General features: G+C 35.7%; 4 protein-coding genes and 1 non-coding gene across 12 annotated transcripts; 4 read left to right on the forward strand and 1 right to left on the reverse strand.

Moving 5' to 3' along the window:
• The first annotated feature begins 14,894 nt into the window (after window positions 1–14,894).
• On the forward strand, window positions 14,895–18,232 carry LOC112790759 (uncharacterized). Of its 5 annotated transcripts, none has more exons than XR_011879960.1 (8): window positions 14,895–15,305; window positions 15,542–15,723; window positions 15,950–16,095; window positions 16,327–16,418; window positions 16,584–16,870; window positions 17,128–17,318; window positions 17,555–17,617; window positions 17,747–18,232. XR_011879960.1 is itself a non-coding variant. In XM_025833301.3 (8 exons), the coding sequence occupies exons 1-8, from the start codon at window positions 14,937–14,939 to the stop codon at window positions 17,936–17,938; spliced, it is 1,392 nt and encodes a 463-aa protein (XP_025689086.1). In that variant the 5' UTR covers window positions 14,903–14,936; the 3' UTR covers window positions 17,939–18,232. The 5 variants fall into 5 exon arrangements, 2 of the variants coding, with proteins under 2 accessions (XP_025689086.1, XP_025689087.1); XR_011879959.1 differs by having other exon boundaries at window positions 14,903–15,305; window positions 17,536–17,617; XR_003196888.3 differs by having other exon boundaries at window positions 14,903–15,305; window positions 17,258–17,318; window positions 17,536–17,617.
• Window positions 18,233–19,368: 1,136 nt separating this feature from the next.
• Window positions 19,369–21,933, forward strand: LOC112790758 (pollen receptor-like kinase 4). The gene is made up of 3 exons (XM_025833300.3): window positions 19,369–20,223; window positions 20,318–20,986; window positions 21,075–21,933. Exons 1-3 carry the CDS (start codon window positions 19,557–19,559, stop codon window positions 21,731–21,733), a joined length of 1,995 nt encoding a protein of 664 aa, XP_025689085.1. The 5' UTR covers window positions 19,369–19,556; the 3' UTR covers window positions 21,734–21,933.
• A 1,419-nt stretch (window positions 21,934–23,352) lies between these two features.
• LOC112790757 (U-box domain-containing protein 51) lies at window positions 23,353–30,914 on the forward strand. 4 transcript variants are annotated; one of them, XM_025833295.3, is made up of 11 exons: window positions 23,366–24,044; window positions 24,134–24,195; window positions 24,388–24,463; window positions 27,217–27,375; window positions 27,533–27,651; window positions 27,766–27,884; window positions 28,218–28,532; window positions 28,615–28,888; window positions 28,968–29,069; window positions 29,157–30,344; window positions 30,439–30,914. In XM_025833295.3, the coding sequence occupies exons 1-11, from the start codon at window positions 23,807–23,809 to the stop codon at window positions 30,559–30,561; spliced, it is 2,775 nt and encodes a 924-aa protein (XP_025689080.1). In that variant the 5' UTR covers window positions 23,366–23,806; the 3' UTR covers window positions 30,562–30,914. The 4 variants fall into 4 exon arrangements, with proteins under 4 accessions (XP_072089166.1, XP_025689080.1, XP_025689084.1 ...); XM_025833296.3 differs by having other exon boundaries at window positions 23,435–24,023; XM_072233065.1 differs by lacking the exon at window positions 27,217–27,375 and having other exon boundaries at window positions 23,353–24,023.
• A 625-nt stretch (window positions 30,915–31,539) lies between these two features.
• LOC112790756 (biotin carboxylase 2, chloroplastic) lies at window positions 31,540–37,877 on the reverse strand. The gene is made up of 17 exons (XM_025833294.3): window positions 37,459–37,877; window positions 37,315–37,374; window positions 36,847–37,175; window positions 36,560–36,701; window positions 36,337–36,435; window positions 36,171–36,227; window positions 35,793–35,864; window positions 34,973–35,062; window positions 34,624–34,683; window positions 33,848–34,033; window positions 33,613–33,705; window positions 33,455–33,536; window positions 33,188–33,294; window positions 32,564–32,639; window positions 32,374–32,420; window positions 32,210–32,272; window positions 31,540–32,061 (listed from the first exon to the last, which is right to left on the reverse strand). Exons 2-17 carry the CDS (start codon window positions 37,369–37,371, stop codon window positions 31,999–32,001), a joined length of 1,623 nt encoding a protein of 540 aa, XP_025689079.1. The 5' UTR covers window positions 37,372–37,374; window positions 37,459–37,877; the 3' UTR covers window positions 31,540–31,998.
• An 8,302-nt stretch (window positions 37,878–46,179) lies between these two features.
• Window positions 46,180–46,286, forward strand: LOC112793979 (small nucleolar RNA R71). Its single transcript, XR_003198662.1, has one exon. It is a non-coding gene; the product is annotated as a small nucleolar RNA R71 (small nucleolar RNA).
• The last annotated feature ends 25,381 nt before the right edge of the window (window positions 46,287–71,667 follow it).

Consider the following 71,667-nt stretch of genomic DNA (forward strand, 5'->3'; position numbering starts at 1 on the left):
GACAAGGATGCGCCTCTTGAAGATGAGAAAATTGAAGGTTGGACTTGTTTGCCAATTTCATTATTCTAAATAAATTTGCCCAGACTTCTTCATTGCAAATACAATCTGATTTAAAATGGATAGTTTTTTTAGTCTTCCTATGTTTTCTTGATAATGCAACACAGGGTCCTGAATCCTAATAATGTAAACTTCATTTTTAATTGATCCAATGTTGAGTATTGTTGTTGTGTGCTTGTTAATACCACCAATACTTACTGATTTTAATTGTTCATTTCTTAGTCATGGTGATTCTTTTAATTATTGAATGCCAATGATATTTTTTCTTATAAATGATAATGAGTAATGGTTTGGGGTTTGGCTTGAAGCCTGAAACTTAATTGAACTGATTGTATTTGCCCACCTATCTGCAGTGGCTGAAGATGATGCTTCCCTGGTCAAGCAAATTGGCCAGAGTTTCCGGTATTCTAAAATAGAGGTATATTCCTCTTCTTATATTCATAAATAGTCAGTTTTGTTCCTTGTTAACATACATGCATCATCTATGTATGGAAGACTAAACATAGATCGAATCCATTTTAAAGTTAATTATTTATGGTTTCAGTCCTTGAATTTATTTAATGTTATCATAGTTTCAATTGGTGTAATATGTTGTTGAAAATGACATAAATACCTTTCGAATAGTTACTTGTGTTTATAGTGATTGCATTGTGTGTGCATTTGTTGTTGAATAATTTCTCACATTAAGTTGTTATTGCTGCTCTATACTTGCTGTTGGTTGCTGCTGATTTTTCCCCCTCATTGCTTGCTTGTTGAATGATTGTTAAATTCAATGAGAAAGGAAATGATGCTGAGTTATTGTTGTTTGTGTTGGAATAGATAATGGTTGCTGAACTGAGATTGATTTTATTGATAAATCTGTTGCTGAAATTGTTTAGTTTGGCTTGATTAATTTTCTATTGAATTAATGGATAAACTGCTGTGCCCCTGCTGCTTGCAAGTGTAATGCTTATTGACTTCAATGAATAGAATGCTGCCTGAATCCATTACCTTTGTTCATTTTACTATTTTGGGTGCTGTATGATGGGCTATTAATTGCTGTTCTGCTGAGTGCTGCTCTGCTTCTTGCTGGTTGGATTGGTTTTAATTGTTTCTTCATGTTTTCTTGCTGGAATTAGCTTTCTTATGAATTCATTATGATTTTTTGTGTTTTTAACTGTCAAAGAATTCATATGGAATTTGAATTAATTGATTGAAATTGTGAAATAGGAAAATTTACTACTGAAATGCTGCCGGAATTTATCTTAATCTGTTTTCAATATTCATCTTTGATTCAATTAATTGATTGAGTTGGTATTTAATTGCTTTTGGTTTTCAACTGTTGCTAAGCTCAATTGATTGATTATCCGGCTAAGTGCTTCACTGTTTTGGTTGTTAGAAGCTGGAAGCTTCGAGTTTTGTTATTCACTATTTAGTTGTTGTCCTATTTGATTGCTCAATTAAATTGCATCGTGTTGTTTGAGCAAACAAGTTCTATTTGATGAATTTCTATGTCAAAATAGACCCTTGTTTGCTACATGATTTCTGATTGCCTCAAGATATTTCTTTTGACTATGCACCTAACTTTTTGTTTCGGATTTTCTTATTTATAGGAGTGCTGAAATAGTGACCACATGCTACTTTGAGGGCTCAAGAATATTTTGATTCATAGAGACACTAATCTATGTTAGAACTTTTAACTTTTGGTTGAACTTGTGCAAGACATATAACTTTTAGAACTAATCAATGTACTTACTAATGTTATTTTGTTTTAAAACAATTTTAGCTAAATGATGCATCTTTGAATTATGTATGTTTTTACATATTATATAAATGTAAACTTGCTTAATAAAATAATTAATATATTAGTTAATTAAAAAAATATTATAAAATAATTATTTTACTTTTGTAACTAAAGAAAACAATGTTACAAAATCAAGTTACATTTTGTAACAAAATTTTATGATAGGAAAAAATAGATTATCACCAAAAATACCTTGAAGATCAAAATTTGTTACCACTTTTGTAATGACTTCTGGTTTTTTGTATCAGAAAAATTTGTTACAAAATATCACTTTGAATTGTAACAGTTCCTTTTTTGTTACAAAAACTTTTTGTAACGGGACATACTGCAACAGCCCTTTTTTTTGTTACAAAATCCTTTTGTTTCAAAATTTTGATTTTTTGTAACAATTTTTTTGTTACAAATATTGCTTTTTCTTGTAGTGACTCCTAGATGCAGAGGCAATCCTAGAGCTTCATATCCATCATGAGATTCAGACTTAAAACATAAGTACATTTAAAACTATAGAGAAAATAAGGGGGATCTAACTTAGTGGATTTCTAATCTAACAATTCTCCGCTGTCCCACAGCCTTTGCCTGCCTAACCGCCATGTGATTCCATCACCACCGCCTTCCAAACCTCCTCAATCCCAGTAGAAAACCCAAATAATAGCAATGCAAGTAAAGCACAAGTATAGCATGTATATCAAGAAGTTCAAGAAGCAATTAATCATGTTATACAATTAGGCAAGTAATTTCAAGTCGACAAAGCAAACAAACAGATAGAAGATGCACATGATGAATGCCTGTCCTATTTGGCTATGATATCACATCGTCGGTCCAATTGCCAATCGACACAGCTCCATGGAGATGTTGCCCTTCGGTCTCAGAATGGGAACTTGGTGCACAAAATTAACTCCGCAATATTCGCACAGATAGACCAACAAGTGCACTAGGTCATCCAAGTAATACCTCAGGTGAGTAAGGGTCGATCCCACAGAGATTGTTGGTTTGAACAAGTAATGGCTATCTTATAGATCTTAGTCAAGCGGATAAAAAATATAGTTTGTCACGAAAAATGTATAAAAACATAATAAAGATAGAATTACTTAATTGGTGTGAAATCAGTGATGAGAGAACGGTTGAGGCTTCGGAGATGCTTCTTCCTTCTGGATCAACTTTTCTCATTGTCTACTCCAACTTCTAATTGATTCATTCCATGGCAGGCTGAAAGTACTAACGCCGGGTTAGTGGTCATTAATCTCCTCTGCTTCAGATCAAACGCTGGGTCAGTGGTCATCCAATCTGAACGAGGGTGAAGCTCTAGCAGTCCATTCCCTTGGTGATCCTACTCAAAGCGCAATAGACAAAGTCGGATCTTTCGGATCAGAGAATGCTGCTCCAAGGATTCTAGTTTGTGGGTTATAAATTCTACACCACTGAGTAGTGGGTTTTATCCCAAAACTCATTGAATATTTTTTTGTGACAATGTCTGGGTGTTATCCCACTTACTTGTTGAGTTAATTTGCTTTGGCACTTGCATCAGACAAGAACAGAGGTCTCATCCCGCTTGTTCCATGGTTGCGGTATAGCTGTGAGGACGGTGGTGTTATCCTGCTCACGAGGAAATAAACTGATTTCTTAATAAGGAGTTGGGGTCAGAGAACATAATAATTTATGAAACTGATTTAAGTAAATGATAATAACGAAATGTAGTCTGAGTGACCGGAGTGGTGAGGATAGTGGCGTTGTCCCACTCACGAGATAAATAAATTAATGAAGTGATAACGAAATGGAGATTTATGAATATAATAACTTGTGAAATTGATTAAAAGACAATGAGTATGATTAATGTGTCAAGGACGGCGGTGAATCCCACTTGCGCACTGAGTTGAGTTATACCAGGGCAAGGACGGTGGTTAATCCTGCTTGTTCATGATTTTATGGGTAAGGACGATGGTTAATCCCACTTGCGCACTGAATGTTATGTGATCCGAACAAGAATGGCTGGTTAATCCTGCTTGTTCGAGGTACCCGATAAGGACGGTTGGTTAATCTTGCTTACCCAAGTCGGGTCTGGCAACATAACCGACGCATGAGCTCATGACCAGTAGGACAGACATGCATCATTTACATTTGTGTGTATTGATAAGGTGTACATCTTGTATTTGGCTTGCCTTCTTGATTATTTGTACCTATATGCTATTTGATCTAATTGTTGTATATGTTCTCTTTATCTGTGTATTTCTTGTAATGTCTTGTCTGTGTTTGCATAATTGAGAGGTCTACAATGCTAGTGATGGTGATGCTGAGGGCTGTTCAGGATGAAATGTTAATAATTGAATGGTTAGATAATGCTAATTGAGTATTGGTTGATATTTGAGCTCTTTGGGTAAAGATATAGGTGTGGTTTTTCCCACTTGCTCCAAGTTAAGATTAAAACTCCTTGGGTAAATGTAAGGGTTGTGATTTGTCCCACTAGCTTCGAATTGAGAAAATTGAGAGTACTATTATAACTGATAACTTATATTGAGACTGTTGAGATTTAATAAGACTATTGAGACTGAATGTTGATAATAATAATTGTTAGAGACTATAAAACTAGAAGGGTTTAATACTGAAACAAATAATAATGATATTGAGAGAGTTAATAGCTTAGTATTGAAAAGAACCGAGACTAGAGACAGTTGACAAGGGCTGAGACTTTGTCTGTTTATCCTGTTGAATTAGAAAGGATCCTAGGCTTGAACCTTGAATGGTTGGAGTTTAGGATTGCCTAGCGGATTCATATCATTTTATATTGTCCCTAAACCCTAAACCCTACTGAGAACCTGAAAGGATGATGTTCTTACCCGTTGTAAAAATTTTTAACTTTACATATACAGGACGTGATGCACCTCATTAAGCGTGCCAACTTCTTCTCGGAAGCGAAGATTGTCTCTTGCATTTTCATTATGTATATAGATGTTATTTTTCACTTTTGTATAGTGTAACTGTATGTCCCTCTTAGAGGTTGATTATGGAGAAACAGGCTGTATTTTGTATTTTTTTAGGCTGTATTATATTATCTAGTCGGCCTTGTCTTCACAGATTGAGACTAGTGTTATTACGTATACCCTTTTGAATCTTTTATATATATTTTTTCTGTATATCGTTGATGTTTCGGGTGCGAGTTATTATTGTTTTGATATTCATCTTCACAGGCTCCTAGTTACATTATATCTCTTCAAATACTATGTATATATTTTGTGTTTAGGTATTGTAATGCCTCGCCACCTCCAATTTATCTCTGCAGCGTAAGGCTTTTGTGTGGTAGAGTATTATATTTACAGACTCATGAAAAACTTGATTGTGTTTGAAAGATAGAATTATTCTCACTTGATAGATTTACAAGTGGCATTTTAAGAACAAAATAAATATTATTCATTAAAACTAGATTAATTACATCATCTTTTAGGAAATTTTAGCAAAGAATCAATATAAGATATTGAATCTTATGTTTGTGAAAAATCATAGTGAAGTTCTATTGAATAATGCCCACTTTTTTGTGGTGTTGCTTTTTTTGTCTTGCATCCTGAAAAAGTAAAGAATTATCAAGTAAATAAACACAATAAATATTTATAAATAACACCAAAATTAACACATACTCTTTTGTAGGGTTATCACTTTTTTTTCATCCTACTTTTTGTTTTTTCCTTGATTTCTTTGCAAATTCTGTTTATGAAGAAAAATTTAATGAAGAAATAAATCATAATTTTAAAATAGTAGTTTATGAATCTTATTCATCTTCAGAGTCAGTCTCTGTTTGTAAAGATGAATCTACAATAACATGTTTCCTTTTTCTGAATTTCATCCTAAAAAAGTGCAAACACATAAGGTAAATAAATACAATAAATATTTAGAAATGATACCGAAAAAGTAACACTTACTTCTTTGCCATTCTCTATAGTTATTTTCTTCTCTTTGGTGTCTCCTCATTGGCAGATTCAGAATTAGTTTCACTTTTCGAAGAATCCAATATAACGGGTTTCTTCTTTTGTTGCTTCTTTTTTTCCTTTTTTTTTCTTATTTTCCTTCCTCCCTCAAATGTTCTCTTCTTATGAGGTCCTAAAATAGAAAATTATTTAATTAGAATAATATTTTTTAAATAATTACACCAAAATTTAAGGATATGATTTCTTTTGAGTTATCATTTCATCCTTCACCTCGTATTCTATCATCTTAACCAGCATCTTTTTTGTCTAATGTGCAATCCACAGTGGTTCGCGAGTTCTATCTGGTGGGCTATTAATATATTTGAACTCATAAAACTATATAATCATGATTGCAAAGAAATAGCCATAAATTACATATTTATTTTTTAATATGTGCTCTCTAATTCCTTTGATGAGGAAGTTGAGCTCATGAGCACATAAGCATATTAATTCCATTCTTAAATGGTGTCTGTATGAAGAATTGATGGCATGGGAACTGAAAATATTTTATTTATTGTGGTTCAAAATAAGAAATATTTTTAGATGAATAGAATGAATGTTTTCTTGAATTTTTTTTATCTAATTTTCAAGTTCATCCACACTCATCTTAGTTAAAGACTTTGTCAAAAATGACAAAGAACAACCTTTGAAAAGTAATCTCCTATAACAGTAGCAAAAATATTTTAATAATGCAAAAATAATATAAAAAATATTGAAATTTAATTGATAAAATAGATTACAAAAGGGATTTTTACCAGATGCCTTTAAGGCAAAAGCATCTCTTATCTTGATAGGGGTGATCTTAATTTTTCTGTACCATGTGTCCAATGAGCTATTATACAAATAAAATAAATTAGTCAGTTCTTTCAGCATTTGATGGGTCAGATTCAAACCAGAGATACGTCTCATCGCACCAAATCCCAATTCGTCCACAAGATTTTTTTTCATCACGTATTATGTTGAATATATCTGATATCAATCTTGTGGAGCACTACAAATCATGAATTTTTTATAAATAAATAAAAATTATGTTATTTATACAACAAAAATAGAATTATTTTAACGGTGAGTTCTATAATGTAGAAAGAAGATTTTTTCTATATCTATATGTGTTTGTTGTCAAGATCATTATAAAACAAGTGTCTAGAGAAAAAATATCATTAAAGACATTTTCTGCCATTTAAAGTTCCTATGCAGATTATGTTAAAGCCTACAACACAGGTGATAATTAGATATTTTGACTAATTAATTTTTTCATTATAACTAATTTATAGAGATGATACTAGACTGACTAAAATTTTTTTGTAATGGCCCAATAGCTCATTTACAAATTAAACCCTTATTGTACATCATAACTAAAATAATAACCTTTTCACATTTCATATTTTAAATCATTCTTCAACTATAATAATAATAATAATAATAATAATAATAATAATAATAATAATAATAATAATAATAATAATAATAATATGCATAAAAAAAAAGACGATAAGTTATTTATTAAAATGAATATTGTCACTTTTATATATTAACCAATTAATAAAGATCAACTAGACTATTATTGATATTTATTATTAGATACATTATGATATTATTTATTTATATAATTATTTAGCTCATTTTTCTTGCCACTTTGGTTACAATTTTTTAATTTTTGTATTTTTTATTTTTAATTTTAATTCATTCATAAAATTATAAAATAATAAGTATTTTAACAAAAACTGATGTTTTCAAATATAAACTTTATAAAAAGTTCTAAAAAATTATTATTTACTTCATATTCCTAATATTTGAATAAAAATTAACATATTAAAATTGGAATATAAGCTTTTTAAATTTTATTTTATTTTATTATTTTAAATTCATGAATAAAATAATTTAGTATTTAGAGTTTAGTGTTATTTAGTTTAGGATTTGATGAAGAATGTTTTAGGATTTAAGGTTTAAAATTAGATTGATTAGAGTTAGGATTGGATGGTTTAGGATTTATGATTAAGAAATTAGGATTTGTAATTTTTTGTTTAGAGTTTAGAGTTGGATGATTTAAGATTTTGATTTTGATTTTTTGTGATTTTGATGAAATTTTATTTTTCATCATAATATATGTTTTACATGATGATATTAATTTAGTTATTAATTCATTTAATAAATATTAATGAAGTAATTTGTTAACGGAATTTTTCATAATTTTTTGGTTAATTGTTAATTTACATACATAAATTCAATTATGATATAATTAGTTATGCTAATGTATTTACGAATTTATGTGTAGATTAGTTGTGAATGTGAAAAAATATTTAATTAATTATTATTTAATTTATTATTATTTAGTTTGCTAGTAAATAGTATTGAAATAAAAATGACAAGATCCAGTGAGTAGTTAAAAATTCAAAAATTATTATTTTTTGGATTAGAATAATTATTTAAATATTGTCCAAATCAATTTATAACAGAAAACTATATTTAATGCTTACCACACATGTTAGATTTATCGGATAAATTTTTTTATGCACATCATCATCATCATTGAAAATATAAAATGTGAAAAGGTTATTTTGGTCATAATATATGGCAATAGGATTTAATTTGTAGATGAGCTATTGGGCTATTATTAAAACATTTCAACCAGTCCAGTATCATTTTTATAAATTAGTCATAATGAACAAAATTAATTAGTTAAAATACCTAGCTATTATGTGTTGTGGGGCTCCACGTATCCTGCATAAAAGCTTCAGATTGCAGAAAATGTCTTCAATTATACTCTCTTTCTGAACACTTGTCTCATAATAATGTTGACAACAAAAATATACAGTTATAGAAAGAATCTTTTTTCTAAATCATAAAATTCACCTATTTTAACATATATATGCTTGTATAATATGGATGCTCTTCTCAACAACTTTTTTTATTGTTATTTTTGCTGTATGGAATAAAAAATTTGGTTAATAGATAACAACACTATATTTAACTCATAAAAATCACTTAACCTTGCACAAAATAAAAGCAAAAGTACTACATCAACATTCTATGGGCTAATTACACCAAATCCAGAACAAACACACTAATTGCATCTCAATTCATTCAAAATGCACCGAAAGTACTTACAAATTACTTGCTACAAACTTAGTTTAAAACATACAAATCACTCAAACATACACAAAAATACACTCAAACAAGCACAAAATGACAACAGAATCACTACAGCAACATTCTATGGCCTAATTACATCAAATCTAGGATAAAAACACCAGTTGCACCTCAATTCAGTCCAAATATACCGAAAGTACTTACTGATTACTTGTCACAAACTCAATTCAAAACATGTAAATTACTCAAACATACACAAAAATACATAAAAATTACTCGAACATGCACTAAATGACAACATAATCACTACAACAATATTCTATGGCTTAATTACACCAAATTCAGGACAAAAACATCAATCGTACCTCAATTCATTCAAAATACACCAAAAGTACTAACTGATTACTTGCTACAAACTTAGTTCCAAGCATGCAAATCACTCAAACGTGAACAAAAAACACATGCAAATCAATTTTGAATTAGAAAATGTTATTAATATAGGTTAAATGACACCAAAAGCATTATGACAATATTTTTACACCGATCTAACACATTTATCACAAATGAATAGTATAAAGAGAACATTCATATCTACGTGATCGATCGTGAGAACACAAACTGAATCTACTAAATACACAAAAATATCACTATTTAGTATTTTGTGATAAAAAAATGTTAAAGAAAAAAATAATAAAATATGGATGATTTACCTTCAATAATTTTTCTTCTTCTCTTTCGGTGCTTGTTATTGAAGATTTCGAACGTAACTTCGAGATTTTCTTAAGTTTTTGCGAAGATTTTCATAGATTTTGAGCGTCATTTGAAGTTTTTTTATTGCAGTTTTGAGAAAAAGAGGAACCGTTTTTCATATTAATGTGCGCGATTTCGAAATATCGTTCGCGTTAGTAAACAGTGACACCAGTGCATATTTTATACGCTCTCTGTTTTAAAATTGGTTTTTGTTAAGTTTGAATTAACTTGGTTGGATTTGGACATAAAAAAAATTGTATGTATAACACAAATGTTCAAAAATATAATTATTGTTATATGTGATTATTAATTATTTTTAGTTTTTTGTTATCAAACAAACTAACTAAAAAAATATTTTTGGTTTAGTTTATTAATAGATAGATATCGCAATTTTTAGAAGAGTAAATTATCATTTATAATTATAAAACTTTAAAATTCTCACAAATTTAGTTATAAATGTACGAATTTAATTTTGCACCTATAAAAAAAAAATTTTTTAAACGATAAAAATACTTAATTATTAATTTATTTATAGATGTATTTATCAATATTTCGAACTTTTACAAATAAAAATAAAAAATAACCAATTCTTTTTTTCATGAATACGATAAATGTGTAGTTTATTCTTTTTAGAATTTAAAATAAATTTGAAAAGGAAAAGCTATACAAAGGGAGTGATCCGAAAATGAAATGTCTGGAACGAAGTGCTGTTCTATTTGGAAAGGGCTGAGTAGTGATGCGATTTACTGATTTGAGAGCTTAGAGCAGAAACGGGAAAATACGGTGCTACTTCCCACGTCGAGCAAATTTTTATAGTGGTTCTCGAAATTGACTTCGAGCATTAAAATTGTCTTTAAAATTTTAATTGTACCAATTATATCTATGAGATTGGAAAAATTGTAATATAGTAGTTTCTGATTCGTTTTTCGTTAACAGTGCACTGATGTGGCTTAATGATGTGGACTTTTGATAACATGTGTCGCTTCATGGTTTGGCTACGTGTAACGGTATGATGACGTATCGGTCAACGACACGTGGTATGTTGACGTGGATGGATATGCCACGTGTCACAATGCTATTTTACCATGTGTCAGATTATGTCATGTGTCGCAATGCTATTTGTCTACGTGTCATCGACTATGTCATCGTTATATGTGCACTAAATTGGTCCCTTACTTTGCATCAAATGACTCATTTTAGTTCTTGAAATTGAATGCTGTACACCAAATTAGTCCTTTCATTAGTTTTTTCTCATTTTTTTATAAATTTAAAATTCTCAATATTTTTTTATATACTAATTTTAATTATATTTTTTATTATACATATTTTATAATAAATTTTTTAATTAATAATATTAACTTGTATCATTAAAGTACATGTTAACTAAAACCAAAATTTTATTATTGTTTTTTGTGTTTATTTGTATCTATTTTAATACTGTTCAAGTCTTGATTACAATAAGTACTTATATTGATTAATAGTGTATTATATGAAAAAGCTGCCTAACTAAGTTATAGATAAAATGAATTATTATAATCGATAGTATAAATCTATTTTATTAATTTAGTGAGAAGTTAATTATATAAGAAATCGGACTTTCTTAAAATGGATGGGAATAATGAATTTATATTAGTTAATAAGTGCCTTATCAAATATTCCTAAAATATTTATTAAAGTGTTAAATATTAAAAAAACTGTATTAAGGAATATTATTATACTTTTAACTTACAATCTTTATTAAATCAATAGCAATATGTCATATAATTCTTTTAATAAAATATTGTAGAAAAAATTGTATAATTAAAACTAATATTTTAAAAATATTTTTTAAAAACACTTGTATTAAATAACTTGTGAAAAGATAAAATTAAAAGAGAAAAGTTTAGTATACAAGCGATTAGGGCTTGTAACTATTACAAGTTCATTAACGCCTAATCCACTAAAATGCGCTGCAACTCCTACGTCACTTACACGCGCTATACAAAGATCCCGCGTTTGTATAACTACCAAATTTAAAAGATTTGTTTCCTTCTTTGTTTTCTTTCTTTTCAAATTTCATCGTTCTTCTTCTCGCACGTCTTCCCCTGGTTTTTCAATCGTTCTTTTCCTCTCCTTTCTCATTGGTTTGTTCTTCGTCATTGACGTTAGTTTTTCTCTCTGTAACTCCAGCTTCATTTTGACATGGTGTATTTATAGTTTTTGACATGGTGTATTCTGCAACCTCTCTGTTGTTGATGACCAGTTTGTTCCGAAGGTTGGAATGACCTTTACCACCCTTGAAGATGCTGGAAAATTTTACAGGAACTATACCAAGGTTGCAGGTTTTTCTACAAGAGTTCGGAGCACAAATAGAAAGGAAAACGAGATTAAGAATCAATTGATTACATGTAGCAGAGAGGGAAAATGAAACTCTCATAGCAAAGACTCATTTGATAGGATTTGGAATGATTTTCTGCTAAACTTTGGTCTTGTGGACAACAAGTGGCTTTCATGTAGTGTTGGGTTAAAATCTGCAGCAGAGGTGTAAATTTAATTTTTTATCAGGTGTATTTATAGTCTGTGTTTGGGTGTATTATGCAGATCTCTATGCAGACCGTCATATATGGATTTCAATCTATCTGATCACCACTTCATATTATAGTACCTGTAAATCAGACATTTTGAATACACCAGAGAGAGTTTAATTAATTTTGGTCTTGTGGACAACAAGTGGCTTTCAGGTAGTGTCGGGTTAAAATCTGCAGCAGGGGTGTAAATTTAATTTTTTATCGGGTGTATTTATAGTCTGTGTTTGGGTGTATTATGCAGATCTCTATGCAGACCGTCATATATGGGTTCCAATCTATCTGGATCACCACTTCATATTATAGTACCTGTAAATCAGACATTTTGAATACACCAGAGAGAGTTTAATTAATTTTGGTCTTGTGGACAACAAGTGGCTTTCAGGTAGTGTTGGGTTAAAATCTGCAGCAGAGGTGTAAATTTAATTTTTTATCGGGTGTATTTATAGTCTGTGTTTGGGTGTATTATGCAGATCTCTATGCAGACCGTCATATATGGGTTCCAATCTATCTGGATCACTACTTCATATTATAGTACCTGTAAATCAGACATTTTGAATACACCGAAAGAGTTTAATTAATTTTGGTCTTGTGGACAACAAGTGGCTTTCAGGTAGTGTTGGGTTAAAATCTGCAGCAGAGGTGTAAATTTAATTTTTTATCGGGTGTATTTATAGTCTGTGTTTGGGTGTATTATGCAGATCTCTATGCAGACCGTCATATATGGGTTTCAATCTATCTGGATCATCACTTCATATTATAGTACCTGTAAATTAGAAATTTTGAATACACCAGAGAGAGTTTAATTAATTTTGGTCTTGTGGACAACAAGTGGCTTTCAGGTAGTGTTGGGTTAAAATCTGCAGCAGGGGTGTAAATTTAATTTTTTATCGGGTGTATTTATAGTCTGTGTTTGGGTGTATTATGCAGATATCTATGCAGACCGTCAAATATGGGTTCCAATCTATCTGGATCACCACTTCATATTATAGTACCTGTAAATCAGACATTTTGAATACACCAGAGAGAGTTTAATTAATTTTGGTCTTGTGGACAACAAGTGGCTTTCAGGTAGTGTTGGGTTAAAATCTGCAGCAGGGGTGTAAATTTAATTTTTTATCAGGTGTATTTATAGTCTGTGTTTGGGTGTATTATGCAGATCTCTATGCAGACCGTCATATATGGGTTCCAATCTATCTGGATCACCACTTCATATTATAGTACCTGTAAATCAGACATTTTGAATACACCAGAGAGAGTTTAATTAATTTTGGTCTTGTGGACAACAAGTGGCTTTCAGGTAGTGTTGGGTTAAAATCTGCAGCAGGGGTGTAAATTTAATTTTTTATCGGGTGTATTTATAGTCTGTGTTTGGGTGTATTATGCAGATCTCTATGCAGACCGTCATATATGGGTTCCAATCTATCTGGATCACCACTTCATATTATAGTACCTGTAAATCAGAAATTTTGAATACACCAGAGAGAGTTTAATTAATTTTGGTCTTGTGGACAACAAGTGGCTTTCAGGTAGTGTTGAGTTAAAATCTGCAGCAGGGGTGTAAATTTAATTTTTTATCGGGTGTATTTATAGTCTGTGTTTAGGTGTATTATGCAGATCTCTATGCAGACCGTCATATATGGGTTCCAATCTATCTGGATCACCACTTCATATTATAGTACCTGTAAATCAGAAATTTTGAATACACCAGAGAGAGTTTAATTATGGAAAAAAAATTTACTTATAATTGGATCAAATATATTTACACCATGTGTTCAATTTCTTAGAACAAGAAGATCAATAAAACCTAGAAGAACATAGAAGAACAGTAAAACATAGTTCTTCGATTTCGAAATCAGAAACAGAAATGTGGAAAATGTACAAGATGAGTAAAACAATAACGTACCTTGAATAATATTTTGTTGATGGTTTCTGCTATTATTCGCGACGAGTTCAAATGTCTCTTCAGTTTGGAATGTTGCTCGAAACTTGAGGATTTGTGTTATCTTTGAAGGAGAAGAGGAAGAGTGAGCCATAACGAGCGGTTTTTTCGAAGCGTAATCGTTCGAGTGACGCGCGTGAAATTGACGCTCCATTTAAAGGGAGGGAGTGCGCGTGGATTAAACCTGAGTTGGGCCAACTTGTAAGGATTGTATGCGTTATTTGCTTGTATGTGTAGCGGGGCCCAAATTAAAATTATATATAATGAGAATTTTAAATTTATAAATAAATAAGAAAAAACTAATAAAGGGACTAATTTGGTGCATAACATTCAATTTCAGAAACTAAAATAAGTCATTTGATGCAAAGGGATCAATTTGGTGCACATGTAACGATGGCATAATGAATAACACGTAGACAAATAATATTGCGACACATGGCATAATCTGACACGTGACAAAATAGCATTGTGACACGTGGCATATCCATCCACGTCAACATGCTACGTGTCGTTGACCGATACGTCATTATACCATTACACGTGACCAAACTATGAGATGACACGTGTCACTAAAGGTTCACGTCATCAAACCACGTCAGTGCGCCGTTAATGAAAAACGGGTCAAGAACTATTATGATACAGTGTTTTCAATCTCAAAAAACGTAATTGGTGCAATTAAAATTTCATAGACAATTTTAGTGCACGGCACCGATCTCGGGACTACTATAGAATTTACTCTTCCCACCTCACTGAAGAATGTTAGTAACTTAGTACTGTAAGTCTGTAACTGTCCCTGGATGAGTGCTATTGTCAAATACACATCTATTTTCATTCCTTTTCACACATCTCCGGGAAAACCCTTCCGACGGCGATTTATAACCACCACCATAACCGTCCACAGAACCCTGCTGCATCGACATCGACATCGACATCGACATCGACGCCCCAAGCACCAGATGGATATGGATATGAATAAGGATAAGCACAGCGAAGTAGAGATTGAAAGTCACGTGCACTACAACCATACCCTTCCCTCAAAATACGTCAGATGGACCGCTAGGGAGAGCTTCCAATTCATGTATGCAAGGCCCTGGCACCCAGTCAACGATTTTTATCTCAATATTGTTCGTGGCACCCACTCTTTTTCAATTCTTTTTGGCCCTCAGGTGCTTCATCTTAGATTCTCATTTTAATCCTTCCACTTTGGATGCAATGCATTGCAAAGTTTAGTTGCTGCTGTTTAGTGATAAAACCTCTTGCATTGTCAACATTGGTGTCGTTTGAGGTTTGATACGCTTTGATGCTATGTGCTGCTTGAAGATCATGCATGATTATGTATGCGCGATTGATTATATTCAAGTATTTGTGTGTTTATTGTTCTTGATTTATGACTTTCTAACAGACAGTTCTTGGTCATAATGATCCTGGAATTCCAGCACTTTCTGATGAGACTGAGTTGGAAAGTGTTTCATCCGAAGATCGCCATGGAAGGTGGGCAAGAGTAACTTTCAAAATTGTTCTTTCATACCACGGGGCTTCTTTTGATGGGTGGCAAAAGCAACCAGGATTGAGTACCGTTCAAAGGCAAGAGCATTTCCCCCTTATTACGGACTTAAGAAATGAGCAAATTGGGCTTTATCGTTACAAAATTCACTCTCTTTTGTACATTAGTATGATGTCTTTGACAAATCCATGACCTATTACTTGTTCTTTTAATTCCATGTTAAAAGTATGTTTTACTGAATTATCTTTCTGAATTTGTTTAGTTAACTAATCCACTTCTTGCTCGTGTACTCTTTTCTCAATGCAGTATAGTAGAAGGTTCACTTGGCAAATTTGTTGATGAAAAGAAAACTCAACTGCTCAAGGACAAAGGTTTGCCTGTTGAAGGCTGTGCTATTGTTGCAGGTCGTACTGACAAAGGGGTGACAGCACTTCAACAAGTCTGTTCTTTCTGTAAGTAATTTCTGATGACTGGAGGGGGTCAAATTATTTAGGTTGTTTTTCCATGGTCGTATATAGTTGGCATGCCTTGAAAGGAATGGAAATGTCTGTAGAAGTTACATATATTTTTTTTTTTTGGCATTTCTTCTGGGCTTGTACATGGATGGTTGGGGAACGGGAGGATCCTTTGTAGCATTATTAGGATTTGTCATTTTCAAGCCTGTTTCCCCTCATTACCTGCAGATACTTGGAGGAAGGATGTTAAACCAAGAGAGGTTGAGGATGCAATCAATAGTGCAGCACCCGGAAAACTTAGGGTCATATCAGTTTCTGAGGTAGTATTCTTTTTAAGCTGCAATGTGTAGCTAATGTTTTGATGGAAATATCAATTACCTTGTCCAAAAGTGAACAAACAAAATGGAAACATGTCTTGCAGGTTGAATTCTCTGCTATTTAAGGAACAATTAATCTCACAACGGAAATATTGTGACTTATTGTAGGTATCCCGTGCCTTTCATCCTAATTTCTCAGCCAAATGGAGACGTTACCTTTATATTTTCCCTCTCACTGATGGAGACTACATGGACCAAAGTGGTGGAAATGAGGACTTATGTGCCAATAACGGATGTAATGGTATTCATGATTCTGCCAACAAGGATGAGCTAGAAAGTGAACAGAAATCTTATGTGTTCAGTGTAAGAAAGGTAAACCGGCTTCTGCGACAATTAGAAGGAAAATTGTTATCCTACAAGATGTTTGCCCGTGATACAAAAGCTTCAAGAAATGAGTAAGAACCTGCTGCGTAAATTTTAATATCTTTTAGCAATTTAGTTATCTTCTATTGAACTTTATCCATGATCGTTTATTCCAAGAGATTTATACGTAGCAAAAAGGAAGGGGGAGAATATGTGATGGTTTTTTTTTTAAGTTGGGAGTTGGGACTATGTATGAATCCATTTTATATTTTGTATGCTTTTCTCAGAGGAAAATATGAGGTTCTCTTCTTTTACAAGACTTCCTCTTTTCTTGTTTTTGGGAACATAGAATAGTATGTTTGAACAGGGAGCACTCAAGGATTAGCTAGTCCACCTGCATATTTCCTTGGTGCTCAAAAGACATTCATAAGGGTGGCTTTACTTCCCCTGAATTGACCATAAACTGTCATTCTGTTCAGAGGTCCACCAACTGAGTGTTTTCTTTACCATGCGAGAGCTATGGAGATAAGACTGGCTACTGTAAGTCAATATCAGTTTTAGAATCTCTGTGAATTTGTGATTCATTTTTCGATCCTATTTATACTACTTTGGTTGCCATTTGCCATGACTGTATTTATTTCGTCTGAGGTGTTTTACTTTTTGAAAAGCTTAATGAATATGCATTCCCATGTTTTTCTTTTGTGTCATTTAAACATTTTGAAGATTTATTGCTCTTCCTACTCTCGCTATTTTTTAGTTTCGCTTTATATTGATAGGACTACAATGAAGAAACACGGGTTATGTGCGTTGAGCTGGTAGCTAATCGCTTTTTACGCAAGGTAACTATTTTTGCTCTTTCTTTGGTTAGAGTAAAAGTCTCACAGTATTTTTATCTTTGTTTCATTCCCCCCCGGTGGGCTCCTCCCTACGGGTAAACAGTGTTAGTTTATATTCGTCATATTTTGTAGATGGTTCGAGTCCTTGTGGCAACCTCAATTAGAGAAGCTGCTGCTGGTGCTGAAGATGATGCCTTGCTGCAGCTCATGGATGCCACGTGCCGGCGTGCCACTGCTCCACCAGCACCCCCTGATGGACTATGTCTAGTTGATGTAGGGTATACAGAATTTGACGGCACAAAATGCTTCGTCCCCAAAGAGTAGACCTTTTTCCCCAAGTCGTCGAATCTTTCATTTAATGGAAACAAATTCATTAGCCTTATAGATATATGTCCCCGGTATACTATTACCCTTATACCTAAATTCATTACCCTTATTCCCGGGCTGAATTTTTATAGTGTTTTTCAATTTAATCTTTTAACATTTTATCATTTTGTGAGTAAAAGTAAAACGGCTCCCGTAATTATGATTTATGATACATTTAACGATGATTCAGTTTGGATCATCAGTGTCACAAGTCCAACCAATTTGAAATATATAATGATTTGAATTGAATTATACTAATGCCATTGAATTTTATAGATAAATTTGTTAGTATATTTAAATAGAAAAGTAGCTTATACGTTAACAAAATAAATAAATAATTAATTAAAAATAATTCATGCAATATTTATAGGTTATGTTATTTAACAATGATATATAAATAGAACAATGTTACGTGATGTTTGCACTCATATTTACAGTTGTTTACAAACAAGAAACATATAATTTATATTTATATTTACTAAAATTTGTACATATAAATCAATATAATTTGTATTTATATTTTTTAAAATTTATATACATAAATTAAAATTTATTTATTGAAGACAATTTAATATTTGTACTGGTCAAATTAAAAATGGTTGAGTTCTTAGAGTTTCTATTAATATAGATTATGTGATAAATTAAATTTGTTATGTTTAAGAGTATGCAATTAGCAGTAAATTATATTATTTTACATTATTTTAAGTTATAAAATTAGAGTGACAAATTTAAAGCAAAAATACAAATTATCTACAAGAGTAATTTGTTTGGCATAGATAAGATAAGAACAACATCCTTGACTTTGATGATTTGGAATGATGACAAGCCTGAGTGTGTTAAGCAAAGCAGAGGGCCCGCCCTTGCCCATAAGATTGTCTGTTTTTGTTATTCCAGGTACCTGTCAACTTCCTTCATCTTTGTAATTGGATAGAATGTACTTGAATCTTCTTTCTACCGAACTATGAACAGAAAACAGCGGCAAAGCTAAACGACTTCTGAACATAGCATGTGTAAACATAGATTTCCGTGTATCATCGTAAAATAATATAACATAGCAATAGCATACAGTTACGTGAAACGACGCATTCTGTTATCCACCAGGGTGGAAGTTGGTTTAGACACAATGTTGTTATTAAGTGGACAAGGGAGTGCAGGTAGGATTATGTGTTGTTTTATGGTATGGTCAAGGTGGAGTCAGCAGAAATCGTTAAAAATAGGGTATTGCATTGGAAAAAAGTGTTGTAGTCCCTGTGACATATAAAGGGTTGGCCGGGTAATTCTCAAAAACAAAAAGATGGAAGACTTGGTCAACATGTCGATCAACATCACTCTGAATTAACACACCGTCTCCATCTCCTATTCTCATTCTCACCCTTCAACTTCAATGCATTCAAAACTTGTCCACCTTCCAAATCGTCATTCCTTCTTTCTCCCCCTCTAGACTGACCCATTGTTATACCTCTTCTCTTCCATCACTGCCACACAGTCCCTCCTCGAGGGCGCACGCCGCCCCTAGTGCGCGTGTGCGTGCCTACCGGCTCTTCTTCTCCTTCTCCCCGTCTTCGTTAATTAATTAATGGCATTCACTGTTTGTAGCTCTTATTGCATCACAATATCCATTGTTCTCGTAGTGTGCGGTGTTGTTGTTGTTCCCTCTCACGGAGCCACAGAATCGGAACTGCTCCTCGCCGTGAAGGATAAATTACACACCAAAGAGTTATCTTCATGGACACCATCTACGACTCCGTGTTCAGGTAGAAAAGCAAACTGGAAAGGTGTTCTTTGCAATAATGGGGTAGTAACCGGGCTGCAGCTTGAGGGTATGGGGCTCAAGGGTGTCATTGATATCGATTCTCTCAAGGGTTTACCAAATCTTAGAACCATAAGTTTCATGAATAATGAACTTGAGGGTCCAATGCCACAAATCAACAAGCTAAACGGTTTGAGGTCGGTATACCTTTCAAACAATAAGTTTTCTGGTGTTCTTCCGGACAACGCCTTCCAAGGCATGGTATGGTTGAAGAAAATCTATTTGTCAAACAATAAGCTTACGGGTCCTATTCCGGAAGGTTCTCTGACCAAATTGCCAAAGCTTATGGAGTTGAAGTTGGATGGCAATCAATTTACTGGGCCTGTTCCCAACTTGCCACAGACTTCATTGACCTCACTTAGCTTCGCAAACAACAAGTTGCAAGGCCCAATTCCAGATTCCATGTCCAAGATGCCCTCTGCTTCCTTTTCTGGTAATAGAGAATATGCTAGTTTGCATGCATGTCTATGATTATTAGTTATGAGATGAGGATGTTAAAACTCTTAATATGTATGCGTGAATTGCAGGTAATGAAGAGTTATGTGGACCGCCTTTGGGAGAATGTAAGAACCAGAACCAAGACCAGAATCAGAATCAGAATCAGAATAACGACGACAAGAGGAAGCACACAACCATGAGCATTGTTGTGGTTGTCGTAGCTGTGGTGGTGGCATTGATAGTGATTGCAGTAGTAATGTTCATCCTTTTTTACCGTAGGAAACAAGCGAAAAAACGAGAAACAGAATCATCGATGGAGAGTCAAGAAATAGGCGCACCGCAACTGAGGAAAGGGAAATCAAACCAATTTGGGAATGAGATCAGAAGCAGGTCAATTAGATCGGTAAGCTCCAACCACAGCAGAAGAGGAGGGGATCACATGAAGTTGTCGTTCATAAGGGAAGACGGAGAGAAATTCGAGCTGCACGATTTGCTGAGAGCTTCGGCTGAGATCATGGGAAGTGGATGTTTCAGTTCTTCATACAAGGCTTCTCTACCCAAAGGGCAAATGATAGTGGTGAAGAGGTACAAGCAGATGAACAATGTAGGAAGGGACGAGTTCCATGAACACATGAGAAGGATTGGAAGGTTGAATCACCCAAATCTGCTTCCTCTTGTGGCTTACTACTACAGAAAGGAGGAGAAGCTCTTGGTTACTGACTTAGTTAAGAATGGAAGCTTGGCTGTTCGCCTTCATGGTATGTATTAAATTCTTTTTCATCATAGATTACTTTTTATATTGATTGAAATTAACCTCTCTAATCTTGTGCTTCTTGTCATTTTTAGGGTACCAAAGTCTTGGACTAGAAAGTCTTGATTGGCCAGCGAGGTTGAAGATTGTGAAAGGAATAACCAAAGGTCTTGAATATCTATTCAAGGACTTGCCAAGCCTTATAGCACCACATGGAAACCTTAAATCCTGCAATATTCTTCTAACAGAATCTCTTGAGCCACTCCTCTGTGACTACGGATTGATCCCACTTATAAACCAGGAACTCGCCAAGGACATCATGGTTGTGTACAAGTCCCCAGAGTACTTGAACAATGGAAGAATCACAAAGAAGACTGACGTGTGGTGCCTTGGAATCTTGATCCTGGAGATTCTCACTGGAAAGTTCCCTGAGAATTTCTTGCAGCAGGGTAAAGGGAGCGAGGTGAGTCTCGCAAGTTGGGTTCGTTCCATTGCCCCAGAAGAATGGACCAAGGAGGTCTTTGATAAGGAGTTAATGGGAGCGATCAAGACCAGTGAGGGAGAGATGGTGAAGCTGTTGAATATTGCGATGGCGTGTTGTGAAGAGGATTTGGAGAAAAGGTGGGACTTGAAAGAAGCAGTTGAGAAGATTGAAGAGATTAGAGAGAAGGATCAAGAAGATGATTTCTTCACTGTTGCTGATGATGCGGATGTAGGGTCTACAAGGACTTTGTCTGGTGAAATCAATTTCTAGAACAATGCAATATAGTAATAATGCATGCATGCATGGATTGGATTTTCTATCTGCTTTCTATTTTGGTTCTTCATGCATGATATTGATGGATGTAATATTATACGGGGACAAGGAATTTGGGGGGGAGGTTGTAGCACATACCATATTGCATCAACAAAGGCTTGTCTTCTTTCCTGTAATATTATTATTATTTACAATTATTTTATTCTTGTTTCTATTTTTTTATAAGCTTGGTTCTTGTTTCTATATGGATTTGAATTCAAGATAATCAACCAAGATATTTAAAGTCACGCTCTTCGCACGTTAAACGAAAGAAAGATAATAATAAAGGTGGATACTACCATGAAGTTTTTACAATTATCTTTATATAAAGATATTTTTTTTATTATTAGATAATAAATTGTAAGGTTTGATTTTGATATATTATAAAAGTCATATTGTTTTTAAAATATGACTAAACAAACAAGTACATTTTTAACACAAAAATCTTTCTAAAAAAATGTTTTTAGCCTCTTTATTTGAATAGATGCCAATAATAAATACTTCTTAGAAAAGACTATGAAATTACAATTTATAAGTCTGTGACAATTTCTACAAATTAGTGACATGGGGACGTAATAAAACAAAAAATTTCTTATATTTTTTTTCAATGGTATCTCTTAATCTGATATATTAAAAATTAATCTGGTAGATTAAGTGGTAGTGGAGATTTGATAGAAAAAGATGTCCACTTTAATAAAAGATAATAAGTTCGTGTAAAAACTTGAAGGAGGATAAGTTCTTGATATATCAATTGAATAAGGGGCATGGTGGTATATGGGCGGATATAAGGGGTATTATGGCTAGAAATGAAAGAATGGTGAAATGCTTCCAAGACAGGCAGAGGATTGCGGTTGGGGATAGGAGAAAAACTAAATTTTGGAGACACTTGTTAAAAAAAGACAAATTGACTGAAAGATTTCCAAGATTGTTCCAGATTGCTGCAAACAAAGAATGTATAATTAGTGATTGTGAAACTCGGGAGGAGATTAATTGGTAAGTATACAATGGAAAAGAGCCCTCCGGAATTGGGAGGACGACATATATAAGGAATTGTTGTCAGTGTTAGCAAAGGTGGGACTGTCGCATAGTGATATGAATGTGGTGACTTGGACTCCTGAAAAATCTGGTGGATACAGTATACTCGTGAAATTTGTATTGCATGTATTTTATGAAGATCAAATCAAGCTTGAAGATGTAGATAGGCTTGAATTCATGAAGCTTCTATGGAGTAACATAGTGTCACCGAGAGTGGAGGTTTTGATATGAATGGTGATGCTAAGGAAGCTAAACACCCGTGACAAGTTGAATAGATGTGAGATTATACCAAGGTTTAAATTCCCTATAAGAAAAAAGGCTTATGACCATGCTTTTTTTTTGCTACGCTTTAAAAGCGTGGCTAAAAATAGTTAATGGTCACGCTTTTATGTGAGTGATGATTGATTAAAAATTTGGCCATTTTTTTGCTACTACGATTAAAAAGCGTGGCAAAAGAAGTCTATAGTTACGCTTTGATGAGAATGGTAATTGATTCAAAATTTGACCACGCTTAAAAAGCATAACTATAAACAGAAACAAGTACACTTTAAAAGCGTGATGACAACATTTTGTTATGGTAATGCCGTTTCCTACAACTCTTTTGGCACGTTTCAAAAATATTTCGAACATAATATAATTACTTAATTACATTGCACACCATCTTTCAAAATCTCTTTCTCCTTAGAATCCTGAAACTCTTCGAAGAACATCGTCGGGACTCCCTGTTCCGGAACACTAACCTTACCCCTCTTTAATTAACAAACCCTAACCTAAAATCCACCACACGGGCCCCCTTTCCCCTCACAACAGCGCCGCATCCCCACTCCCCCTTTTCCCCTCTCCAGCGCACACAACACAATACACACACGCACCACCTCACCCACGCGGAAGAGGAGAGCTCGAGGAAGGAGACGCCGCCTTGTTGCCAGCTCTGTCGCGCCCAGCCCGCCGCCGCTGTCGAGTCAAACCCGAGAGAGAGAGAGAGAGAGTGCGACGATGAGAGAGGAGGAGCCGTCACCAAATGCGTCGCCGCCGCTGGAGGAGCTTCGCGCTTCGCCGTCGCCGAGGAGGGGAAAGAGGAGCTGCTCCTGTCGCGTCAGTCACTGTCGTGCTTCCTGGTTGCTGATGAGGGAGCCGCGAGAACCGTTGCCGTCGCGGAGGAGGGGGACACGCGAGAGGGAGCCGTCACGGTGGTCGCCATCGTCGCTGTTGAGTACATGTTCATGCTTTTTCAGTAAATCTTCGATCATCATTTAATCATTTATTTTGAATATTACAATAAATCTGTGCTTTTAATTGTTATTACTCTTCTCCAATTGAAAGGAACCGATGGAAGGAGAGAACCGCAGTACCCCCAAGTTCCTGAAAACAAGGTTACTCGCAAGGTTTGGCTTCTCATCTGAACAAAATTGATTTGTGCTTCTTTGTTTATGTTGTTTATTCTCGGATTCATTTGTTTATTATTTTCAAGTTTAACTCTGTTCATTCAGCTTTTCGTTTTTCGCTGTTTGAATCCACTTGCTTTTTCTGGATTGAGATATATAAATTAACTCCTTTATTGATGTTGCTTGTTGTAGAGTTTTTTTCTGCTGCAGCAGATTCCATTCATTCAGTCTTATGCTGGAGATGTCAATCAAGTTATCCACATTTTTGGTCAGTGTTTTCGTTGGCTTATGCAACTTATTTGTCTCGTTTTGTTGTTATTGGATTTAATACTTTGTATGGTTTGTTGTGGATCTTCCAAATAATATTTTGTTTAGATTAAAGCTTAGTTGTGCAATATTTCTCACTTAATTTTGCTCTTTTTCGTTGAATCGCCTAATCCTCTTACTGTGTTCTTAAGTGTCCTAATCTGACTGTTATTTACTAAAAGAGTACCAGATTCAATTTTTGGGAATATACCTTTTTGTTACCTAGCTATCGGTTGCTGCATGTGAAACCAATCTGTGGTTGCAATATCTTTTGGGTTTTATTATTCTGTCACTGAAAAATCAGGATTTCAAAGAACTTGTTTATTGTGAATGAATGAAATAATAAAATGGTGCAATAACAATGAGAAGTCCTTTGTTTATCTATAGAAATGGTTGGGACTTGGGAGGGAGTGAAAAAATTATGTATAAAAAAATTATATATAAAAATTATTTAATAAAAAATTAAAAATTAATCTTAAATTTAAATAAAATTATAAATATATTATATATTTTAGTATTTAAAAAAATGTATCACTTAATATATATGTTTAGCAAATTTAAATACTATAGTACAAGAATGAATGTACTGTAAATATAAATATAATATTTTAATAATTAAAAATAACATTATCTTTTCATAATTTATGATATCATGTATTAAATAATATATAAGTGACAGCAATAATATCTATAATTAATAAAAATAATATTTAAAAATATAAATTGTTAAAAAAAATAATATATAAGTGACAGCAATAATATCTATAATTAATAAATATAGTTAGATCAAAAATAGAAAAAAAAATATTAAAAATATTGTAAGAACATGATACATTATAGTGTTTTAGACATTCATTACCTAATATATAATGAGCAAATTATTTGCAAACTAAAATAAAGAACTGTGGCCATCAATCAAATTTTTTAAATAATTATGCCAAACATTAACAAAGATAGAAGAGAAAGAGGGGGAGAAGAAATAAAAAAAACGCAGCAAAAGCAATAGCAAAAAATAACGACGATAAAAAAAAATTAGTGAAGAAGTACTTAATTCACGTGTTTATTGTGTGAGTAATTTTTAATGAATTTAGACTAATTTAATTAAATTTAGTTGATAAAAACGTTTAAATAGGTAATGAAATACTTTGTTTTACATGTAAGCCAACACTAACTAATTTTCTATTTTTTACTAAAAATATCAATCCTCCCATAATTATTTTTTTAAATATAAAAAGTTTCGATTTTTTTATGTGCTAAATTTCTGTTGGTTAATTTTTCAAACTTTTTAACTTTTGGCTTAACAAATAACAAGAGACTATCATTTAATGGTGGTAAATATCTCTCATTTTGATGAATTGGGTATAACAGGGGTAATTTTATTTTTATTTTTTTTTATTCTAGGGGTAAGTTTATTAGTTATTACTACAACAATAATGCATAGAAAGTATATTAATCATAGAATTTACTCAAAGAAATAAAATAAAAGTTATACTAGAGAACAAATATTGCCGTTCGCCCTTTCATATATTAACAAATAATAATATCTATTCTACTTTCATTGATTGGATTTTTTTCAATAATAAAATAAAAAAAATTATATTTCCTCAAACATCATTTTTGGATTTTAATTCTCAAAATAAGATTTTTTTTGGCATTTAAACAAGTTCGTCAGATCCTGGCGAACACTATAAAATTTGGCAAGTTCGCCTGATTCCAGCGAAACTCTAAATTTTATAGAGTTTGTCTAACCCCAGCGAACTTCCTTTTAAGTTTGTTGAATTTCGCGTTTTTAATTCATTATCATTATCTCCAAATAATATATAGATTTACAAAGATCTTTGAAGAAGCCATGCTATTGTTAAATATGGTTTTTTTTAATTTATAATTAAAAAAATCCTTGAAGAAGCCATGCTCGTTGTCTATGTATTTTTGTGTATTCTTATATACTATTTGTAGATCTATATACTATTTGGAAATGATGATAATGAATTAAAAACGCGAAATTAAAAAAAATTTAAAGGGAGTTCGTCGGGCGTTAGGCAAAGAGGATTAGGTAAACTTGTCAATTTTTATAGAGTTCATGAGGTCCGACAAACTTATTTAAATACAAAAAAAATTGTATTTTGAGAATTAAAGTCCAAAAATCATGTTCGAAGAAATATGAATTTTTTTTATTTTATTATTGAAAAAAATCTTTCATTGATTTTTACAGGAATCTTTTTAAGTAATTATGTAAAAATATTTTTAACAGAGAATAAAGGTGTCAAAATTGGAAGACCAATATCCACTTCTTAAAAATTATATAATTAAACATAAAAATTTATCCAACAAACTTTGACCATGGATCGAAATTCATATTGGATCTACCATGCATTAATGAGTTAAAATTAGTGCAGCTGTCGTACAACGTCACCACTTAAGAAAGAACTGAGGCCACATATACAATAACAAACTGAACAGTACAAGTATAAAAAAGAGATAAGAACAGAACGAATAAAGTTGAAGGAATGATGGAATATGGTCAGCTTACGCGTAAAACACTTAACTACTAGATGGAACACAGTGCGCTATGTTTACTAATTTTGGAAGCACGTAACAAAATATCATCTAATAAAAGGAAATATAATCTTGTAAGGAGATATATAATCGAAGCTACAGAAAGAAAAGGAAAGAAAAGAAAAAGAAAAGTTAATATGTCAAGGTCGTTGTTAGCAGAGAAGATCGGAGCAGCAGGGCGGGTGGTGGCGGTGGCGATTGAGAACAACAAAACAAGCCAGGATGCAGCAAAATGGACAGTTGATAATCTTCTTCCAAAAGACCAAGTTCTCGTACTTATCCATGTTAGACAACAAGCATCTTCCATTCGCTCACCATGTAATAATAATATATATGCTATTATGTGTCTGCGTTATTGTTTGGATAATTGATGTCATGTGATATCTTTGTTATTACTTCATTCACAGCTTGCATTGTCAATTTCTTTATAGCAAGCATGCATGCACACGTTAATGATTTCTATGAGTGCATGCAGACGGAAACCTTTTACCCGTTAATGGCGACGATGATCTGGGAAGAGCATACAGGCAACAAATGGAGAATGAAACCAAAGAGCTTTTCGGCTCATTTCGTGTCTTCTGCAATAGAAAAAATGTTAGTTCCATCGATGTTTATTGTTCTTTTTTCCATTTTTCAAGAATAATCTGTATGCTCGTTTCATTTTCTTTTTCGCTGATTATTAATTTTGTCTTGTATTATTGGCTACAGATACAATGCAAAGAAATCTTGCTGGAAGACACGGATATACCTAAGGCGATAATAAATAGCATTACATCATATTCCATTGAACTTTTAGTACTTGGATCATCAAAGAGCAGCTTTCTCAAGTATACATTTGATTATTCTTCGTTCCCCAGCTCACTAACCCAAACATTTACTTAACAGATAATAGGAATACTAATACTTAATCCAACTATAAAATAACTCGATATATTATTGAAAGTTTAATTTTGGATGCATTGTAAATTTAAAGTAATTTTATAAGTGATGGTCATTTAAAAAATAACAACTTTTTAAGTTAATAACGTGAATAGTCATTTAAAAAGATAAATATAATTGGAGAATTGTATAAAATAAAATAAAACTCTATTATTAATAGCAAAAAGGTAGATAGCATGAGGTATGTTTTGATGGTTGAATTTGCTGCATATATATGACAGAAAAATCAGGGGTGCGGAGGTTCCAAACCAAGTATCGAAAGGGGCACCACCATTCTGCACTGTGTACGTTATTAACAAAGGAAAAATCTCAACTGTGAGATATGCAACTGCTCAATTAACTGTTAGACCCCGTAACAGCATATTGCCGCTGCACTCTACTCAGTCTCCGTCTCCGTCTGAGTCTTACTCTGAGTCTCAGTTCTTCAGTGCTGAAAGATTCGATTCGCGGCTGACACGCAACCACCCTCCACGACCACTGGAGAAACCTGGATACCATGGACGGCAGTCCTTGGAGGACTTCTCAAGCCCAATCAAGTAAGTAACTATCAAGATTCAAGACTTATTAAGACTTATTAATAAGAGAGGAATAGTGGTCTAACTTAGTTAACTTGTTCAGCAAACTTGGTAGACCAGAGGCCAAACCATATGAACCGTCGATGACTCAATGCGATATCTCATTCGTGAATGGAAAGCCAGGGGTTGATAAGTTGTTCTCTTCATTGTATGACGAAAGTGTGGACGATGGAGCTCCCCCTCGTCTTTCTTTGGGATCCGACTTTGGAGTTAACCTTCTCGACTGCGCTTTCACTTCACAAGAGACAGCTAATTTTAGCGACGGATACTCTTTTAATTCACAGGACAGTGGAGCATCATCAAGCCTAGCTATTTTGGTCATATTCTTGAATTCTTGAACCTTGAACCTTGCACCTTGAACCTTATGTGTTTTAACATTCTGATTTCGAATTACAGGATGAAGTGGAAACTGAAATGAGAAGACTTAAGCTAGAACTTGAGCAGTCAATGGATGTGTATAGCACAGCATGCAGGGAGGCTTTGGTAGCAAAGCAAAAGGTACCTTATTAGTTAAAAAAATGCAATCTACAAAAGTACATATAGAACTAACTAACTAACTAGTTGATTGACAACATTCGCCAACAGGCATTGGAGCTTCGTAATTTGAAAATGCGAGAATGGAAGAAGTTTCACGGGGAGCAAACTGCTGAAAAAGCAGAGTTGGAATTAGCTACTAAGGAGAAAGAAAAGTGTAGAGCAGCCTCGAATGCAGCGGAAGTATCTAGAAAAATAGCAGAGTTGGAAGCTAAGAAAAAAATGAATTGTGGGATGAGAATGAGAGCAGAAGCGGAGCTAAAGCAGTCGGGAGAGGGTTTGTTATACGGGGGTTCTGCGAGGTATAGAAGATACACGGTTGAGGAAATTGAAGCAGCGACAAAAGGCTTCTCCAACGCTCTCAAGGTGGGTGAAGGAGGTTATGGGCCAGTGTATAAGTGTGAACTAGATCACACACTAGTTGCAATCAAAGTACTTAAGACAAATGCATCTCAAGGATGGTCACAGTTTCACCAAGAGATTGAGGTGCTAAGCTGCATAAGGCATCCACACATGGTTCTCCTGCTGGGAGCGTGTCCGGAGATTGGATGCCTAGTGTACGAGTACATGGCTAATGGAAGCTTAGACGATTGCCTGTTCCACAGAGGCAATGCACCAGTGCTCCCATGGCAGTTAAGATTCCGAATTGCTGCAGAGATTGCAACTGCCCTTCTTTTCCTCCACCAGACAAAGCCGGAGCCACTGGTGCACCGTGACTTGAAACCTGGAAACATTTTGCTTGATCGCAACCTGGTGAGCAAGATTGGTGACGTCGGGTTAGCGAGGCTTGTCCCTCCTTCGGTTTCAGACGTTGTCACACAATATAGACTCACATCAACTGCAGGAACTTTCTGCTACATTGATCCTGAGTACCAGCAAACAGGGATGCTTGGAGTCAAGTCTGATATTTACTCACTGGGAGTCATGCTTCTTCAGATCATAACTGCAAGGTCACCAATGGGTTTGACTCATCAGGTTGCGAAAGCCATTCAGAGAGGCACTTTTGCTGAAATGCTTGACCCTGCTGTTGAGGACTGGCCAATTCAACATGCCTTGCATTTTGCAAAGATTGGCCTCAGATGTGCAGAGATGAAAAGAAAAGATAGACCTGATCTTGCAAAAGTTGTATTGCCTGAGTTAAACAAGCTCAGACAGTTTGCTGAAGAAAACACGCCTATGATGATGTTTGGTGTTGGCGCAGGATTCGCTTCTCGCTCTACAACAACTTCCTTATTTCAAGTCAGTCTCTCATATTCATCATAGTTTTTTTCCGTTAATAATAAGACATTATTACACTCATCTCATCTCATCACGTTACATATATCTCTTGTAGGACACCAGTGAAACTCAATCGTTCTCTGAAATCTCTGAAAGTAGCCTCTCAAGCACGCCCTCAATCGAGAAAATTGAAAGTTCCGGGCTTGAGGCGGAAGTTACACTTGGCATGCGCTTTTAAAGCTGGTCTAGTTGATAATCTGAACCATTTGAACAAGGTAATGCTATGATGAAGAATGCCTTTTAAGGAAGAGTGAAGATTATTGTTTTTTCAAAAAATAAAGATATCATGTAAAATGCACACTTCCCTTAAAAGATTAGTTACAATATTCATTCTTCAATCAACTTTATTCTTTACCAAAGAAATTTCCCGTTAACAATAGAGATGTAGAAGTGTATAAAAGCTTGTAGAAATTAGAAGCTATTATGTTAGTTATGCTGACTCTGGCATATTTCTGTTATTGACAGCAACTATATATAGACTCATGTAACTAACTCTTTGATGATGATGATGATCAACAACAGATTCTCCCACTTAACCAACTCAGACATAAGTCTGTTACCTTTCACTAGTTAAACGTTAACAACAACAGACCCAGTTCTAACTCAAGTTCTAGTTTATTTTGCCTCTTAGAATAGCACTCAAAAACGTACAAACGAAGAACGTTAGTTTTCAATGTGAATATACCAATTTCATTAGGAACTGTAATAGAACTAGTACGAGACAAAGAAAGAATATATATTTAAAAATTGTCTATTAAATATAATAAAAATAAAGGAGAATAGTGGTACCTGATAAATTACAGAGTGTAACAATTCTCATTTGATGTGTTTGGGTAAAAAATTGTCTGTCCCATTATCTAAAAAGTACATGTAAAATCATTTTCAAATGACAAACAATAATAGCACGAAATATCTTGAACTATTTCGTAAAATCAATAACAATAGGAAGTAGAAATGCATAAACTGATCTTCCAACATTCCCATGTCTACTGATATTTATGCAAAAAATTACACTTTTTATAATATAATATAATATTAAATTTAAATATATATTACGTGAGAACTTTATCTGAGATTGAACAAAATTGTTAATAGTAATGCAATAAGAATTTAAGAGCTTACTTGTTTGATGAAATTTAAATAGTATGAATTGCAGTTAAGAAAAAAGTGATTACACATGTAATAATTTAGAAGATAATACAATCAACGGAATTTATAAGACTCGACAGTAGCGGGTGGAAAGCACAAAAAAAAGTGTAGACTGATTCATGCAACAAACCCTCCTAACTTTGAAGTTTACAATAGGATAGGACTACAGCGGAGTTCTTAATACAAGAATTACAAACAAGGTTGGGGACAAAGATTCTCTAAGGCTAAAAGGACAACTATGATTTTGAATTATTACGAGGTACTCCGATTCCTTGCACTAATAAATATTTGGGATATAATAAAACACGAAAAGATGAATTTTACAATAAAGTAATGTGAACAAAAGGAACTACGCCAGACTGATTATCAAAATTTCACCGAAACGTCCACAAGAACGAAGGACTAGCACTGCATAGGCTTTCAAAAACGTATTCTTAAAAGGGGTGGCATCAGGGAGTTATATCCATCATACAGTTGCTCCAACAAATTCTTTTGCCTTGTTAATAGCAGGTACCATCTTCTGAGGTGGCTGCATTAGTAGAAGACCTCAAATTAGTTAGAAATCAAATTATTAAGGATCACAGGTATGGTATTGAAGGCAAGTTCAAGAGTATTTCTTCAACCCAATGGTAGGGGCATAAATAATTAAATATTGTCAGGGTACATTAGATTCATACCATGGTCAACTCCTCTTCATGCTTTGGAATGAAAGCAGTGTCAACCTTGCCATTTCTGAAATCCTGCAACATAATAAAGATAGTATTTAACTTGAGTTCTTGAGATCACCGGTAAATATGGTTAAAGGTTATTTGTTAACAGAAGTGCATAAAAGGTGCCCCACCTCTATGTCAAGGATGAGTTTATGATATTCAATTGTTGTAGGCACACCTGTAACCGAAAAAATAGTTATATAGTTAGATCACTGGAAGCGAAGGATTTAAGCAAACTCCCCCCTCTCTCTCTTTTCCTCTTCCAGGTTTTCTATTTTTGTTTCTTATAGAATAATCAGTAAAAAGATCAGATTATTTTACCTGTGATGATGGTGTCATCAAGTGCCCTTTTCATGCGTTCAATTGCTTTTTCTCTTGTTGGAGCCCACACAATCAACTACAAAATGATCACAAAATCAAGACTACATTAGGGTTTCAAATGAAACAAGCCGTAGATATGTAGTTGGGTTTATCCAAATCCTAATCACCACAGCACACGACAGGAACAATAATAACTTTATGTTCGAAGGGTTAGGGCTGGGCAACTTATTTAAAAAAAGACTATCAACTATTCAACTGCAAACTATACTAAACCATCTCCTTCCCACTTGAATATTAATTAAGTATTAACTACATCAAAATTCAAACCAGTCATTACTTAAACCTAAAGGGGAGCATCTAGGAGACAAACAACTTTAAAAAGAATTGAAATATAAATATAAAAGGAAAAGATTATGATCAATAAATGTATAATATCAATATAGATATTATTGAACAACTCAGATAATTCTATATGGACAGATTACGTGCAGTCCAGGTTCATATGGACCATGAAGACAAAAACTATGTAGTAAATAACTCAAATGAGTATGATAAAGAAACAACAGAAGAGAGATATGTTCCAATAATAATAATAATGATAATGCAGCGCGAAAGAGATCACACCTTTCCAAGAAGGGAGTCATAGCTTGGAGGAACTACATAATCAGGATAAACATGACTATCCATTCTGACAAATGGGCCTCCTGATGGTAAGTATGCTGTAATTCTACCTGTTGTTTGTAGGGAAAGTTCCTTAGTATTGATAAAGACCTAACAGAGGCACTAATTGATCACCGATGCAAGATTATGTTTCAAACTAATATCACAGATGGGGAAGCTGGTATTAGAATGTAAATGCATCTTCTGATACATGATGGTAAATCAAGATACCTGGCCCTGGTCTAAATCCCTTAAAAGCATCTTCTGCATTGATACGGCATTCAATAGAATGTCCTCTCAGAATAATATCCTCCTGTAGGAAAAGCTTGAATTTAAGATTTAAGAGCCTAATTCTAATAAACCAAAAGGTAAGATATCTCCTTCAGTACCTGTTTGTAACGAAGCTTCGCTCCCATAGCCACACGAATTTGCTCTTCAATCAAATCAACAGAAGATATCATTTCTGTCACCGGATGTTCAACCTGATCCCAACCAACCCACAATCAAGAAAAAAGAGACGAGAGACTAATCAAAAGTATTCAGCAGAACTCCTCATATAATAAGAGCATACTATATTAGAAATTAATTTCATATTAGACAAGTAGATTAGAAATCAGTTTCAACCTGGATACGAGTATTCATCTCCATGAAGTAAAAGGAGCCCCTTTCATCCAAGAGGAATTCAACTGTTCCAACACCTATGTAACCGATAGATGCAGCTGCTGCGACTGCTGCATCTCCCATTGCCTTCCGCAGCTCTGGGGTCAAAGCAGGAGATGGTGCTTCTTCCAACAGTTTCTGATTACGCCTCTGTAAGAGAAGTCATATTCAACCGATTTAATTACTTCAGGTAGAATGATTTGAAACGGGATTACAGGGGGAAGCTATGTAATCAAAATTTTTTCAATCTTTTAGTCTTGCAAAGAACTTGTCAAATAGAATTTACCGTGCCAAGTGATATAAGTTTCAGGATTTTTGTATTTATCAAATACGTATCTCTGCTATTTTTTATCCAGAAACACCAGTGGGTAAAATAGGATAAGAAACTCTAAAATAACTAATGGGATTGACAATTACTTGAATCACAGCACATAACATTATTCAAAGTTCAGTAAACTACACTCTTGTGAGTGGTAAACAAGAGAATGTTACTCTAGGCAGAAACACACATTTCATATGTATGATAATAGTTTATAGTTTATTATATAATTTTAAGGCCTTGGATTCACCTAGGTCAGGAATAACAACAGGTTTACTGAATACATTTTGTATTTTAAAATGTTAATATATTCTGACCTCTGATGAGTGTCATTAGAAACGAAAGATAAAAAATCATTTGACAATCTACACATAGATAAAGGAAGAAACAGAAAGAAATAAGAGAAGTTAGGTCATAAGACCTGGATGCTGCAATCACGTTCTCCAAAGTGAACAACATTACCATATTTATCTGCAAGAACCTGTAAAGCGATGAAGCATATGGATAGATGAATTAGTCAGGAACAAGATGAGTAAACTCTAAAGTGGATTCAGAAATTGAAAATTTGGAAAAATATGTAAAAAAATATTTCTTTTTATAAATGCAAACTAGTGTTCTAAGCTGCAAAGTAATTCAATTGCATTTAATAATCCCAGTTCCTACTTGAATGCCTGCCCAATCCACATTCTTCATAAATAAAATCCCTTTTCTCCTAATCCCAAGGATTAAATCAAACTGTAGACTCCAACAGGAAAAAGAGATAACATTACCTGGAACTCAATGTGCCTAGGATTTTGAATGTACTTCTCCAAATAAACTCCATCATTACCAAAGGCGGCAGCAGCCTCACTCTTAGCTTGCTGTAAAAAAGAAATGAATTTGATGCCAAATCATCAAAAAAGCATATAACTAAGATACTAAATCTAGAATTCTTGACAAGAAAAATAACATCATCTCCATAACTCCATTCCATCACAATACACTATTGGTCCCGCCCTAAAACCTACCTACTCTGCTTTCATGGCATAATAATTATTGGATAAGCTCCAGGAGATCTTGTTCTACTCATTGGCCCCAATCAACTCATAATTCATTATTTTGTTAGAAAATAATACACTAAAGGGTTTACCTAATATGTGCCCTAAGGACACATGATAAGCTTACCATTAGTGGAAGGTTTTAAATTTTTTCATTTAATAAATGCAAAACAAATGCATTGGAAACTTAAATTTTTTATATTTCTAATAAAAACTTTCTCAATTTGTAATCTTAACATGTTCCCTTAGGGCACAAGATAGATAAATCCTATACTAAAAAGGAAATAATATGCCAGGTGCACCCATTTCTTATCTCCTTCAGCTTCTTTTTTTTATCTGCCAATTTCTTATCTCGTTCAGCTTCTTTTCTCGTCCGAAATTCTGCACATAGGATTTATATTATGCCTTCTGTATTGAAGTTATATTTAAGTTGCAGGTTACGCCATCTAGCTTTTGCCTATAGATATCATGAAAGAAGAAAGATAGAAACTAAACCATGTCAATTTGAAGAGTACGGACAACATAACAGGAACTTGCATTCTGGTGGAAATACCTGTAACAACTTCACAAACTCTCCAGGTTCTTTAGCAAGTCGCATACCACGTCCACCGCCACCTGCTGTTGCCTAAAGAACACAATAAATGTCAGCAAAAGTGACAGAAATTGAGAAAGGAAAAAAAAATGGCAAAACATACTATCACAGTTCACAAAATACATCCAGTTGTTAAACTAATCTGCAGAAGAAATTTTGGCTTTCTTTTTTTCAATTCTTTAGTTATCATCACCTCACGTCCTTAAAATTCAAATTCAAATTATGTTAAGGATAGAGAAGTGGACAAGAAAAATAACCTATAAGGAATAATTTATGCCAACCACAACAGCTAGAATTCACTTCAAACAGGCACAAGACTACATATTACAGAACCAATACCTTGATCATAACAGGGAAACCAATCTCATTTGCTAGCCTGATAGCTTCTTCAGTGCTCTGTAACGATTTTTTTTTTCATTAGACTGATTCATATAACGTGAATTGACCTCCAGCTTCTGTATAAAGGTAATTGAAGCTATTTACACAGCTGAATGGAATACAATACCTGTAAAAGCCCATCACTTCCTGGAACAGTAGGAACCCCTGCATTCTTCATTGTGTCTCTGGCAGTTGATTTGTCACCCATAACCCGAATACTGTCAGGCTGAAATTTGAAGAGTTAATGCAAAAATTACAAACTCAATAAGAAATCTAAAGCTTCAAATCATGCCAGGCAATAATAGGCAATGAGCAAAGGGGGAATTCCTCAAACTGTACAGAATACTCACATTAGGTCCAATAAAATTGATTCCATGTTCTCTACACATTTCAACAAACACTGCATTCTCAGCAAGAAAACCATATCCGGGATGCAACATTGTGCATCTACGGCTAATAGCAGCAGACAGTACATTTGGGATCAATAAGTACCTGCTCAGGAAAAAAAAAAAACTTAACAAATCAAATTAAACAAACATATGTAAACAAGAGGCATACTTAATAATCACAAAAGGGAAAAGGCATTGGATTTATGATTGCATATGAAAATGTGAGTATGTGATTGTGTGAAACTTACGATTGGCTGCTTGGCGCTTCGCCAATGCAAACGGATTCATCAGCCAATTTGACATGAAGTGCATCCTTGTCTATGGTTGAGTACACAGCCACACAGGGTATTCCCAATTCATGAGCAGTGCGAATAACACGAACTGCGATTTCGCCTCTGTTAGCTACCAGGATCTTGTCACCCTGGCAGGTAGCATGGAGTGCCCCAGAACGTGTTTTATGTTTGTGATTGAGTTGACAAGTTCTGGACATTGTTTGGCTGGGAAAATTCACCTTAGTTGCACCTAAGAAACTGCATTGTGAATTCTTGATTCCTCTACTTGTTCCCGCATACAAGCCCTTTCATTTTCGTTTCCCATTCAAGATCAGATTCAGATTTAGAAGGACGCAAAACATGAAATTAAATCTAAGTAATCAAACAATGACAAATTTATTTCAAGTAATTGGAATTTAGAAGCATGGAGAAGTGGGTGCTTACTGGGATGGGAACAGAAGGCGAGCTAAGAGAGTTGCAGGCTGCCATTGTGGCCTCCATTTCCTGTAACCAACACAGAAACAAAGGCGAATGGATAAGCAAATGGTCGTCGATATTATATATTGTGATTATGGTTAATGCATTTACCTGTGAGAATGAGTATGTTAATGAAAATGCGAATATAAGGGTAGGGACAAAGGGTGGCTTTTTATGAGAAGAAGAACGGCGATGGAAACGATGTGGAGGAGGAGGGTAGCAGATAGAAAGCTCCGCCTAAATCTAATGCGTACAGTCGGAGAGATGGCTTAGTTGGTTTGGTTGGATGTTAGATGGCGAGAATCTGGAGTGAGTGAGGGTGCACCCTGCACCTGCACTTGCACTTGCACAACTGGGCCCATCACAGTTGGGCCAAACCTCCAATCTTAGAACTAGTTGCTAAAATGACAGGATCATTCCAATCGAGTAATATACTAATATCACAAACATCGTTATTTCTTTTTGGTTTCATCTTAGACCACCACTATTTGCTGGTCCGGTTGGATAGAATTTGAAAAAGAATGAGAACTAAATCTATTAAATTTTAATCAAGTTAGATATGAGATTTTTTGTTAGTAGACGGAACTAATTCAAATCGATTAATTCTGAATTGGATTGATTCGAATAATCGGGTACACAATTGAAAACATATAGAAAAATTGAAAAAAAATATTATGTAAATAATATGTAATAGTAAAAAAAATAAAGAGCATTAAATTATTAAAATTATAGTTAAATAAATATTATAATTTGAGTTAGAAAGGATAAAATTATTTGTATATATATGGGGTATGCTATGGTGATTGTTGAGTTTAGTAAATAATAATAATATTTTTGGTGATGACAAATACATTATATTTGGTTAAATTAAAAGTTTAAAAATTATTTGAAGTGTGTTTTATTGTGTAGGTCCATAATAAAAATTAATGTGTTAAATATATTGGACTAAATTTTAGACATTGAACAAAGCAACAAATTGCTGCTTCTCTTGGCCCAACAAAGACATTTAAGAAAGGCATATTGATGCTGATTTTTGGGTAAAATGACTTGTTGTTGAATTATGCCTAAAATGGAAATGGATTTTCTCAATTGTTTTAACAATTGAGGAAATAAAGTGTAAATTTTTACCATTAATTTTATAAGTGTGACAAAAAATAAATATGAAAAAAAGAATAATAAAAAGTTAGAAATTACATTTTATACTCTCAATTTTTTTTTAACAATTAAGATGATCCATTCTCTGTTCAACATTGCTAAACTTCACAAGCAAATAAGCAAGTTTAGAAGTGGTTCAAGCTAAAATGAAAAAGTATTTCACTTTTTGACTAAGCACCAAAGAGGAAAAGGAGAGAAAAGTAAAAGATTGGAGGCTAAGTCAAATCAATGGAGCCGAATTTCAATCCTTATGTAAAGGATGTAAAGGATGTTTAGAAAAAAAAAAGGCGAAATTGATTTACTATTCTTGTGCACACACAATATCTTGGTGAAATTACTTTGAAGAACAATCACAATTCGAGTAAGAAGAAGAAAATGGAGGTTGCTTTTTTTATTTAGATCCAAGGGTTAGAAATAAAACTTGGGATCAAAGTACAAAATTAAGGATGTAGATTTGACAAACATATTGAAAGTCTGACATTGCTATTGATGCTACCCATATCTTCTGTGGCTCTACGCCATTCTACTCTGATGTTTAATCCTGATTTTTCTACTTCAATTTCATGAGAGAAGACGAAGAGTTCAGTTGGTCCAATGCTCAAAAAGTTGACTCCTTTCACAAGCTCAAGCTTTGGAGGCATTATGATGTAGGCTAGATATCGCTTTAAAAACTCTACAAGTTTAAAACACGAATTTGTTGCGATTATAATTTTAAATCGGCAAATAACTCTGTCAAATTTAGAAAAATTGTCAGAAATTAAAATCAAATACCAAGAGTTTATTTTCGGATCGTTATCCAACAAAATTGTAGTTGGGTGTGTATCATTTGTTATGAGAAATTGGAGTTATGATAGCAATAAATGAAAAATTAAATGATAAGAAAGTAAAACAATTAACTAAACATCAAAGGAAATTAAACTAAAAACAATTAAGGCAAAGAAAAAAAATTCAAGTGCAAAAGGATCTTGACAAGGGTTAAGAGTCAAGGATTACTATTTTTGTCATTGACCACAAACATATTATGAAGAGCTAATTCCACTTAGTCAACCCTAAATATCGGGAGAAAGTCAAATAGGCACAATTGGTGCAAGAAATTGTGATCATCAACAATGACGCCAAAAACTTGGTAGCGCTCTCAAACGTGAATCACACTTTGTCACAACTTCGCACAACTAACCAGCAAGTGCATTGGGTCGTCCAAGTAATAAACCTTACGTGAGTAAGGGTCGATCCCACGGAGATTGTTGGTATGAAGCAAGTTGTGGTCATCTTGTAAATCTCAGTTAGGCGGATTCAAATGGTTATAAAGGTTTCGAAAATAATAATAAATAAAGCATAAAATAAAGATAGAGATACTTATGTAAATCATTGGTGGGAATTTTAGATAAGTGTATGGAGTTGCTTTGTCCCTGTTGAATCTCTACTTTCTTACTGCCTTCCTTCAATCCTTCATACTCCTTTCCATGGCAAGCTGTATATAGGGCATCACCGTTGTCAATGGCTACTTCCCATCCTCTCAGTGAAAATGGTCCAAATGCTCTTGTCACAGCACGACTAATCATCTGTCGGTTCTCGATCATGTCGGAATAGAATCCATTGATTGTTTTGCGTCTGTCACTACACCCAACAATCACGAGTTTGAAGCTCGTCACAGTCATTCAATCCCTGAATCCTACTTGGAATACCACAGACAAGGTTTAGACTTTCCGGATTCTCAAGAATGGCCGCCAATAATTCTAGCTTATACCACGAAGATTCTGGTTAAGGAATCCAAGAGATATTCACTCTAGCTTTCGCTTGTAGAACGGAAGTGGTTGTCAGGCACGCGTTCATAGGGACGGATGATGATGAGTGTCACGGATCATCACATCCATCAGGTTGAAGTACGAGTAATATCTTAGAATAGGAATAAGTTTGAATTGAATAAAAGATAGTAGTAATTGCATTAAAACTCGAGGTACAGCAGAGCTCCACACCTTAAACTATGGTGTGTAGAAACTCCACCGTTGAAAATACATAAATGATCAAGGTTCAGGCATGGCCGAATGGCCAGCCCCCAAAGTCTAAGAACTAAACGTCCAGAGATAAATCCTCCTGATCCCAAAATACAATAGTAAAAAGTCCTATTTATACTAGACTAGCTACTAGGGTTTACAGAAATAAGTCTAAGTGCAGAAATCCACTTCTGGGGCCCACTTTGGTGTGTGCTTGGGCTGAGTTTGAGCTTTACACGTGCAGAGGCTTCTCTTGGAGTTAAACGCCAAGTTGTAACGTGTTTCTGGCGTTTTACTCAAGAATGCAGCATGGAACTGGCGTTGAACGCTAGTTTGCGTCGTCTAATCTTGAATGAAGTATGGACTATTATATATTTCTGGAAAGCTCTGGATGCCTACTTTCCAACTTCTTGAGAGTGCGCCATTTAGAGTTTTGTAGCTCCTGAAAATCCATTTTGAGTGCAGGGAGGTCAGAATCTAACAGCATCAGCAGTCCTTTTTCAGCCTAAATCAGATTTTTGCTCAGGTCCCTCAATTTCAGCCAGAAAATATCTGAAATCACAGAAAAATACACAAACTCATAGTAAAGTCCAAAAATGTGAATTTTACATAAAAACTAATGAAAATATCCCTAAAAGTAGCTAGATCCTGCTAAAAACTACCTAAAATCAATGCCAAAAAGCGTATAAATTATCCGCTCATCACAACACCAAACTTAAATTGTTGCTTGTCCCCAAGCAACTGAAAATCAAATAGGATAAAAAGAAGAGAATATACTATAAATCCCAAATTATCAATGAATATTAGTTCTAATTAGATGAGCGGGACTTGTAGCTTTTTGCTTCTGAACAGTTTTGGCATCTCACTTTTTCCTTTGAAGTTCAGAATGATTGGCTTCTATAGGAACTCAGAGTTCAGATAGTGTTAATTGTTTCTCCTAATTAAGTATGTTGATTCTTGAACACAGCTACTTTTATGAGTCTTAGCCGTGGCCCTAAGCACTTTGCTTTCCAGTATTACCACCGGATACATAAATGCCACAGACACATGACTGGGTGAACCTTTTTAGATTGTGACTCAGCTTTGCTAGAGTCCCTAGTTAGAGGTGTCCAGAGCTCTTAAGCACACTCTTTTTACTTTGGATCACGACTTTAACCACTCAATCTCAAGCTTTTCACTTGGACCTGCATGCCACAAGCACATGGTTAGGGACAGCTTGATTTCGCCGCTTAGGCCTGGATTTTTTTCCTTGGGCCCTCCTTTCCATTGATGCTCAAAGCCTTAGATCCTTTTTACCCTTGCCTTTTAGTTTTAAGGGGTATTGGCTTTTTCTGCTTACTTTTTCTTTTTTTTTTCTTTCATATATTTTTTTCGCCACCCTTTTTTTTCGCAAGCTTTGTTCTTCACTGCTTTTTCTTGCTTCAAGAATCAATTTTATGATTTTTCAGATCATCAATAACATTTCTCTTGTTCATCATTCTTTCAAGAGCCAAAAATTTTAACATTCATAAACAACAAGATAAAAAATATGCACTGTTCAAGCATTCATTCAGAAAACAAAAAGTATTGTCACCACATCAATATAATTAAACTAATTTCAAGGATGAATTCAAAACTCATGCACTTCTTGTTCTTTTGTATTAGAAACATTTTTCATTTAAGAGAGGTGAATAATTCATGGAATTATTCATAGCTTTAAGACATGGACACTAGACACTAATGATCATGTAATAAAGACACAAACATAGACATACATGAAGTTCGTAAACCGAAAAAAAAAAGAGAAATAAGAACAAGGAATGAGTCCACCTTAGTGATGGTGGCGCCTTCTCCTTGAAGGACCAATGATGTCCTTGAGCTCTTCTATGTCTCTTCCTTGCCTTTGTTGCACCTCCCTCATTGCTCTTTGATCTTCTCTAATCTCATGGAGAATGATGGAGTGCTCTTGGTGCTCCACCCTTAATTGGTTCATATCATGACTCAATCCTTCTAGAGAAGTGTTGAGTTGTTCCCAATAGTTGTTTGGAGGAAAATGCATCCCTTGAGGCATCTCAGGGATTTTTTTGATGATGAGCTTCCTCATGCGTCTCTTGAGATCCATGGATGGCCTCTCTTGTTTGCTCCATCCTCTTCTTAGTGATGGGCTTGTCCTCTTCAATGAGGATGTCTCCTTCTATGACAACTCCAGCTGAATAGCATAGATGGCAAACAAGATGAGGAAAAGCTAGCCTTGTCATGGGGGAGGACTTTTCGGCTTCTTTGTAGAATTCAAGAGAGATGACTTCATAAACTTCTACTTCCTCTCCAATCATGATGCTATGGATCATGATGGCCCGATCCACAGTAACTTCGGATCGGTTGCTAGTGGGGATAATGGAGCGTTGGATGAACTCCAACCATCCTCTAGCCACAGGCTTAAGGTCCAGTCTTCTTAATTGAACCGGCTTGCCTTTTGAGTCTCTTTTCCATTGAGCTCCTTCAACACATATGTCCATAAGGACTTGGTCCAACCTTTGATCAAAGTTGACCCTTCTAGTGTAGGGGCGTGCATCTTCTTGCATCATAGGTAAGTTGAACGCCAACCTCACATTTTCCAGACTGAAATCTAAGCATTTTTCCCGAACCATTGTAAGATAATTTTTTGGATTCGGGTTCATACTTTGATCATGGTTCCTAGTGATCCATGCATTGGCATAGTACTCTTGAACCATTAGGATTCTGACTTGTTGAATGGGGTTGGTCAGAACTTTCCAACCTCTTCTTTGGATCTCATGTCGGATCTCCGGATACTCATTTTTCTTGAGCTTGAAAAGGACCTCAGAGATCACATTCTTCTTGGCCACAACTTCATAGAAGTGGTCTTGATGGACCTTTGAGATGAATCTCTCCATCTCTCATGACTCGGAGGTGGAAGCTTTTGTCTTCCCTTTCCCTTTTCTAAAGGTTTCTCTGGCCTTAGGTGCCATAAGTGGTTATGGAAAAATAAAAAAAGCTATGCTTTTACCACACCAAACTTAGAATATTGCTCGCCCTCGAGCAAAAGAAGAAATAATAGAAGAAGAAGAAGAAAATATAGAGGAGAGGGAGAGAGATGTGTATTCGGCCAAGGGGGAGAAGAGAGGGTTATGTTGTGTGGGAATGAAGAAGGATGGAGGGGTTTATATAGTGGAGGGAGAGGGTATTGGTTCGGCCATTTAGGGTGGGTTTGGGTGGGAAAGAGATTTTGAATTTTGAAGGTAGGTGGGGTTTATGGGGAAGGGTGGATGTGAGTGGTGAAGAGGTGATGGGGAGGAGAGATTGAGGTGATTGGTGAAAGGTTTTTAGGGAAGAGTGTTATTGGATTGTGTGAAGAAGAGAGAAGGTAAGTTGAGGTAGGTGGGGATCCTGTGGGGTTCACAGATCTTGAGATGATCCTGTGGAGTCCACAGATCCTGAGGTGTTCCTGTGGGATCCACAGATCCTGAGGTGTCAAGGATTTATCATCCCTGCACCAATTAGGCGTGTAAAATGCCCTCTGCATGCAATCCTGGCGTTTAACGCCAGATTGATGCTTGTTTCTAGCGTTAAACACCAGCTCTATGCTTGTTTTGGGCGTTCAACGCCAGTCTGCAGCATGTTTCTGGCGTTGAATGCCAGTTCCATGCTTGTTTCTGGTGTTTAACACCAGCTCTCCTCAGGGTGTAATCCTGGCGTTTGAACGCCAGACTGTTGCTTGTTTCTGGAGTTCAACGCCAGATTCATGCTCTGTTTTGGCGTTCAACGCCAGCTAGATGCTCCTTACTGGCGTTCAAACGCCAATAAGCTCTCTCTTCAGGGTGTGCTGTTTCTTCTACTATTTTTTGATTCTATTTTTAATTTTTGCATTTGTTTTGTGACTCTACATGATCATGAACGTAATAAAACATAAAAGAACAATAAAAATATAAATAAATAAAAATTGGGTTTCCTCCCATTAAATGCTTCTTTAATGTCAATAGCTTGACAGTGAGCTCTCATGGAGCTTCATAGGTGATTAGGTCAATGTTGTAGACTCCCAACACCAAACTTAGAGTTTGGATGTGGGGTTTCTCAACACTAAACTTAGAGTTTGGTACACCAAACTTAGAGTTTGGGTGTGGGGGCTCTGTTTGACTCTGTATTGAGAAAAGCTTTTCATGCTTCCTCTCTATGGTTGCAGAAGAAGATCCTTGAGCTTTAAACACCAGGTAGTCCCCATTCAATTGAAGGACTAGCTCTCCTCTGTCAACATCAATCACAGCTCCTGCTGTGGCTAGGAAGGGTCTTCCAAGGATGATGCATTCATCTTTCTCCTTCCTAGTGTCTAAGATTACGAAATCAGCAGGGATGTAAAGGCCTTTAACCTTCATTAACACGTCCTCTACCAATCCATAAGCTTGTCTTACTGACTTATCTGCCATCTATAATGAGAATGTGGTAGCCTGTACCTCAAAGATCCCCAGTTTCTCCATTACAGAGAGTGGCATAAGATTTATGCCTGACCCCAGGTCACATAGAGCCTTCTCAAAGGTCATGGTGCCCATGGTACAAGGTATTAAGAATTTACCAGGATCTTGTTTCTTCTGAGGTAAAGTTTGCTGAACCCATGTATCTAGTTCACTAATGAGCAAGGGAGGTGCATCTTCCCTTGTCTCATTACCAAACAACTTGGCATTCAGCTTCATGATAGCTCTAGATATTGAGCAACTTGCTCTCCAGTTACATTTTCATCCTCTTCAGAGGAAGAATAGTTCTCAGAGCTCATGAATGGCAGAAGGAGGTTTAATGGAATCTCTATGGTCTCTATATGAGCCTCAGATTCCTTTAGGTCCTCAATAGGGAACTCCTTCTTGTCTGGGAGATGTCCCATGAGGTCTTCCTCATTGGGATTCACGTCCTCCCCTTCCTCTCTAGGTTCGGCCATTTTGATTATGTCAATGGCCTTGCACTCTCTTTTTGGATTCTCTTCAGTATGGTTTGGGAGAGTACTAGGAGGAGTTTCAGTGATTTTCTTACTCAGTTGACCCATTTGTGCCTCCAAATTTCTGATGGATGACCTTGTTTCACTCATGAAACTTAAAGTGGCCTTAGACAGATCAGATACTATATTTGCTAAGCTAGAGGAGCTCTGCTCAGAATGCTCTGTCTGTTGCTGAGAAGATGATGGAAAATGCTTATTATTGCTGAGCATGTTTCTTCCACCATTATTAAAGCCTTGTTGGGGCTTTTGTTGATCCTTCCATGAGAAATTTGGATGATTTCTCCATGAGGAGTTATAGGTGTTTCCATAGGGTTCACCCATGTAATTCACCTCTGCCATTGCAGGGTTCTCAGGATCATAAGCTTCTTCTTCAAAAGATGCCTCTTTAGTACTGTTGGATGCATTTTGCCATCCATTCAGACTTTGAGAAATCATGTTGACTTGCTGAGTCAACATTTTGTTCTGAGCCAATATGGCATTCAGAGCATCAATCTCAAGAACCCCCTTCCTCTGAGGCGTCCCATTATTCATGGAATTCCTCTCAGAAGTGTACATGAATTGGTTATTTGCAACCATGTCAATAAGTTCTTGAGCTTCTACAGGCGTTTTCTTTAGGTGAATGGATCCACCTGCAGAATGGTCTAGTGACATCTTAGAGAACTCAGATAGACCATAATAGAATATATCCAAAATGGTCCACTCTGAAAGCATGTCAGAAGGACACCTTTTGGTCATCTGCTTGTATCTTTCCCAAGCTTCATAGAGGGATTCACCATCTTTCTGTTTGAAGGTCTGACATCCACTCTAAGCTTGCTCAGCTTTTGAGGAGGAAAGAACTTAGCCAAGAAGGCCGTGACCAGCTTATCCCAAGAGTCCAGGCTACTTTTAGGTTGTGAGTCCAACCATGTTCTAGCTCTGTCTCTTACAGCAAAAGGGAAAAGCATGAGCCTATAGACTTCAGGATCTACTCCATTAGTCTTAACAGTCTCACAGATCTGCAAGAACTCAGTTAAAAACTGGTAGGGATCTTCTGATGGAAGTCCATGGAACTTGCAGTTCTGTTGCAGTAGAGCAACTAGTTGAGGTTTCAGCTCAAAATTGTTTGCTCCAATGGTAGGGATTGAGATGCTTCTTCCATCAAATTTTGAAGTAGGTGTAGTATAATTACCAAGCATCCTCCTTGCATTATTATTTTCGGCTGCTATCTCCTCTTCCTTTTCAAAAATTTCTGTAAGGTTGTCTCTGGATTGTTGTAATTTAGCTTCTCTTAGTTTCCTCTTTAGAGTCCTTTCAGGTTCAGGATCTGCTTCAACAAGAATATTCTTGTCCTTGCTCCTGCTCATATGAAAAAGAAGGGAACAGAAAATAATAATAGGGATTCTCTTTACCACAGTAGAGAGAATCCTTTATGTTAGTAGAAGAAGAAAAGAATAAAAGAAGAAAAAGGTAAGGATCCAAACACAAGGGGGAAGAGTGAGTTCGAAATCTTGAGTAGAAGAGAGGTGTTAGTAGATAAATAAATAGATAGAAGAAGATGAGAGAGAGGTGTTTTCGAAAAGTATTTTTGAAAATAGGTTAGTGATTTTCGAAAATTAAGAGAAGAAATAAAATTAAAATTAAAATTTGAATTAGTTAATTAAGAAAATTTTGAAAAAGAGGGAGGTAATTTTCGAAAATTAGAGAGAAGAAAGTAGTTAGGTGGTTTTGAAAAAGATAAGAAACAAACAAAAAGTCAATTAGTTAGTTGAAAAAGATTTGAAAATTAATTTTGAAAAGATAAGAAGTTAGGAAAGATATTTTGAAATCAAAAATTTTTTTTGAAAAGATATGATTAAAAAGATATTTTAAAAAAGATTTGATTTTTAAAATTAAAATTGGTTACTTGACTAACAAGAAACTAAAAGATATGATTCTAGAATTTAAAGATTGAACCTTTCTTAACAAGAAAGTAACAAACTTCAAATTTTTGAATCAATCACATTAATTGTTAGTAAAGTTTTCGAAAATTTGAAATAAAGATAAGAAAAAGATTTTGAAAAATAATTTTAAATATTTTCGAAATAATAAAAAAAGATTTGATTAAAAAAAATAATTTTGAAAAGATAGGATTTTTAAAATTGAAAATTTGACTTGACTTATAAGAAATAGCTAATTTTTAAAATTTTTTGACTAAGTCAACTCAAATTTTTGAAATTTATGAGAGAAATAAGGAAAATATTTTTTTTTATTTTTGAATTTTTAATGATGAGAGAGAAAAATACAAATTTAACCCAAAACATGAAGATTTTGGATCAAAACCAATGATGCATGCAAGAACACTATGAATGTCAAGATGAACACCAAGAACACTTTGAAGATCAAGATGAACATCAAGACTTATTTTTTGAAAATTTTCAAGAAAAGAAAAACATGCAAGACACCAAACTTAGAAATTTTCAATGCTTAGACACTATGAATGCAAAAATGCACATGAAAAACAACACAAAACACAAAACAAGAAAATTTAAAGATCAAACAAGAAGACTTATCAAGAACAACTTGAAGATCATGAAGAACACATGCATGAATTTTCGAAAAATGCAAAGGTTTTTAAGACATGCAATTGACACCAAACTTAAAACTTGACTCAAGACTCAAACAAGAAACACAAAATATTTTTGGTTTTTATGATTTTATTGATTTTTTTGGATTTTTCGAAAATTAATTTTTTAGAAAAACGAAAAAGAGAAAAATTTTTGAAAGATTTTTGACAACTTTTTGAAAAGAAAATTACCTAATCTGGGCAACAAGATGAATCGTCAGTTGTCCAAACTCGAACAATCCCCGGCAACGGCGCCAAAAACTTGGTGCAAGAAATTATGATCATCAACAATGGCGCCAAAAACTTGGAAGCGCTCTCAAACGTGAATCACACTTTGTTACAACTTCACACAATTAACCAGCAAGTGCACTGGGTCGTCTAAGTAATAAACCTTACGTGAGTAAGGGTCGATCCCACGGAGATTGTTGGTATAAAGCAAGCTATGGTCATCTTATAAATCTCAGTTAGGCAGATTCAAATGATTATAAAGGTTTCGAAAATAATAATAAATAAAGCATAAAATAAAGATAGAGATACTTATGTAAATCATTGGTGGGAATTTCAGATAAGTGTATGGAGTTGCTTTGTCCCTGTTGAATCTCTGCTTTCCTACTGCCTTCCTTCAATCCTTCATACTCCTTTGCATGGCAAGCTGTATGTAGGGCATCACCGTTGTCAATGGCTACTTCCCATCCTCTCAGTGAAAATGGTTCAAATGCTCTTGTCACAGCATGGCTAATCATCTGTCGGTTCTTGATCATGTCGGAATAGAATCCATTGATTCTTTTGCGTCTGTCACTACGCCCAACAATCGCAAGTTTGAAGCTCGTCACAGTCATTCAATCCCTGAATCCTACTCTAAACACCACAGACAAGGTTTATACTTTCCGAATTCTCAAGAATGGCCGCCAATAATTCTAGCTTATACCACGAAGATTCTGGTTAAGGAATCCAAGAGATATTCACTCTAGCTTTCGCTTGTAGAACGGAACTGGTTGTCAGGCACGCGTTCATAGGGACGGATGATGATGAGTGTCACGGATTATCACATCCATTAGGTTGAAGTATGAGTAATATCTTAGAATAGGAATAAGTTTGAATTGAATAAAAGATAGTAGTAATTGTATTAAAACTCGAGGTACAGCAGAGCTCCACACCTTAATCTATGGTGTGTAGAAACTCCACCGTTGAAAATACATAAATGATCAAGGTTCAGGCATGGCCGAATGGCCGGCCCCCAAAGCCTAAGAACTAAATGTCCAGAGATAGATTTTCCCCTGATCCCATAATACAATAGTGAAAAGTCCTATTTATACTAGACTAGCTACTAGGGTTTACAGAAATAAGTCTAAGTGCAGAAATCCACTTCCGGGGCCCACTTTGGTGTGTGCTTGGGTTGAACTTGAGCTTTACACGTGCAGAGACTTCTCTTGGAGTTAAACGCCAAGTTGTAACATGTTTTTGGCGTTTAACTCTGGTTTGTGACGTGTTTCTGGCGTTTTACTCCAGAATGCAGCATGGAACTGGCGTTGAACGCCAGTTTGCGTCGTCTAATCATGAATGAAGTATGGACTATTATATATTGATGGAAAGCTCTGTATGTCTACGTTCCAATGCCGTTGAGAGCGCGCCATTTGGAGTTTTGTAGCTCCAGAAAATCCATTTTGAGTGCAGGGAGGGCAGAATCCAACAACATCGGCAGCCCTTTTTCAGCCTAAATCAGATTTTTGCTCAGGTCCCTCAATTTCAGCCAAAAAATATCTGAAATCATAGAAAAACACACAAACTCATAGTAAAGTCCAGAAATGTGAATTTTACATAAAAACTAATGAAAACATCCCTAAAAGTAGTTAGATCCTGCTAAAAACTACCTAAAATCAATGCCAAAAAGCGTATAAATTATCTGCTCATCAATAATTGATCTAAATCCACAAATCCTAACTAACTCACAAATTAGGCTTAGTCAAAGACTAGCATTAGTGGAAACAAAATCAATTAACAACCCTAAATCACCAATCAACATTGGACATGAATGACTCTAGGTCTCCTAAATCCTCAATCCCAAGGCAAGAATGCAAAATTTCACTCTATAACTAGGTGAGACATTTCATCAAACACTTAAAAAACATAAAAAAAATCTTAAATTACAAGAATTAGTAAAGTCTATAACTATAAAATGCAAGAAAACAATAATAACAACTCAATTAAACAACAATCAAACATAAAACATCAAATTGCATTAAATGAAAATGTGAATTTAACAATTGTTCATAAACTAAAAATAGAAAAAATAACTAACAAGACAAACTAAGTGAAGTAAGATAATAGAACAAAGAAATATAAAGAAAACTAAACTAAAACAAGATCAAAACCTAAAATTAGAGAGATATCAAACTAAGAACCCTAAAAATCCTAGAATTCTAGAGAGAAATTGGAGATTCTCTCTCTAGAATCACCTAAATCATAATAAAAACCTAAACTAAGATTATGATCTCCTTGAAGTCTTGCTTCAAATGCTTCAGAAATGAGTTGGATTGGGACAAAATTAGGCCAGAAATTGCGAGCAACGTGTTCTTTTAACTGAGTCACATGCTGCGAGTCATGTGTACGCACAAATTGGAGGAGATCCGTACACGCAAGACATGAGTACGTGACGTGCGAAAAATTACCGATTAAGAATTTATATAGAAAATAACGTTGCAAGTACTGTTCTCAACCGATGAAAATTCCGTGTATCAATTTAAAAAAGGGTTGTCACAAATTTAGAATAAAATACTGGGGGTAGAATTCCCAGGTCGTCTCCCAGCGAGTTGCTAAGAGCGTGCAATTTATTGATCAGGAGTTTTCGCAGAAATTTGGAGTTTGGGTAATGGGCAAATAAATGATTATAAATTAAAGCAGTAGAAATTAAAGAGAGATTTTATGTAATTAGAACAAAAGCCTTGACTTGGAGAAGATTAATAGGAAGTTCTATCCTTGCTATAAATTCCCAGGAGTAATAGTAAGAGGTTGTTGTTTTTACTTACTTAACTCTTACCAAATAAAGGAAAGTCAAGTAATTGCGCCAACTCTTATTCACAAGTCCTAATCCTCTTTCTTAGGAAGGATTAGCATTAGTGACTAGCACTACAAAAAATCTGGTAAAAATGGCGGTTTTTTTGGGTAATTACAGCGATTTGAACCGACATTATTACCAATAATGGCGGTTTTGTAAAGCGACATAATTCTGGGCGCCATTCTGGTTATTATGGCGATTTTCTGAAAACCGCCACAATTCCCTAGGTTAATACGGTAGTTTTTGAATAGGTTAAAATGGCGGTTCGAACCGCCGTTATTTCCAAGGTTAAAATGGCGGTTCTTGGATAGGTTAAAACGGCGGTTTGAACCGCCATTATTACCTTAACAGAGTGGCGTTTTGGTTGGTTAAAATGGCGGTTCAAATCGCCGTTATTTTCAGAGTTAAAATGGCAGTTTTTGGATAGGTTAAAATGGCGATTTGAACCGCCGTTATTACCCTGACAGAGTGGTATTTTGGTTGGTTAAAACGACATTTTTGAACCGCCATTTTTACCTTGACAGTGACGTTTTGGTTGGTTGAAATAGCATTTTTGAACCGTCGTTTTACCCTGACAATGACATTTTTTATCGTTTAAAAAAATAATTTTTACCATCATTTTTATCGCGTTAAATAAATAATTTTGTGATTAAAATTTTACAATAGCAAAAAATCATAATCCATAAATGAAATATTATATAATTTTTTATTATTGAAAATAAAAAGTAATAACTCCTATACAAAACTTTGTCTTACTAAACTTACCAAAATACAAGTATTGCAATAAACACTAATCAGTCAAATCTACCATCCAGTTCCCTAAATTATGTTAATACTTAATATCTAATAATGTATTTAAACCATCTAATAAGTGTTGTTTTATCCCGGAAACTTGCTCCAACATCTTTGTCTCTTGGTCCAACACTCCAACTTCATTATCCAAACTAATCTCTTACAAAGATTTGTAGAAACTTCTCTTGTGGGGAATTTCTATCAAGCCGGTTGTTATAAATTGAAATTATAACAATGAAAAGATGTCATTAGAAACAATATATAACTAGTCAAATAATATAAAGAGAAAAAATAAAATTAGATTGGTAGAAAGAGTCGAGAAAATTTATTAAAAAATGACATGATTTCATAATTCAAATTATCTAATTCCAATGGATTATAATTTAATTGACTTCCATTTTTATTAGATGCCAAACTCTGAATTAGATTTATAATTCGATTAATTTCCAATTTTTATTGATTCCAAACACACTCAAAAGGAAAGAAGACTACAAATCTCACTCTATAAAGACACTCCAAGATACTAAATCTTTTCAAGGAAAAGAGTTATTTATTCAGAAAAAAAATGACAAAGATTAGAAGGAGGATACTAAATCTTTTCAAGGAAAAGAGTTATTTATTCAGAAAAAAATGACAAAGATTAGCAAGAGCAAAAACATCTTTTATATGTTCTGTAGTTGATATCTTAGTCGTAATAATAGAAAGATTATCAATATGTTAAAAAAAGGATAAAACAATCTCCATAGTTTGAGACAGAGATGGCATATATATACTTTGTGATCATTCTCAATTAATCTGCTCTTAGTGCCAATAGTAACCAAATGTTAATAAGACATAAGACAAGCATTGCTAGTCGAATTTATAGCTCACCTCAAACATATTCAAGTATGTGGAAAAAAGCAAAGGCAGAAAGCACTCCAAATCAAGATTGTGGTAATTTTTTATGACTTAGGCTATCACATATGCCCATTGGCTGTTCCGGAATTGGCAATTTGGTATATATCCCCACAAGTCTATACATTCTTCAATCCAACCACTGCCAACTCAATTATAAAACTTAATTCTGCAGAAAACCAATAAAAAAAATTAAAAAGAAAAAAAGAAAGAAGGAAATATATGCTTCTTACTGTGAATAAAATCCTGATTGTCCACGTTCATAGGAAGGAATAGTCTTGCAAATCCAGATCCCTCAAAGGATGAATTATGCCATGGGTTTTGCAATAAAGATCTATAAATTTATTTATTGAGCACAAGAAAATTCATCATTTGATAATAAATAATATAGTAAAAAAAAATCTTAAAAAATGAATAAATGAATAATGAATAAATGAATAATAAATCCTTATGTGGCTGATGGCTCAAACAAGGCAATTCACTTTAATAACAATTTTAGCTAAGCATCAACATAGAATACAAAAATAAAATCAGAATGAGAAAGCTTTCATGAGGATAAATTAACATTATACAGAAACAATGCCAGAGCACTCACTTAAACTCAGACCATATCTCAAAGGCAGAACCTGATGGGAAGAATCTCCGGCAGGACTGATTTTCACACATATGTTGCAGGTACTTCAATACCCATATTCCCATTACCCCTCTTCCCCCTTCCCAAAACAAAACACAGATCCACCGATACACTTCATTTAGCAGAGACAAAAATAGTTAAATCATCTAACTTAGTTGATCATTCACCGAAATTAAAAACAAGAGAAACCCAAAATGACATAAAGGTAGAAGCTTACTTCAAATTGCTCAACCCCACTGTATGATATTCAGCTCAAATCTGAGTAAGCAGAAAAAAATTGAAAAAAAAACCTGCATTTGTAAAGCAGTTGAAGATAGAAGCCACAAGAAGAAAACACACAAAACCCAAAAATATCATAAAGAATGAAATTAATTTCATATATAGTTTATAGCTTTATATAAGATGTCCCTGATGACAAGACTAAATTAAAGGTACTAATCACAATTAGGCAGTAATTATATTCACTAGGTAGCAAAAACTTTGTACCCATTATGTTCCTAGTTTTATACAATCTTGTCGAATATTACTTATATATTTCAATAGGTTCCCTGCAATTAGTTTTATACAATTCAAGTACTAACACAAGTTGAAGATGATCAGCATAATCTTGGTGAGGATCTGGCATGAGCATGATTAAACGATGCATTCCAGTTAACCATCTTTGAGTTCATTTCCTTGCATAATTATTCCAATTCTACTACCTTCGATTGTATTTTATCCATGTTTAGTGTCATGTCTTTTTTCTCCTTGGAGAAGCTGTTCCTCTTACCTTCTTTGTACAAAACTAATTGATAAGGATTCTTCTTTCTTGGAGTCCCAGTCTCATCATAGTCCAGTGTTACAATTTTTTATTGCTGAGAAATAAGAGCCTGCATTGCAATCCTTGGAGTTATTCTGGGGTTCTTGGCCAGATCCTTACTAGCTTCAAAGTCGAGTTTAATGTAATTAAGACATCTACACAATCTTGATCTTTCCTCGAATGTGATCATAGGATGAGACTGCAATTTCATTGGCTACCAAAATTAGAAAAAATTATATAATAATAAGAGGAGTAGTATATATAGGAATAGTTTTGAACTATAGAGAGCTTAGCACTTTGGAGAACTACTCTCTGTATATTTATTTTTCTGCACTTTTAGCTGGGATGTATTATTTTCTGCCATTTCTATTTCTAGAGCTATGAACAACTAAACCCCTTTCATTGGGTTAGGGAGCTCTGTTGTAATTTGATGGATCAATTATAGTTTTTATTCTCTTCTTCTTTCTTCTCTTTTGATTTACTAGAAAGCTTTCAATCTTAATTCAATTGGTTATTTTTCTTGGAAAAGAAACTCTCCATAATTGGATCTCCTCTGAGCCTTGGAAAAGGGATGAGGAGATCATGCTAGAAATGCTTTCTCATGTTGGACCAAATTGGGGTCTGGGCAGATATAGTGACATGTAATCCTCCAAACACTTTGATTTGGAAATACATGTGGTATAATCAGTGCCATAATTCATCTCTTCCCATGAGCAATTAAATCAAGGAATTGGGTAATTGTTCAAGCTTAGAGAGATTGGATTACCAAGGAATTGGAATCTAATCACCTAAGATTGCCAAGGAGATCAATAGATGCATTGATTGAGGAAGAGATGAAAATAAACTTGATCCGGAGAATACAACATCTCCTGAGCCCAATGAATTTCCAATTTCTGATCTTACCCATTCTCTTTATTTTCTATCATTTATTTTCATGCTCATTACCCCAAATCCCCATTTAAGATTATGCACTTTACTTTCTGCTATTTACTTTTCCGTCATTTAATTTTTTGTAATTCTCAAACTACACTCTGTTTAGCTCAACTAGCATACTCTTCCAACTAAAGTTACTTGACCAATCAATCCCTGTGGGATTCGACCTCACTCTATTGTGTTTTTACTTGACGACAAATTCAGTATACTTGTCGAAGGGAAATTTATTGAGAGACAAGTTTTCACGCATCAAGTTTATGGCGCCGTTGCCGGGGATTGATTTTGTATCAACAATGATTAAGTTGGAAGATCACTAGATTGAGCATTTTCCCTTATTTGTTTACTTTATTTAGTCATTTATTTTCACTTTGTTTAACTTCTTCCTCATCCTCTATACCCCTTCTGTTTTTCTTTCTTTCTTTGTTATTATCTACAATTCTACTCACTAACCCACTAACTGTTTGATAATTTGCATCACTCATACTAACAATCACTCTAATAAGAATAACCTCTTTATTTTATCTCTTGCTGCGTGTTTTGTTAGTTGTATGACAGGGAGAAGAGGGGGAACCTCAACTTCCTTCGATTCAGAACCTGAGAGAACCCTCTGGAGATTAAGGAGGGAAGGAAGAGGGAAATGAGTTGTTGGTACTGAGGAAGAGGAAGAGTAATTTGAACCCAACATGGAAGAGAACTTGGAAAATAATCATGAAGAAGAAGCTCACAACCATGCTAGAGAAGGCCCTGCAAATCATGCTGGGCAAGAAAGGAGAGTTCTAGGCTCCTACATCAATCCAAATCCAGAAAACTGTGGAAGTAGCATCCAAAAGCCCACCATACATGCCAACAACTTTGAACTAAAACCCCAGCTCATCACCCTTGTTTAGAACAACTGTTCATTTGGAGAAAGTGCTCAAGAAGACCCCAATCAATATCTAACCACCTTTCTGAGAATTTGTGACACTGTGAAGTCTAATGGAGTCCACCCGGATGTCTATAGGCTGTTGTTGTTCCCTTTTTCACTCAGGGACAAGGCATCCAAGTGGCTCGAATCCTTTCCAAAGGAGAGTTTGGCAAATTGGGAAGATGTGGTGAACAAATTTTTGGCAAGATTCTATCCTCCTCAAAGAATTAACAGGCTGAGAGCTGAGGTGCAGACTTTCAGGCAACAAGGTAAGACTCTTTATGAGGCATGGGAGAGGTTCAAGGACTTAACAAGAAGATGCCCACCAGATATGTTCAATGAATGGGTTCAACTTCACATTTTCTATAAAGGTCTTTCCTATGAGTCAAAGAAGGCTGTAGATCATTCATCAGGGGGCTCTCTAAACAAGAAGAAAACCATTGAAGAAGGCATAGATGTCATTGAAACAATAACTGAGAATGACTACTTCTATGCCTCTGAAAGAAGTAATACTTAAGGAGTAATGGAGCTGAACCACATGGATGCATTGCTAGCTCAAAATAAGATGATCACCAAGCAACTAGCAGATCTCACCAAGAAGGTGGAGGAAAACCAAGTTGCAGCAGTCATCACTTCATCACCAACTCAAGAAGGAGTAAATATAGGAGAAGGTGACTGGGAACAAGCCAACTATGTTGGAAACTCACCTAGACAAATCCATGACCCATACTCCAAAACCTACAACTCTGGATGGAGAAATCACCCTAACTTTGGTTGGGGAAATCAACAAGACCAAGGTCAAGACCAGAGATGCCACAACCTCAACTACAACAACAATGCAACTCACCAACATACCTCACAGAGATCCTATCAACAACCACCTAACCATCCTTCTCAACCACCTAATCTCAACCCACCATCACTAACAGAGGATAGACTTTCAAAGATTGAAGCTCTACTTGAAAATCTATGTAGAGAAATTCAAGATAGTAAAGCTTTCCAGAAAGAAGTGCAATCCAACATGCAGAATCAAGATGCTGCCATCAAGAAACTTGAAACGCAGATTGAGTTCTTATTCAAGCAAACCCCTGGACACAATAATTGCAGCAACATTAACTCAGCTCCAAGGGAGGAATGTCAAGCCATCACCCTCGAAAATGGGAAGGAATTGAAGGAGATGCACAAGAAACCACCAGAGAAGAATTTGGATGAAGAAGATAAGGGACAAGAGGGAGCTCGAATCTCCATTCTTAAGTCACACCAAGAAGGAGAAGCGCTCAAACCATGCCTTTCAAAAGCTCCATACCCCCAGCAGCTGCAATTAAAAAAGAGGGGAGAGGATAACCAATTCTCAAGATTCTTGGAAATCTTCAAGAAACTACAAATAAACATACCCTTTGCTGAAGCAATAGAGCAAATGCCACTCTACGCCAAGTTCTTGAAGGAATTGATGACCAAGAAGAGAAGTTGGAAGAACAATGAGACTGTGGTACTCACCGAAGAATGCAGTGCCATCATCCAACATAAATTACCCCAGAAATTAAAGGATCCTGGGAGCTTCTAAATCCCTTGTATCATAGGGAAAATCACAGTGGAAAAGGCTCTATGTGATCTAGGAGCCAGCATAAATCTAATGTCCTTAGCAATGATGAAAAAAATGAAGATAGAAGAAGCCAAACTAACAAGAATTGTCCTGCAACTAGTAGACAGATCATTCAAGTTTCCCCATGGAATAGTAGAAGACTTGTTGGTGAAGATGGGAACTTCATCTTTCCAGCAGATTTCGTAGTATTAGACATGGAGAAAGGAGCTAAGACTTCTATCATCCTGGGAAGGCCATTCTTGGCCACTGCCGGAGCCATTATTGATGTCCAAAAGGGTGAACTGGTCCTTAGAATACATGAGGAGAAAATGACATTCAATGTGTTTAAGGTCATGAGTTACCCACACAACTCATTGGGAGAATGTATGAGGTTGGATTCGGTGGAGGCTTTGGTGCAAGAAACTCTAGAAGAAGAACTTGAAGCATTAACAGAAGAAGAATTAACATCAAGCGAAGAGGCTGCAGCCACTGAAATGCATGTTCAAGGCACACTAGAAGAAAAGGATGAAAGAAAAGAAGTACCCAAACTTGAGCTGAAGACACTGCCACCCACTCTCAAGTACGCATACTTGGGAGAAAATAGAAGTTATCCAGTGATCATAAACTCAGCCCTCAGCCAAGAACAAGAGAAAAGGTTGCTTCAAGTTTTACAAAAATATAGGGATCCCATTGGATGGACACTTGCTGACTTGAAGAGAATCAGCTCAGCCATATGCATGCATAAGATATTTTTGGAGGAGGATGCCAAACCTTCCATTCAACCCCAAAGAAGGTTAAATCCAGCTATGAAGGAAGTAGTACAGAAAGAAGTCATGAAGTTGTGGCAGGGAGGAGTAATCTATCCAATATCAGATAGCCCATGGGTCAACCCAGTTCAAGTGGTTCCCAAGAAAGGAGGAATCACTGTGGTGCCCAACGAAAGAAATGAGCTAATCCCTACAAGAACCATCACAGGATGGAGGATGTGTATTAACTACAGAAAGCTTAATGAAGCCACAAGAAAAGATCATTTCCCACTCCCTTTCATGGATCAGATGCTGGAAAGACTTGCAGGACATGCATACTATTGTTTTTTAGATGGTTATTCAGGATATAACCAAATAGTGGTTGATCCAATAGACCAAGAGAAAACATCATTCACCTGCACCTATGAAGTGCTTGCCTACAGGCGCATGCCATTTGGGCTGTATAATGCACCTACAACTTTTCAACGCTGCATGCTTTCCATCTTCTCAGATATGATAGAGAAGTTCATTGAAGTTTTCATGGATGACTTCTCAGTATTCGGAGATTCCTTCCTTAATTGCCTAAACCATCTTGCCTTGGTATTAAAAAGATGTCAAGAGACCAACTTAGTCTTGAACTGGGAAAAATGTCACTTCATGGTGACAGATGGAATAGTCCTTGGCCATAAAGTCTCTAACCAAGGCATTAAGGTAAACAGAGCTAAGGTGGAGCTAATAGAAAAATTACCTCCACCAAGTGATGTCAAGGCAATTAGGAGCTTTCTGGGACATGCTGGTTTTAATAAAAGGTTTATTAAAGATTTTTCAAAGATAGCCAAGCCCTTAAGCAATCTCCTAATGTCTGATACACCATTTATCTTTGATGAGAAATGCATGCTAGCATTTGAAAACTTGAATTGATGTGTGATGCATCTGATTTTGCAGTTGGGGCAGTGTTAGGACAGAGAAAAGAGAATTTGGTGCATGTCATATACTATGCCAGCAAGGTCCTCAATGATGCTCAACGGAATTATACCACCACCGAAAAGGAGTTGCTGGCAATATTTTTTGTATTTGACAAATTTAGATCATATCTTATTGGCTCTAAAGTTATTGTTTTCACTGATCACACAACACTCAAATATCTATTTACCAAACAGGAATCAAAACCAAGACTAATTAGATGGATCTTATTATTGCAGGAATTCAACATCGAGATTAGAGATAAAAAGGGTGTGGAGAACAAGGTAGCAGATCATCTATCCAGAATCCCTTGTGAGAAGGATGATACCCATGATACAATTGTAAATGAGTCTTTCCCGGATGAACAGTTAATGATGGTTCACAAAGCACCTTGGTTTACAGATATTGCCAATTTTAAAGCAGCTGGTGACTTACCCCCTGGAATCAACAAATATCAAAGAAGAAAACTCATCAATGATGCTAAGTATTTCATTTGGGATGAACCCTATCTCTTCAAGAAATGCTCAGATGGAATCCTTAGGAGGTGCATCTCAGAAGAAGAAGGACGAGAGGTCCTGTGGAGTTGTCATAGTGCTAGCTATGGAGGTCATTTTGGAGGAGAAAGAACTGCCGCAAAGGTACTGCAATGTGGGTTCTTCTGGGCCACTATCTTCAAGGATGCTAAGGAATTGGTGAGAAGCTGCAATGAGTGCTAAAGGGCTGGCAATCTACCCAAGAAAATTGAGATGCCGCAGCAATACATTATAGAGCTTGAACTATTCGATGTATGGAGGATCGACTTCATGGGACCATTTCCACCCTCATATTCGAACAAGTATATCTTGGTGGCAGTAGACTATGTCTCTAAGTGGGTGGAGGCCGTGGCAACCCCAACCAATGACAACAAGGTAGTCATAAACTTTCTTCGAAGGAATATCTTCACCAGATTTGGAGTCCCACAAGCCCTCATCAGTGATGGAGGGAGCCATTTCTGCAATAGACCATTGGAAATCCTACTCCTAAGATATGGGGTGAAGCATAAGGTTGCCACACCTTATCATCCCCAAACAAGTGGGCAAACAGAGATATCCAACCGAGAGTTGAAAAGGATCTTGGAAAAGACTGTGGGGATATCAAGAAAGGACTGGGCAAAGAAGCCAGATGATGCTCTTTGGGCATACAGGACAGCCTTCAAAACACCAATTGGGATGTCCCCATATCAACTGGTATATGGCAAGGCCTGTCACTTGCCATTAGAGCTGGAGCACAAGGCCTCCTAGGCTCTCAAAACACTGAACCTAGACAGCACCGTGATGAACGGATTTTTGACGGTTTAGAATTTCACTAATGAAATCTCGTTGTAAAGTATAGTCTCTAAACCAACAATAATCCTTTCATACAAAAATTTGTTTGTCACAAGTACAAACCCCTAAAATCTATAAACCGAAGTATTTAAACCTCGGGTCGTCTCTCAAAGGACTTGCAGGGTAGTGTTCTTGTTATTGGTTATGGCCTTGAGGGTTTAACCTTAATGAGCCTAACATTCTTTTTCCCACTATTACACCACTCCCTCTTACTCTTAACTCAACAAAGAGCTCTAAGTTGCCCATCATTTTCAATCAAACCATATTCAAGTGAGAAAGTGAAGCTTAGGGATAGAAATTTTACCCACTTGAATGTTATGTTAGGTGATGGTGGCTTGGGAAGGGGGGCCTCCCCACACTTAGCCATTGCGATGTCTACGCTCTTGTGCTCTTCCCTTGTAACTTCCACCTCTTGACAACTTATATCAACTTCAACCTCTTCCTCTTGGTAGCTTCCTTCCAATTTGATATTTTCTTCGTGGCTTACCAAGGGTATGGGAGGTGAGGTATCTTCTTCCTTACCCTTTATGTCAAGCTCAATGGGAGAGGATTCAATTGTGGATAGGAACTCATCGATGATTGAATCCATCTCTTGATCAACCTCTTCAAAGTCTTCAACCATGATATGCTTTGGAGGTTGCGCACCCTCCTCAACATCAATGTCAAGCTTCTTGGAAGAGTTTTCCATGATGCTACATTCCCATGGACTCTCAACGTCTCCTAAATCTTCAACCACTTCTTCCTTTTCTTCAATAACCATAGGCTCCTCCAATTGCTCTAATACAAAATAGCCTCCCTCATTTTCCACCGGGTTTTCCAATCTCTGCTTCATGCTATGATCTTCAATGGATTCTTCACATGTGGCCACGGAAGCACCTTGAGTGTTCAAAAATTTGTAGGCTAAGGTAGACACTACCTTGGTCAAGTTGGTCACAAACTCTAGGGTGTTCCTTTGCATATCCGCTTGTCCTTGAAGTAGCAATGTGAGAGAGTCATCTATTGGGGCTTGGGGTAGATAAGAGGGTTCATTATTTTGGAGAGAGGGTTTATAGTAGGAAGGTGGTTCTTCTTGGTAAGGGTATGGAGATGGTGTGCATTGAGGTGGTTCTTGAGAGTAATTGTGTTGGAATGGTGGTGGTTCCATGTATGGTTCATATGGCTCATAAGGTGGTGGGTATGGTGGATAAGGATTGGGGTCATATGGAGGGTTTTGGTGATATGGGGCTTGTGAGCAAGGTGGTTCAAAATCGTGTTGAGGGGGTGGTTCATAGGCATGTGGTAGTGGTTGTTGACAATCACAATAAGGGTTACCACATCCATTAGATTGATATGCATTAGGATAAGAGTTATACCCATAAGGAGTTGGAGGTTGTTGACAAGAAGGTTGATCAATCCCATGAGGCTCTTCCCATCTTTGGTTGTGCCCAAATCCTTGATGCATATTACCATTGGAGTTCCCATTTCTTACAACACAATTAGAGCCAAACTCATAGCCAAAGCGAGAATTCATTATAGAAAAACAAAATAAAACTAACAAGATCTAGTAAACAAGCAAAAGACAAACTATTTACACTATTCACATATGTACAATAACTAATAACATAACACCATTGCAAATCCCCAGCAACGGCTCCATTTTGATGAACGGATTTTTGACGGTTTAGAATTTCACTAATGAAATCTCGTTGTAAAGTATAGTCTCTAAACCAACAATAATCCTTTCATACAAAAATTTGTTTGTCATAAGTACAAACCCCTAAAATCTATAAACCGAAGTATTTAAACCTCGGGTCATTTCTCAAAGGACTTGCAGGGTAGTGTTCTTGTTATTGGTTATGGCCTTGTTTATTTTGGGGTTTTGGATGAGAAATATGAATAGTAAATGGTAAGAAAACTTTATTAACAAAATGGTCTTGGTAAGGTTTGGTTGTCAAGGGTTTTCATCATTATCACTAGCCACAAGTATGGTAGTTGCAAGGATTAATCCCACTAATCCTTAAATCAATTAACAAAGGAAAGTCAAGTGAGTTATATCAATCCTAGTCTATAAATCCTAGCTTTCCACTAATTGGATTAATGAAGGCTAGAGTTAATGGCTATCAACTATCAATCAATTGGACACTAGTGACTCAAGAAATCCTAAGTCACCTTCTCAAGCCAAGAACATAGAATTCTACTCTAACATCCTCTCAAGCATTTCATCAAACACTTGGAGGGTAATGAAAGAAAGCATTTTTATTTGTAAGAATAAAAGGAATCAACAACTAACAATTACAAAGAATTAACAAAACAACAATCAACAACATCACAATCACATGAATTATCTCAAATTGCATTATTAAAAGAAAACAAAAGAACAAAAATATCTCAATTACAAAACCTAGAAACAAAATAAGAGAAATTACAACAAGAGGATAGGGATAGAAAGAAGAACCAAAGTGTAGCAATCATCAATTGAAGGTAGAAGTAGAAGGAGACTTGAATTAAACCTAGAACTATGAGATCCTAATCTAATCCTAATTCCTAATCTTAATTCTAGAGAGAAGAGAGAGCTTCTCTCTCTAACTCTAACTACTTCTAAAACTAAGCTATGACTAATGATCAAAAGTATGAAAAGTATATTGATTCCCCTTCAATCCTTGGCTTAAATAGCATCAGAAATGAGTTGGATTGGGCCCACAAGGCTTCTAAAATCGCTGGCCACGTGTTGCATTAAGTGGGTGATGTGCCACCATCAGAGCGTCCGCGTACTGTGCGCGTGCGCGCCCCTATGCGCGATGCAACTATGGCAAATCTTATATCGTTTCGAAGCCCCGGATGCTAGCTTTCTAACCCAACTAGAACGGCATCAGTTGGACCTCTGTAGCTCAAGTTATGGTCAATTAAGTGCGAAGAGGTCAGGCTTGACAGCTTTTTGGTTCCATCATTTCTTCATGAGTTCTCCAACTTTACATGCTTTTTCTTCATTCCCTTGATCCAATCTTTGCCTCCTAAACCTTAAATCACTTAACAAACATATCAAGGCATCTAATAGAGTCAAGGTGAATTAAATTTATCTATTTTGAGTCCTAAAAAGCATGTTTTCACTCTTAAGCACAATTAAAGGAGAATATACAAAACCATGCTATTTTATTGAATAAATGTGGGTGAAAGGTGATAAAATCCCCTAAAATCAATACAAGATAAACCCTACAAATGGGGTTTGTCACACCGCTGCTGGTGAAAAGAGGGTTTTGCAGCTTCAAGAAATGGAAGAGTTTAGGTCTCAAGCCTATGAAAATATCAAGATTTATAAGGAAAAAGCAAAAAGGAGACATGATCTTAACCTGGCACCAAGAAGTTTCGAAAAAGGGCAATATGTGCTTCTTTACAACTCCAGACTGAAACTCTTTCCTGGAAAACTCAAATCAAGATGGTCGGGGCCCTTTCTAGTCACAAAAGTCTCACCTTATGGACACAGAAATCATGGAAAAAGGCTCAAAGAGGAAATTCACTGTGAATGGATGATGAGCGGATATTTTATACGCTTTTTGGGGGTAATTTCATGTAGATTTTAGTATGTTTTAATTAGTTTTTAGTAGAATATTATTAGTTTTTAGGCAAAAATCATATTTCTGGACTTTACTATGAGTTTGTGTGTTTTTCTATGATTTCAGGTAATTTCTGGCTGAAATTGAGGGAGTTGAGCAAAAATCTGAGTTAGGCTGAAAAAAGGACTGCTGATTCTATTGGATCCTGACCTCCCTGCACTCGGAATGGATTTTTTGGAGCTACAAGAGTCCAATTGGCGCGCTCTTAACGGCGTTGGAAAGTAGACATCCAGGGCTTTCCAGCAATATATAATAGTCCATACTTTGTGCGAAGATAGACGACGTAACATGGCGTTGAACGCCAAGTACATGCTGCTGTCTAGAGTTAAACGCCAGAAACACGTCATGATCCGGAGTTAAACGCCCAAAACACGTTATAACTTGAAGTTCAACTCCAAAAAAAGCCTCAGCTCGTGGATAGCTTTAGTCTCAGCCCCAGCACACACCAAGTGGGCCCCATAAGTGGATTTCTGCACCAATTATCTTAGTTTACTCATATTCTGTAAACCTAGGTTACTAGTTTACTATTTAAACAACTTTTAGAGACTTTTCTTGTACCTCATGACATTTTCAGATCTGAATTACATACTTTTTGACGGCATGAGTCTCTAAACTCCATTGTTGGGGGTGAGGAGCTCTGCAGCGTCTCAATGAATTAATGCAATTATTTCTATTTCACTCAAACGTGTGTGTGTTCCTATCTAAGATGTTCATTTGCGCTTAATTGTGAAGGAGGTGATGATCCGTGACACTCATCACCTTCCTCAATCCATGAACGTGTGCCTGACAAACACCTCCATTCTATATCAGATTGAATGAGCATCTCTTAGCTTCCTTAATCAGAATCTTCGTGGTATAAGCTAGAACTGATGGCGGCCATTCTTGAGGATCCGGAAAGTCTAAACCTTGTCTGTGGTATTCCGAGTAGGATTCAAGGATTGAATGGCTGTAACGAGCTTCAAACTCGCGATTGCTGGGCGTGATGACAAACGCAAAAGGATCAATGGATCCTATTCCAACATGATCGAGAACCAACAGCTGATTAGCCATGCTGTGACAGAGCATCTGGACCGTTTTCACTGAGAGGATGGGAAGTAGCCACTGACAATGGTGACACCCTACATACAGCTTGCCATGGATGGAACTTTACAAACAATTGAGTTGAATATTACATTGCAGGAATTCAGAGGACAAAGCATCTCCAAAACTCCAACAGATCCTTTATTAATAAAGTAACAATTCCTTATTCCAAATACTTTTACTTCTTACAATTAAATCCAAATAATCTTATTGGCATCCTGACTAAGATTAATAAAATAAACATAGTCTGCTTCAAACCAATAATCTCCGTGGGATCGACCCTTACTCACGTAAGGTATTACTTGGACGACCCAGTGCACTTGCTGGTTAGTTGTACGGATTACAATTTCGTGCACCAAGTTTTTGGCACCGTTGCCGGGGATTGTTCGAGTTTGAACAACTAAAGGTTTATTTTATTTCTTAGATTAGGAATAATTTATTTCTATTGTTATAGAGTCATTAAATCTTGATAGGATAGTTTCTTTTCAAAAATTTCTTTTCAAAAATATTATTTTTCTTAATTAATTGTGATTTTTCGTGAGTTTAGTGTCTTGTTCTAAGTTTGGTGTTAATTGCACATTTTATATTTTTCTTTAAATTTTCGAACTTGTGTTCTTTGTTCTTCATTGATCTTCAAGTTGTTCTTGTTTATTTTTCTTGTTTGATCTTGAGTTTTTCTTGTTTTGTGTCTTTTCTTATTTTTCTTGTGCTTTTTCAAAACATTAACTTTCAAAAATTTATACTTTTATCCATAAATATAATACATCTTTAAAATCAACATTGAAGTTACTGCCCAATTGGCTGGAGCATTAGTAGTTGTTCTTGATAATTGGGTATCTTCTTTAAAATCTTTTTCAAAAATAATTTTTCTTTGATTAAATCTTGTGGCAAACTCCAAGTTTGGTGTTTTCTTGTTAATTTTTCTTTAATTTTCGAAAATTTATCTTGGTTTTCTAAAAATTTTAAGTTTGGTGTTCTTTCTTTTGTTCTTGGTGTTCTTGTGAATCTTTAAGGTGTTCTTGAGTCTTTCTTGTGTTTTGATCTTAAAATTTTTAAGTTTGGTGTTCCTTGGTGTTTTCCCTCCAAAATTTTCGAAAATAAGGAGCATTAGATCTAAAAATTTTAAGTCTTGTGTCTTTTGTGTGTTTTTCTCTTTCATCATAAAATTCAAAATTCAAAAAAATATCTTTCCTAACTAATTTTAAACTACATTTTCGAAAATTTTATATAAAAATTCAGATTTCAATTTCAAAATATTTTCAATTTCTTTTATTTATTTCGTTTTTATTTTATTTTATAAAATAAATTTTTATAAAATAAATAATATCAACATACATATCATCTCCTTTATTCCATCATGGAACTAAGTGGAAATGAATAGTCCAGGAGGACTCTGGGGTCATATGCTAACCCCACTACTGCTTCATATGGGAGTAGTATCTGTATACCCTCCATTGGAGTTAGTAGCTTTGAGTTGAATCCTCAGCTCATTATCATGGTGCAGCAAAACTGCCAGTATTCCGGTCTTCCACAGGAAGAACCTACAGAGTTTCTGGCACAATCTTTACAAATTGCTGACACAGTACATGATAAGGAAGTAGATCAGGATGTCTACAGATTATTACTGTTTCCGTTTGCTGTGAAAGATCAAGCTAAGAGGTGGTTAAATAACCAACCTAAGAACAGCATAAAAACATGGAAACAGCTGTCAGAAAAATTCCTGAATCATTATTTCCCTCCAAAATGGATGACACAGCTAAGGCTAAGCATCCAAGGCTTCAAACAAGGAGATAATGAATCCCTTTATGATGCCTGGGAGAGATACAGAGAGATGCTAAGAAAATGCCCCTCTGAAATGTTTTCAGAGTGGGTGCAACTAGACATCTTCTACTATGGGCTTACAGAAAAAAGCTCAGATTTCTCTAGACCACTCAGCTGGTGGATCTATACGTATGAGAAAAACAATTGAAGAAGCTCAAGAGCTTATTGATACAGTTGCCAGAAATCAGCATATGTACCTAAGCAGTGAATCCTCCATGAAAGAAGAAGCTAAAACAGTAACTGCTGAACTCAGTCCTGTGGATCAGGCTAATGAATTCAATCAGCAATTAGACTTTCTAACTCAGCAGCTAGCCGAATTCAAGGAAATACTACAGGAAACAAGAATGGCTAACAGGAATATGGAAGTACAGTTAAAGCAAACAGAAAAGCAACTGTCAAAACAAATAACAGAAGAATGCTAAGCAGTTCAATTAAGAAGTGGAAAAACATTAAATACCCCACTTCAAAGCAGCAGGAAGCCAAGAAATGAACCAATGGCTACCCAAAATCCCTCTGAGGACAATCAGAGCCCAGAGAGGAATAATGCTGGCACTGAACGCCCAGACCATGCTCATTCCTGGCGTTCAACGCCAGAAACAAGCATGAATCCGGCGTTGAACGCCCAAAGGGAGCACAGTTTTGGCGTTTAGACACCAGTAACAAATAAGGAGTTGGCGTCTAACGCCACTCCAGCTTTCACCCCTGGCATTCAAACGCCAGAGGGGGATCAGTCACATACAAGTGCTGATAACAACCCTTCTAAAAAGGCTTTCCAACCCACTTCTGTAGGTAATAAACCTGCAGCAACTAAGGTTGAGGAATATAAAGCCAAAATGCCTTATCCTCAGAAACTCCGCCAAGCGGAATAGTATAAGCAATTTGCTTGCTTTGCAGACTATCTCAGGACTCTTGAAATAAAGATTCCGTTTGCAGAAGCACTTGAGCAAATACCCTCTTATGCTAAGTTCATGAAAGAGATCTTAAGTCATAAGAAGGATTGGAGGGAGACTGAAAAAGTTTACCTCACTGAAGAATGCAGTGCAGTCATTATGAAAAGCTTACCTGAGAAGCTTAAAGATCCCGGGAGCTTTATGATACCATGTACATTAGAGGGTACTTGTACCAAGCAAGCTTTATGTGATCTTGGGGCAAGTATCAACCTAATACCTGCATCTACTATCAGAAAGCTTGGTTTGACTGAAGAAATCAAACCAACCAGGATATGTTTTCAACTTGCTGATGGCTCCATTAAATACCCATCAGGCGTGATTGAAGACATGATTGTCAAGGTTGGGCCATTTGCCTTTCCTACTGACTTTGTGGTGCTGGAAATGGAAGAGCACAAGAGTGCAACTCTTATTCTAGGAAGACCTTTCCTAGCAACTGGCCGAACCCTCATTGACGTCCAAAAAGGGGAAGTAACCTTGAGAGTCAATGAGGAGGAGTTCAAGTTGAATGTTTTCAAGGCCATGCAACATCCAGACACCCCAAATGACTGCATGAGTGTTGATATTATTGACTCTCTGGTAAGAGAGGTCAATATGGCTGAGAGTCTCGAATCAGAGCTAGAGGACATCTTTAAAGATGTTCAGCCTGATCTGGAGGAATCAGAGAGAATAGTAGAACCTCTGAAAATCCCTCAGGAAGAGGAGAAACCTCCTAAACCCGAGCTCAAACCATTACCACCATCCCTAAAATATGCATTCCTGCGAGAAGGTGATACCTTTCCTGTAATCATAAGCTCTACCTTAGAGCCACAGGAAGAGGAAGCACTAATTCAAGTGCTAAGGACACACAAGACAGCTCTTGGGTGGTCCATCAGTGATCTCAAGGGCATTAGCCCAGCCAGATGCATGCACAAGATCTTACTGGAGGGTGACGCCAAGCCAGTGGTTCAACCACAAAGGCGGCTGAATCCAGCCATGAAGGAGGTGGTGCAGAATGAGGTCACTAAGTTACTAGAGGCTGGGATTATTTATCCTATTTCTGATAGCCCCTGGGTAAGCCCTGTCCAAGTCGTCCCTAAGAAAGGTGGCATGACAGTGGTTCATAATGAAAAAAATGAACTGGTTCCTACAAGAACAGTTACTGGGTGGCGTATGTGTATTGATTATAGAAGGCTCAATACAGCCACCAGAAAGGATCATTTTCCTTTACCATTCATAGACCAGATGCTAGAACGACTGGCAGTTCATGAATACTACTGCTTCCTGGATGGATATTCAGGTTATAATCAAATTGCAGTAGATCCAAAAGATCAAGAGAAAACGGCATTCACATGTCCATCTGGAGTATTTGCATACAGAAGGATGCCATTTGGCCTGTGCAATGCACCTGCAACCTTTCAGAGGTGCATGCTCTCAATTTTCTCTGATATGGTGGAAAAATTCCTGGAAGTCTTCATGGATGACTTTTCAGTATTTGGAGACTCATTCAGCTCCTGTCTTGATCATCTAGCACTTGTTCTAAAGAGATGCCAAGAGACTAACCTGGTTTTAAACTGGAAAAAATGTCACTTTATGGTGACTGAAAGACTTGTCCTTGGGCACAAAATCTCGAACAAGGGAATAGAGGTGGATCAAGCTAAGGTAGAGGTAATTGAAAAATTACCACCACCTGCCAATGTTAAGGCAATCAGAAGCTGTCTGGGGCATGCAGGATTTTATAGGAGGTTTATAAAGGATTTTTCAAAAATCGCCAAACCTCTGAGCAACCTGCTAGCTGCTGACACGCCATTTGTCTTTGATAAGGAGTGTCTGCAGGCATTTGAGACTCTGAAAGCTAAATTGGTCACAGCACCAATCATCTCTGCACCAAACTGGACACTGCCATTTGAACTAATGTGTGATGCCAGTGACCATGCCATTGGCGCAGTGTTGGGACAAAGGCATGACAAGCTTCTGCACATCATTTTCTATGCCAACCGTGTTCTAAATAACGCACAAAAAAATTACACAACCACAGAAAAAGAGCTACTTGCAGTGGTTTACGCTATTAACAAATTCAGATCCTATTTAGTAGGATCAAAAGTGATTGTGTACACTGATCATGCTGCTCTTAAATATCTACTCACAAAGCAGGATTCAAAACCCAGACTGATAAGATGGGTGTTGCTTCTGCAAGAGTTTGATATAGAAATAAGAGACAGAAAAGGGACAGAAAATCAAGTAGCAGATCACCTGTCCCGAATAGAACCAGTAGAAGGGGTGTCCCTCCCTCTCACTGAGATCTCTGAGACCTTTCCGGATGAGCAACTCTTTGCCATCCAGGAAGTGCCATGGTTTGCAGACATTGCAAACTACAAGGCAGTAAGATTCATACCCAAAGAGTATAGTAGGCAGCAATCAAAGAAGTTGATCACAGATGCAAAGTACTATCTTTGGGATGAACCATATCTCTTCAAGAGATGTGCAGACGGAGTAATCCGTAGATGTGTGCCTAAAGAAGAAGCACAGAGAATCCTATGGCATTGCCATGGATCACAGTATGGAGGACATTTTGGAAGTGAGCGAACAGCCACAAGAGTCCTCCAATGTGGCTTCTACTGGCCTACTCTCTATAAAGATTCCCGAGCATTTGTGCTTAATTGTGATAGTTGCCAAAGATCTAGCAATCTGCCTCACAGTTATGCCATGCCTAAACAAGGGATCTTGGAGATTGAGTTGTTTGATGTATGGGGTATTGACTTCATGGGACCCTTCCCACCATCATACTCAAACACTTATATTCTGGTGGCAGTGGATTATGTATCCAAATGGGTGGAAGCTATTGCAACACCTAATAATGACACTAAAACAGTATTAAAATTCCTCCAGAAACACATCTTCAGCAGATTTGGTACCCCTAGAGTATTAATCAGTGATGGGGGCACTCATTTCTGCAATAAACAGCTTTACTCTGCTTTGGTTCGTTATGGAGTTAGCCACAGGGTAGCTACTCCATATCATCCACAGACAAATGGGCAAGCTGAAGTCTCTAACAAAGAACTTAAAAGAATCCTGAAACGGACTGTAATTAACCGTAGAAGAGATTGGGCAAGAAGCTTAGATGATGCTCTGTGGGCATACAGAATAGCATTCAAGACCCCTATAGGGACCTCTCCATACCAGCTTGTGTATGGAAAGGCATGTCACTTGCCAGTGGAACTGGAACATAAGACCTACTAGGCAACCAGATTCCTGAACCTTGATGCCAAGTTAGCTGGAGAAAAACGATTGCTTCAGTTAAATGAGCTAGAGAAATTTAGACTCAATGCTTTCGAGAATGCAAAAATTTATAAAGAGAAAGCAAAAAGATGGCATGATAAGAAATTGTCATCCAGAGTCTTTGAGCCGGGGCAGAAAGTTCTGCTATTTAATTCTAGGCTCAAATTATTCCCAGGGAAATTAAAATCCCGGTGGAGAGGTCCATATGTGATTACAAGTGTATCACCATATGGATACGTAGAGCTTCAGG

This window comes from Arachis hypogaea, chromosome 3 (genome assembly GCF_003086295.3).
Source record: "Arachis hypogaea cultivar Tifrunner chromosome 3, arahy.Tifrunner.gnm2.J5K5, whole genome shotgun sequence".
Classification (NCBI taxonomy): domain Eukaryota; kingdom Viridiplantae; phylum Streptophyta; class Magnoliopsida; order Fabales; family Fabaceae; genus Arachis; species Arachis hypogaea.

Bases quoted from the DNA above. Each gene is read 5' to 3' on its own strand.
- LOC112790759 (XM_025833301.3), top strand. From the start codon at position 14,937: ATGAGTGCTATTGTCAAATACACATCTATTTTCATTCCTTTTCACACA. The intron at 15,306-15,541 runs GTGCTTCATCTT...ACTTTCTAACAG, and splicing joins CAATTCTTTTTGGCCCTCAG to ACAGTTCTTGGTCATAATGA. The intron at 15,724-15,949 runs GCAAGAGCATTT...TTCTCAATGCAG, and splicing joins GGATTGAGTACCGTTCAAAG to TATAGTAGAAGGTTCACTTG.
- LOC112790758 (XM_025833300.3), top strand. From the start codon at position 19,557: ATGGCATTCACTGTTTGTAGCTCTTATTGCATCACAATATCCATTGTT. The intron at 20,224-20,317 runs GTAATAGAGAAT...CGTGAATTGCAG, and splicing joins GCCCTCTGCTTCCTTTTCTG to GTAATGAAGAGTTATGTGGA. The intron at 20,987-21,074 runs GTATGTATTAAA...TGTCATTTTTAG, and splicing joins CTTGGCTGTTCGCCTTCATG to GGTACCAAAGTCTTGGACTA.
- LOC112790757 (XM_025833295.3), top strand. From the start codon at position 23,807: ATGAGAGAGGAGGAGCCGTCACCAAATGCGTCGCCGCCGCTGGAGGAG. The intron at 27,376-27,532 runs GTAATAATAATA...GAGTGCATGCAG, and splicing joins ATCTTCCATTCGCTCACCAT to ACGGAAACCTTTTACCCGTT. The intron at 28,533-28,614 runs GTAAGTAACTAT...TAACTTGTTCAG, and splicing joins GACTTCTCAAGCCCAATCAA to CAAACTTGGTAGACCAGAGG.
- LOC112790756 (XM_025833294.3), bottom strand. From the start codon at position 37,371: ATGGAGGCCACAATGGCAGCCTGCAACTCTCTTAGCTCGCCTTCTGTT. The intron at 35,865-36,170 runs GTATTGGTTCTG...TGTGTTCTTTAG, and splicing joins GTTTCCCTGTTATGATCAAG to GCAACAGCAGGTGGCGGTGG. The intron at 34,684-34,972 runs GTAATGTTATCT...ATCGCTTTACAG, and splicing joins CTAGGCACATTGAGTTCCAG to GTTCTTGCAGATAAATATGG.